At 49.2% G+C, this 60,948-nt stretch overlaps 3 protein-coding genes and 1 long non-coding RNA gene across 6 annotated transcripts; 2 read left to right on the forward strand and 2 right to left on the reverse strand.

The window, feature by feature from the left end:
* Positions 1-13,143: 13,143 nt before the first annotated feature.
* RBFA (ribosome binding factor A) lies at positions 13,144-27,537 on the reverse strand. The gene is given in 10 exon segments (XM_059040485.2): positions 13,144-13,797; positions 13,799-14,017; positions 15,051-15,121; positions 19,928-20,012; positions 22,679-22,791; positions 23,358-23,534; positions 24,554-24,596; positions 27,231-27,383; positions 27,385-27,510; positions 27,512-27,537. Coding segments are annotated over 10 exon segments (1,140 nt in total). The 3' UTR covers positions 13,144-13,670.
* A 4,828-nt stretch (positions 27,538-32,365) lies between these two features.
* Positions 32,366-47,224, reverse strand: LOC136792626 (putative 2-hydroxyacid dehydrogenase SAUSA300_2254). Its single transcript, XM_067014340.1, is given in 7 exon segments — positions 32,366-34,953; positions 36,431-36,511; positions 36,513-36,600; positions 38,096-38,140; positions 38,143-38,479; positions 45,859-46,000; positions 47,002-47,224. Coding segments are annotated over 6 exon segments (882 nt in total). The 5' UTR covers positions 45,871-46,000; positions 47,002-47,224; the 3' UTR covers positions 32,366-34,634.
* On the forward strand, positions 39,428-43,368 carry LOC136792627 (uncharacterized). The gene is made up of 2 exons (XR_010836687.1): positions 39,428-39,952; positions 41,400-43,368. It is a non-coding gene; the product is annotated as an uncharacterized lncRNA (long non-coding RNA).
* Positions 47,225-47,347: 123 nt separating the features above from the next.
* Positions 47,348-59,636, forward strand: TXNL4A (thioredoxin like 4A). Of its 3 annotated transcripts, none has more exons than XM_059040491.2 (4): positions 47,348-47,411; positions 47,678-47,846; positions 55,229-55,332; positions 59,226-59,636. In XM_059040491.2, the coding sequence occupies exons 2-4, from the start codon at positions 47,694-47,696 to the stop codon at positions 59,395-59,397; spliced, it is 429 nt and encodes a 142-aa protein (XP_058896474.1). In that variant the 5' UTR covers positions 47,348-47,411; positions 47,678-47,693; the 3' UTR covers positions 59,398-59,636. The 3 variants fall into 3 exon arrangements, with proteins under 3 accessions (XP_058896474.1, XP_058896475.1, XP_058896477.1); XM_059040492.2 differs by lacking the exon at positions 47,348-47,411 and adding an exon at positions 47,424-47,592; XM_059040494.2 differs by lacking the exons at positions 47,348-47,411; positions 47,678-47,846 and adding an exon at positions 49,937-50,007.
* Positions 59,637-60,948: the final 1,312 nt, after the last annotated feature.

Below are 60,948 nucleotides of genomic sequence, written 5' to 3' on the forward strand. Positions count from 1 at the left end.
GGGCGGGGCGGCGGGAGGGGGCCGGGGGTGAGGCCCAAAGATAAGACACCTGTGCGCGCTCAGGGGGCCGTCCTGGGCCGGGGCTGCGGTTCAGGGCGGCGGGGACGCGGCGCCAACCCCTACCCGCTATCTCTGCCGGGCGGGTATCGCTGGCCGGAGGCTGGGGGCCTTGTCCCCCCACCCAGACGAGAGACGGAGGTTCGCAAGGGGGAGAGGCTCGCCCAGGTCTCCAAGCCCTGAGCCTGGGTCCGGACGCAGGTGTGTCTCGGTCACTCCGCGGCGGCCCGCGCTGCCCGGGCGGCCCCGAGACGGCCGGTGTTGCCCATGAGAGCTCCGGGCCACGCGTGTAGCTGGTCTGCGCGCAGCCCCCGTGGTGCAGCGGGGAACGGCGAATGGTGCTGCCTCCTGGGAGACGTTCTCCTGGAAATGCCTCGGTGGTTTGCAGAGTGTACTTCCTGGGCCACCAGCGTGCGTATCTCCAGGGAACTCGACAGAAGTGCAGGTGCTCGGGCCTCAGGTCTGCGAATCCGGAGGGCTAGGGTTGGCCTGCGTCTGATCTTACCAGCGCCCCGGGCGTGTACACTGAAGCTTGAGAACCGCTGATCTATCTAACAAAGTAACAGGCGCTGATACAGGAGTTTCTTGGTCTGAAACGCGTAGACTCGTTTCGCGTTTCAGCAGCCATTTCGCAGCGAGAGGTGTTTGCAGAGAATGGGTTCACAGATGTGCTCACAAGGCCGGTTTGAGGACTTCACTAGATCAGCACTTCCCAGCCTCTCGTGCTTACTGTGGACTGAGGTATCCGGGGGGCTCGGGAAACCCCCAGGTGTGGACGGTCCCGCAGGACAGGGAGCGAGCTTCTGCATCTCTCACTGGGTTCACTCTGCGAACAGCAAGATCTAGGAGAGGATCTCGGAGACGTGCCCACTGCTGCCCTTTTGGAGACACTAAGCTCGCGCTGGTAGGAGCCCGGCTCTGACCCAGACACTGGTCAGCTCCAGTGCAGCACTTCACCTCTGCCTGGACCTGTTTCCCTGTTTGTAAGATGAGGACTGAGCTTTTGCAAGCCCGCGCCTTTCTGCCCCGCTCTCCACACCGACCCCCCTTCGCCTTTCCCCATCCCTGGATTTCTCCAGTGTGCCGGCCTCACTGCCCCGGGACACACCAGTCCTGTCACACGCTGGAAAGGACCCCAGAGACAAAACGAAGGCAACAATATCTTTGGTAGCAAGAAAATAGCCTGCCCATCTTACATGTGTCCAAGGATGCACGTTTCCCCTCCTCAAGGTGGCACCAGAGCGCCCTCTCCCCGCCCACAGATGACGGCGCGCAGCAGGGGTCAGGACGGCCGGCTGCCTCTGGCTCTGTGGCCCCGGGCTGGTTACACGGCCTCTGCCTCAGTGTCCTCATCTATAAAGTAAAGGCGACGATGGAGCCTGCCTCCGAGGGTGCCGAAAGCGCTCTCTTAGTACTCTCATTGACACCGTATGCTCCTGCTCTCAAACGTGATGGGTTTCGTCTGATAAACTCATTACCACTGAGGGGTTAACGGCCCGTAGTGAGTTAGCCCATCCCCCTCCGTGCAGCATCTGGATTTATCTGGGGAATTCTCGGGGATTACATCTGCCAGGGTACGTCTGGACGCAACTCACAGGACAAAGCGAATGTGCTTTAAAAGTACAGATACTCCTCATCTCACTAACAAGAGAAAAGGCCAGAGATGCCCAGGCCACGGTTCTCTGTGTTGCGTCACATCTGCCTGGCACAGCTCCGCCACGGCGTCCAGAGGCAGAAAGAGGGGCGGTCTCCTCTGGCCCCCACTTCTCATCGGCCGAGTGTCCATTTCTCAACCCAGTGCTGGCACAAAGAGCAGGGAACACACGCTGCCCCAGTGGGATTTGGGGTAGCAAGGAAGAGGGGGAGCCCCATTACCCCCACATGCTGTGACGCTTCGACCCCAAGAAGCCCACCAGGAGCAGTGGGACTTAAGTCACACTGGCGGACAGTCCAGACCTGCCAGTTACTAGCAGAGTTACTGAAGCACCCAGAGCTAAAGAGCTTCCTCTGCCACGTCGGGTTGCCAGCACCTGCATCCTCGGTTGCTGCTAAGGAACACCCGAGACTGTCCTCGGTCAGAGTGCGGTGAACGTCGGCTGCTGCGACTATCATTGCCCCCTTTCTCCCAAGGGCCTTCCTCTACTTAAACGACTTAGTGTGGATATTTAAATGCTTAACTGCACAAATATTAATGTGTTTGATAGTGTGCTGCCTCAAACCTGAAGGATTTCAGATAAGGGATCACAGGCCTATGGATATTTTTCAGAGGTGTTACTAGTATAAATAAGATAAAATTCTGTCTTTCTTGAATCTTTTTATGTCAGCTATTTGCACACCATTTTCCAAATTTTTATTGTGGTAAAATATACGAAACAAAATATACCATCCTAACTTTTTTTTTTTTTTGCGGTACACGGGCCTCTCACCGCTGTGGCCTCTCTCGTTGTGCGGAGCACAGGCTCCGGACGTGCAAGCTCAGCGGCCACGGCTCACGGGCCCAGCCGCTCCGCGGCACGTGGGATCTTCCCGGACCGGGGCACAAACCCGCATCCCCCACATCGGCGGGCGGACTCTCAACCGCTGCGCCACCAGGGAAGCGCATCCTAACTATTTTTAAGTGTACAGTTCAGTGGTATTAAATACATTCATATTGTTGTGCAACCAACACCGCCATCCATCTCCATAACTGTTTTCATCTTGTAAAACTGAAATTCTATAAGAATTAAAAACTAACTGCCTATCCCCTCCCCTCAGCTCCTGGCAACCACTACTCTATTGACTGTCTCTATGATTTTTGAGGACTCTAAGTACTACATATAAGTGGAATCATACAGTAATTTGTTTTTGTCACTGGCTTATTTCACTTAGCATAACGTCCTCAAGGTTCATCAATGTTGTAGCAGATTGCAAAGTTTCCTTCCTTTTTAAGGCTGAATGATATTCCATTGTATGGACATACCACATTTTGTTTATCCATTCATTCACTGATGGACACTTGGGTTGCTTCCATATTTTAGCTATTGTGAATAATGCTACTATGATTTTGAGACCTTACTCTCAGTTCTTTTGGGTGTACACCCAAGAGTGGAATTGCTGTATCATTTGGAAGTTCCATTTTTAATTTTTTGAGGAACTGCCATACTGTTTTCCACAGTGGCTATACCATTTTACATTCCCACCAACAGTGCACAAGGGTTCAAATTTCTCCACATTCTCAAGAACACTTGTAATTTTCTGTTATTTTTTAAAATAGTAGCCATCCTAATGGTTGTGAGTTGGTATCTTGTAGTTTTGATTTTCATTTCCCTAATGATTAGTGATATTGAGAATATTTTCATATGGTTTTTGGTCACTTGTACATCTTCTCTGGAGAGATTTCTGTTCAAGTCCTTTGTCTGTTTTTGAATTGTTTTGTTGTCCTTGTCATTGAGTTGTAGTCATTTTTAATATATTCTAGATACTAATTCCTTATCAGATATATGATTTGCAAATATTACCTCCCATTCTGTGGACTGCCTTTTTATTTTACTGATACTGGCTCTGCACAAACTTTTAAGATTTTCATGAAGTCCAATCTGTCTTTTTCTTTTTGGCCACACCATGCAGCATGCAGGATCCTAGTTTTCCGACCAGGGATTGAACCCACACCCCCTGCAATGGAAGCGTGGAGTCTTTTTTTTTAATCTATGAACCAATCAGGATTCATGAATTTCTTTTTATTATTATTATTTTTTGGCTGCGTTGGGTCTTCATTGCTATGCACGGGCTTTCTCTAGTTGTGGCAAGTGGTGGCTACTCTTCATTGTGGTGCACAGGCTTCTCATTGTGGTGGCTTCTCTTGTTGCAGAGCATGTGCTCTATGCATGTGAGCTCAGTAGTTGTGGTGCACGGGATCGGTTGCTCCACAGCATGTGGGATCTTCCCGGACCAGGGCTCGAACCCGTGTCGCCTGCATTGGCAGGCGGATTCTTAACCACTGCGCCACCAGGGAAGCCTGGAAGCACGGAGTCTTAACCCCTGCCACTGGGCCACCAGGGAAGTTCCGATTTTTTCTTTTGTTGCCTGTGCATTTTTTGACATGTCCAAGAAATCATTGCCAAATTCAATGTTCTGAAGCTTTAGTCCTATGTTTTCTTTTAAGAGTTTTATAGTGGGTTTTGTTTGTTTTGCTGCATTGAGCAGCTTCTGGGATCTTAGTTCCCCAACCAGGGGTCGAACCTATGCCCTCGGCAGTGAAAGCAAGGAGTCCTAACCACTGGACCACCAGGTTATTCCTTATACTGTTAAGTCTTACATTTAGGTCTTTGATACATTTTAAGTCAATTTTTGTATTTGGTGTTAGGTAAAGGCCCAACTTCATACTTTTGCATGTGGATATCTAGGTTTCCCAGCATCATTTACTGAAAAGACTCTCCTTTCCCCATTGAATGATCTTGGCACCTTTGTCAAAAATCATCTGGCCAGGGACTTCCCTGGTGGTCCAGTGGTTAAGAATCTGCCTTCCAATGCATGGGACATAGGTTCGATCCCTGGTCAGGGAATTAAGATCCCACATGTCACAGGGCAACTAATCCCATGCACCACTAGAGAGAAGCCCGTGTACCGCAATGAAGATCCTGTGTGCTGCAACTAAGACTCAACACAGCCATAAATAAATAAATAAATAAATACATAAAATATTAAAAAACAAAAACAAAAACCATCTGGCCATATACATGAGGGTTCACTTCTGGGCTCTCTATTCTATTCCATTGGTCTATATGTCTGTCTTTAAGCCAGTAGCACCCTGTTTTGACTAGTTTTTGCAGTAAGTTTTGAAACTGGGAACTGAAAGGCATCCAGTTTTGTTCTTTTTCAGGATTGTGTTGACTATTCAGGATCCCTTGAGATTCCTTATGAAATTTAGTATAAGTTTTACAATTTCTGAGAAAAAATTATCAGGGTTTTGATAGGGATTGCACTGAACCTGCAGAACACTTTTGAGTAATATTGGTGTTTTAATAGTAAGTCTTCCAATCAGTGAACACAGGGTGTTTCCACTTATTTGTCTTCTTTAATCTCTTTCAGAATGTCTTGTAGTTTTCATTGTACAAGTCTTTCTCCTTCTTGGTTATTTCCTAAGTATTTTATTCTTTTTGGTGCTATTGTAAATGTAATTATTATTGTAATATGGTGGGGGTTTTTTTTAGGGTTTTTTTGGCTGCCCCACACAGCTTGTGGGATCTTCATTCCCAAACCAGGGATTGAACCCAGGCCCTGACAGTGAAAGTGCTGAGTCCTAACCACTAGACTGCCAGGGAATTCTCTGTAATGTTTTCACATCATTCATTCCTCATATATAGAAATGCAACTGCTTTTTGTGTGTTGACTTCTAATCCTGCTACTTTGTAGAATTCATTTATTAGATCTAACAGCTTTCTGTGTGTATGTGGTATCTTTACGATATTCTACACATAAGACCATTCATCTGCAAACAGATCAGTTTACTTTTTCCTTTCTAATTTGAGGCCTTTTCTTTTTCTTACCTAATTGCTCTGGCTGGAACTTTCAGTACTATGTTGAATAGAAATGGTGAAAGCAGGCACGCATCTTTGTCTTGTTCCTGACCTTAGAGGAAAAGCTTTCAGTCTTTCACCATTATTATGTTTGCTGTGGGTTTCTCATATACAGATTTTATTATAAATATTAAGGTCTCCTCCAATCCTATTTTGTTGAGTTTTTTCATGAAAGGGTGTTGAATTTCATCGTTTTTTTCTGCATGATTTGACATGATCACGTGGTTTTTCCTATCATTTTGTTGATGTGGCATGTAACATTCACTTTCTTGTGTTGAACTTTGCATTCCAGGAATATACCCCACTTGGTCATGGTGTATAATCCTTTTTTTTAATGCTAGTTTTTAAAAAAATTTTTTAATTTATTTACTTTTGGCTGCGTTGGGTCTTCACTGCTGCATGTGGGCTTTCTCTAGTTGAGGCGAGTGGTGGCTACTCTTGGTTGCAGTGCACAGGCTTCTCATTGCAGTGTCTTCTCTTGTTGCGGATCATGGGCTCTAGGCACACAGGCTTCAACAGTTGTGGCACACGGGCTCAGTAGTTGTGGACAGTGGGCTCTAGAATGGAGGCTCAGTAGTTGTGGCACATGGGCTTAGTTGCTCCGTGGCATGTGGTATCTTCCAGGACCAGGGCTCGAACCTGTGTCCCCTGCATTGGCAGGTGGATTCTTAACCACTGCACCACCAAGGAAGCCCTAATCCTTTCAACATGCTGCTGAAACCTGTTTGCTAGTATTTTGTTGAGGATTTTTACATTAATGTTCATAAAGGATATTGGTCTTTACTTTTCTTACTTTGTAGTGTCTTTGTGTGGCTTTGGTATGGGGTTATACTGGCCGTCTAGAATAAGGTGGGAAGCGTTCCTGCCTCTTCATTTTGGGGGGTAAAGTTAGGGTACAGTGCTCTGTTACATGTAGCACACTGCCAGTCTCTAAGAGTTACACAGATAGAATTCAGGCAAGATTTTGCAATGACACTTTTGTCATTTCTCAATGGTTCTTTCTCCACTTTTCCTCTTCTGGTCACTAAAATACACTCACACACAATCATCCTTGGCTTTGTGACCAAGACTAATATGTCTCTGATGCAACCTGCTTTGAAGATCCAGTAGCTGAGCATGGGAGCCAGCTGGGCCTTCTTGATCCCAATACTGTGTGATGCAGCCATCCAGCCCGCGAGCCAAGTTGCAAGTCATGGGCCTGAGCAGGGACTGACATCAGGAATTCCACTTATCCAGATGGAAGGCCCAGCCTACGCAACACAGATGCCACCATCGTGCTGGTCACAGTATGAACACAGCTGGCTGCTCTTCTGACGCAGCTCAGCACCCACCCACCAGCTCCCACCCCACACCGAGTGCTTGCCAGCTGCAGGGGCAGCTCTCCCCATTGCATTTCACTAATTTTTGCAGAACCTGCGTCAAGCACTTCTCCACAGCCAGCGTGTGAGCCATCTTCATGCAGTGGAGGCACAGAGGGGAATTTTATGTTTGGGGCTGAGTGAAGAGGCTTTATTGGACATTTGAGAGTTCCTTCTATACACATTCTTCCCGGAACAGCTTACTTTAAAAAGCTGTACCTAGTAATGTCATGCTCCATGTTGAGAGGTGCTATGCATAAGTGAATTTGAAAATACGTACAGGGCTTCTCTGGTGGCGCAGTGGTTGAGAGTCCGCCTGCCGATGCAGGGGACAGGGGTTCGTGCCCCGGTCCGGGAGGATCCCACGTGCCACGGAGCGGCTGTGAGCCATGGCCGTTGAGCCTGCACGTCCGGAGCCTGTGCTCCACGATGGGAGAGGCCACAGCAGTGAGAGGCCCGCATACTGAAAATACGTACAGAAAACAGTGTTGCAGGCACCTGCATTCTATAAAACTGGGAACCATTATCCTGAGCTAAACGAAATATATTGTAGGCTACATTTTTTTCCTTGTTACTGAAAACCTATTTTTAAAAATTGACATACATTAGATCGCTTCCGCATTTACCAGGAACACGTGGATTCTGATCTCAGCAGTAGTTGTACAGTGACTGCATCGTGGCACAATGAGACGTCCCACATCCATCTTCCACCAAAGACTCCTCAGAGCTGTGAAGGGAAGGGAGTTCTCTTAACACTGGTCTGATTACCTGTGTGCACTTCACGGAGGGTAAAGGGAGACGGTGACAGGCTGAGTCAGAACTGCTTCCCACACAGCACGCCCACTGAGGTGCCTGGTTAGACAGAGCTTAAGCTTTCTCAGGGAAAGAGGCCGCTGCTTGGATGTTTCTAGCGGTGAGTCCTTGGGCACCCGGAGCACCCAGCCCCAGGGGAATGTGACTACCTCCCATCTGCCCTCTGCACCTGGGAGACAGAGAATCACTGCTGACACCTCGCATGGCCGAAATCTGGAAGATGGGCCAATCTGCATAGTTCCTGCTCTAGAAGGGAAAGCAGCATGATTCCCTCCACCCTGCCCCCAACCCTCACCGCACCGAGATTCAGAGGTTCAGAAACCAAGGCCCGGCGGCAGGGAAGGCTACCAAGACTCTTGCACTAAGACACTGCACTGAGAGTGTGTGTTTTGGGGGGGGGATTAAAAAGGGAAGGTGCCCCGAGATCTAGCAAAGCTGGAATTCTGCTGCCATCCTGCCAGACTTGGCCAGTTTGGTGCTGTTACCGCTGCAAAGCAGGGGTTCCTCCCAATGCAAGCAGTAGAAGACATGTGGTTTCTTCAACGTGAATGCTACTGCAGCGCCATGAATTTTCATGCAGAACTGAGACGACATCTCTTCAGCCTCTGAGGGCATGAGTGTGAGTTCTGGTCTCGGCCTGGCAAGACAGGAGCATCAGAAACGCCCAGGAGGCATCCAGAAAGACAAGGCAACGTTTCTGAGCACGTGGGGCTTGAGGCCTGCAAACGAGCCAAGCTGGGGAGGGAGGCTTGGAAAAGAAACAGAGAAGTCCTTAACGGGACCTGATGGGTCTTTGTTGACCACTGGCCTTGGACTGTGTGATGCTTTGTTGCATCTTTTCATCTCCTCCATACTGTCTATCCTGGATGTCTGGGTCCCATCTCCTCCGAAGAGGCTCCTGAGACCCCATGACCAGCTGAGGGTTTAACCGGGTGGACTTGTGGCCGCAGCTTGGGAATCTCAGCATAGGAGGTTATAAGGAGTCCACACCTAAGAATCACACTAAGCTTCACTTTCCAGAATGAAAACTTGTCAACATTCAGCTTCCTGTTCGGGTTTTATTCAAGTCTAGTGCTGGATGGTATTCACATTAATGCAGAAGAGCCACACGGGGTACTCCTGTTCCAAAGACAAACCCTGAGAGCAGGCTGTGTGTGCTCCTGCTCTCCCAACAGGATCGGGGTGCAGAGATGTTGCATAAATAAGGCTCTTCAGGTGCATCCTTGGTGCTCTGGGTTCCGATCCACAAATTCCACTTCTAACAGGCAGACTTTGACCTCCTCCTCTCATCTTCATGTCCCAAGGACTTGAAAACCTGGCCACGTATACAATTCAGTCATGTCTGTGGGCCCACCCTGCAGAGGCCCAGCCAGCTCCAGCCAGGGGCACCGACGGTCCTGCTCTGCACGTCCTCACGAGGTAGACTGTGTGCATCTCCACCACAGGACATGATGGAACCGACTGCCCCCCTCAGTCGCTGTGTCACTGAAACCAGAGCCCTAGGGAGGCGGCGTCGCGAACTGCGACTCGTGGAGCACGTCCCACGCGCCAGGCTCTGCTACGTGCTGCCACACGCGCCACCCAGGCCGTCCTCCCAGTGACCTCTGAGCTACATGCCACCAGGACCCCGACCATGGAGAAGACGGAGCAGAGGCCACTCAGCCACCAAGTGTCAGATGCGAGTACTGAACCCAGGGCGCCAGGTTTAAGAGCCAGTGGCTGCAAAGCCCTCCCCTGCAGCACGCTGCCGCCCCGGCCTCCGTCGGGCCTGGACGGTGCGGGGCCGCGTCCTCCTCGAGGGCAGGGAACCTGGACGGTGCGGGGCCGCGCCCTCCTCGTGGGCAGGGAACCTGGACGGTGCGGGGCCGCGCCCTCCTCGTGGGCAGGGAACCTGGGCCTTGTCTTCTCCCGCTCACCCTCAAACCCTGGTTTCTCCCAGGGATCCAAATGACCAATGCCTGCCTGAGTTTTTGGCTCCGCGTCTGTTTCTTCTCTGCTTTCCTCAGGCACGGGGTGACAGAGAGCCTCAAAGCCACTCCTGCGCTCGCTGTTCGTCTCCTCCTCCCTCCGAGCAGCGAGAACGTCTGCCCTCAACCTTGGGACAAGCCGGAACAGCAGTCCACTGCTGGCAGATGGACACGTGCTTCAGTCTTGCCTAGCAGGCCTCGAGGACCACGGCTCTCCCCGAGAGGCTGACGCTCACATTTCAAGGGCCTTGGGGACTGCGTTACGGGCATGTAACCCTGATGCAGCCGCAGGAGCAGGCGCAGTGCAGCACCGGGAGGGGAGGCTGTGTGCAACCGTGGACTCTGCCCACGGGGCTGTGGCTTGAGTGGCCTCTTGTGCTGAGGGGTCCTGGAGAGAAGCAAGCCTGCAGGCGGGTGACAAGTGGGGGGCTGGGGAAAAGAGGGGTGCAAGTGAGTCAAACACTTCGCAGGGAGCCTTTGCCTCTACCAGAGGTAACGTCTCAAGGTAAAAATGCAGATTCAAAGCTGACCTGCGGGTGCCCCGTCCTCGGCAAATCCTGCCGGTCTTGGCCTCGGCTCCCCTCTACCACGGGATGACCTTGCGGCTTCCCCTGCGTGTCTCACAACAGGCTTGGCCAATCCTTCCCCGGGCACCGTCCCTTACCATCGAAGTCCTGTTTAAACTCGGCTCCAGTGTCAGACGCCAGAGTGACGGCCACCCCCGGCCAAGCCGCAGCTTCCACCCACACCCTCAGCAGCGCACCCGCCTCAGCTCAGCCAGAACTCACACAGTGAGACCACTAGACCCTTTTCACCTAACCCACAATCCTGTAGTTTAATAATTAACCTTTTAAATCTCAAACACAGAGTTTATGTATATATTCCTGTCAAATTTCATCTGGTAGATTTTGGTTCTTCATCTACAACTGTTTTTAAAAGGCAAATTTGAGCTCTATTTTGTCACATGATGCATTATTCTTTCCAGTGTTCCATTTTACAAAGCTTTGATAACCTTCAATTAAGTGTTGAGCAAATTCTGAAATGCGACCTTCGGATGCGGGTGTCCTCACCTCTCAACAGGCTGGCGTTGAACCCCCAGGCGGGTAAACAATGAAGCAATTCACTTGCTAGGCTTTCCCCATCTTTTACTCTAGAGCTTATATACGTCACAGTTTTGATGGTGATGACTTGAATATGCTTTTTAAAACATATGATGAAAAGTACTTACTCTTTTTATTTAAAAAAAAAAAAAAAACAAAACTATACGTATCACAAACTCTTGAACAGAAGATGCCGTAAGAAAATTTTAGGTATTCTGAACTTTACTGATAGGACTTGGAAGGCCAAGGCATCAGAGGAAAACTCAAGGCAGAAAAACCCTTTTGAAGAACATGAAGTTTTTCAAGACTAAAAGTAACTGTCTTCCGTGGGCAGTGCTCCCCTGGAAGACTGACAGTTTTTCTTTCCTGTTGGGTGTGTTTACATGTTTAACATTCGGTCATTTTCAGCTTTGTTCTTCGGCTGCTCGGACGGCCCCTCCTAAGATATCCACAGTCAGTCCCTGTGCTGTGTCTTCAGTAGGTTTAAGTTGTAGGACGCCTGGTTGCTAATAAGGTCCACCTGCAGGCCACTGCTTTACCGTGAAAGGACGGCACCCAGGAGCAGCCAGATGGAAGAGGTGCCCAGGGCGAGGGGCCGGGACGGGCGCGGGGCTGCCCCCACCTCTGAGCGGCCACCCCCAGCTCCACGCGCCCAGCAGCCCGGGAGCTCCTTCCATGAGCTCAGAGGAAGCAAAGTTCTAGGCCCTTTGAATGAAACGAAAAGTGTGTGTGGGGGGGGTGTCCTGTATGGTCTCTTTTCACACCAAACGTGCAGCGCGCCTGCACTTGCGGTGAGGTGCCTGAGGCAGGTACAGAGCTGCCAGGGATCAGCCGTCCCACCATCGGCATCCCAGGGCCTGTGTGGAGGACATCCAGGGTCACGTTCCAGGCTCCTTCCTTTTACACCATCTGTCTGATTCCTGGCCCCTCTTGTGCCCTTACAAACCACTGTAACTCCTTCCTGTGAGAGTATGGAGCAAAACCAAAAAGTCCTGGTCTGAGCAAAGAACCCTTGTCCCTGCCATTCAGCTTCCTAGAGAACTTAGGCTGGGGCACAGGCGGGAAGAAGGGCACGCGGCATCGTGCACCAGCCTCTCCTGCAGTCCCGGCTTCTTGCACACACAGGGCCGGTGCACTCATCGCCTCCTGCTGACCGGCGCCTGCCAGCATGCTCGCCCCTCGCAATTTGGGATCTGGGCACTTTCTTCAGTGCAGACCCAGACGCAGTCAGCGGAGGAGACTGCTCAGTGCTGTCGGGTATTAACCACGGTGTTTGTTTTCTGGAACGTTCTGACACCCTGGGGTCCTGCGGGCTGGGGAGAGACCCCTCCGCACGCTGGCTAGCTCCCCGGGGTGGCAGAGGACCCCTGTGAGCGTGCCGCTCACACGCCAACCAGCCAAGCCAGAGCCCTCCCCAGCTCTGACCCTCCCAGGCCAGTGTCTCCTGGGCCCCAAGTCACCCCAGGGCCAGGGAGTGGACAACGGGAAGCCCCCCCCCGGAGCCCAGAGCCTGCCGAAATGACTCAAGCTGTCCAACCCCAGGCCTGCCCAGACTTGCTAACCCTACCTCGCCCACTCCTCCTCCCAGGAGCCACGCGACGGGCTCGGCCACGCTTCCTCCTCGCCCTCGGCCTGCTGACAGACGCTGGTGCTTCTCGTGGGCCCCGTGCAGCGTGGTGCAGCCCTCCTCTCGGGCGCTGCGGGTCAAGAACTCTTCTTCCAAGGCGGCAGTTTCCAAGTCTGTCATCTTATCACACCTGATCAGGACGCATCCCGTGTACATTTTAACACAGGTCAATCCTCCCTCTGGACATTTCTCCTCTGGTCGTAAGAGGCTGTGTAAGCAACCCACACCCTAATGGAAACAGCCCACCCACAGGCTATGTGCACCCTTCCAGGGCAGGATCACACAAGCACCACTCAAACAGCAACACGCCTGGAGCATCCACAGGGGCATCCCGTGATGCTGTCCCTTCAGCGTGGGCCACCGTCCCGGCAAAGATGGACCTTCTTGGTGCCATATCCCTGCTGGGCACCGCACCTGGTCCCAGATGCCGACAGGGAAAGTGGCATTTGGGGCTTGCCGCTGTTGCAGAGGCAAGGCAATGCTTTCCTTCCTGGAACAGTTTACAAGAAGGGGAATTACACTCCCTGAAAAGCCACGTTACAGGTTTCCTTGCTTTAGCTTAATAGCGTACCTTTCTCCAATCATCTGAGCTTGCGTTTTCAGTGTTTCAAGGTTGATGATAGTTGGGAAATGGAGATGCCCCAAGCCCAGAACGATGTTCCTGTGTCAGAATTAAATGATTTGTTTATTTCCTAACGAGGCTCCTCTAACACGTGCTTTCTCTAGGAGACACATCATGGCCTCCTGCACTTAGGCACCACGAGTGAAATCTGTCAGCACACACTAACATAGCGCTAACCCGATCGGACAGGGTGGCTGTTCACAGCCCGAGATGAACAAAGCGGACAGAGCAGTGCCTCGTGTGACCACAAGGCCAAGTGTGCGTCCCACTGGTCTGTGCGTGTCCGAGAACAACCATGAAAGTGCCACAAGTATGGATCTGGGGGCCGTGGAGAAACTCTAGTGAGCAAGCAAACATGCAAACCTGGAACCCCAAATATGGAGGGCAGACCACACACCATCGACCTAAGAGATTTCACACCCTCTCCACAGCCTCGCCCCATCTCTCACTGCAGCACAGCAATAGGTCTGAAGGGCTCAGACATGACACCCGCACAGCTCAGCCTGCGCCTGCACAAGGGCAGCCCAGGGGGCACCGGCAGCGTGGGTCTCCGCGTGCTCACGGGAGCGGGTCAGGGTCCGCGATCCTTCCTCTCTGCCCCTGGAGCCCCTATGCATAGCCCCGGGGTTTGCTCCTCAGGAAGGGCCCCGTCGCCCGGGGGCTCGTCACTCCCCGTCGCCCACAGGCAGTCCTGGGGAGAGGTCATCGTCCGATCGGGGCTTGGCCTTCCTCTTCCTCACCAGCTCGGCAGGGTGCAGCAGCCGCGCTGGGCCCACGCTCCCGTGCCCTTTCTCTCTCCTCCTCTTGTACTCCACGATCTGCTTGTGGAGAGCCTCGTGGTCGATCCCACACAGACTCGGAGGTGCAGCAGGGCCCAGGGTATCACATGGCAATGCAGTGTCCGGGGCCTCGGGGTCGCTGGAGAAGAAATTCACACCATGCACAGTACTGCCTACAGCCACGTGCTTATGCGCTGTCCTAACGCCTCTCTAAGGGAAACTGTGGAAACTGGATGGAAGTGGGGTTCGGTCTGGCATTCTCAGTCCAGAACCTCTCGGCCAGCACTCCTGGAGCCCGTGCGTGGCTCAGGCCAGCATACTGCTGGTACAGCCGTTGTGTACTGACATTAAGTGCGTTTTCATTTTTTCCCCACTTAAACATGGCTAGTACACTAGGCTAATTAAACAGAATTATTGGGGGGATGGGATGGGGGAGGGATCTTTAGATCTGTTGCTCAGGTTACCTGATGAACCAAAAGAGAAGAGTCTATTCTGAGAGCAAAACCAGAGCAATCCTGTCAAAACCCAAATCTGGCCACATCGTGCCTCTAACCCTAACTCTCTGGTCTGGAAGGGCTCCCCACCTGCCTCTCCCCACGTCCACTCACTGCTGATCCGGAACCCAGGGACTCACTGCCGCCTGCGGCCTCTGCTCTAGCTCAGGGGTCTGAGCGCTGCAGCCCATCCCCTGGCAGGCTGGCTGGGGGTCCCCCCACCCCGAGGCCCTGACGGTCCCCACAGGATGCCGACACAGCTGATCTACGGAACACAGGCCAGCCACGTGGCGCAGCTGCTCCCTCATGTGGAATGGGGCTCCCCCACCCCCGAATCCTCACGGCACCTTCTCAGAGGCCTATCCTGATGTTTACTGTTCACAGATGTTCCCTAAGTGCGAGAACAGGGCCTGCCAGGGAGTGGAGAGAGTGAATCGCTACTGCCAGCACTCAAGAGTCCAGGCCCCAGCACTTCTGTGTGGACCCCCAAGGCCCTCCTGACAGCCTCGCCCAGGTGCGGGGCTGGGCCCCAGGGCAAGAGCCAAGGGCACAGAGCCGGGCCTGCTGCCCCTCGACAGCTGGCTGGGGACAGGCAGGACTGTGCGGCTGCTGTGGAAACAATCAAAGTCCACACCTGGGTGTCTGCCCGCATCGAAAGCGTATGCCCACATGTATCACCTGAAATCATTTTGCACAACGTCTTTTTCATCCGGGGGTCCAAAATCAGCAATTGCCAGTAAGCGATCAACCTGAAAAGGAACAGACAGAGGGGTGATTCTCGAGCCACGCCGCTGCCTGCGTCGGAGCCGGGCGCCAGCCGAGTGCAAGCGTCCGCTGCCCGGTGCCGGCCCAGCCACAGGCCTCAAGCCCACCCGACATCCTTCTCTCCGGTGACGCTGCCCACGCCCGCTACCTTAATCACACTTTCTCTGATAATGGACTGAGGCTTTTTAAAAACTACACTTAAGGGGCTTCCCTGGTGGCGCAGTGGTTGAGAATCCGCCTGCTGATGCAGGGGACACGGGTTCGTGCCCCGGTCCGGGAGGATCCCACGTGCCGCGGAGCGGCTGGGCCCGTGAGCCATGGCCGCTGAGCCTGTGCGTCCGGAGCCTGTGCTCCGCAACGGGAGAGGCCACAACAGTGAGAGGCCCGCGTACCACAAAAAAAAAAAAAAAAAACAAACAAACAAACAAAAAAAAACTACACTTAAAACTTGTAAATGTTAGTCAAATTTACAAGGAAACCAGTTAAATATTAGTTGAATTACTAACGCTGACTGGTTTCTAACGAAGTTTCATAAAATGCTTCAACTTTGCCACAGAATTTGCCGGGAACCCCCCCAGGGTGGTAACGTGAGCGTCCAAAGTCTAGCGTGTGGCTCCGGTCCCGCGGGGGCTGAGGGGCCCACGCCGCGGACAGACCCTGCTCCTCAGCAGGGCCCGTCGGAGGCCTCTGCACCTTCACGCGTCTGTTCTGACTGCCGCCAGGTCGTCCTACTGGGGCCGTGCACTGAGACCCGACCTCCTGCTTCAGTGCGAGCCCGGGCGAGCCTGGTCCACAACCGGGCCCTGTCATACGCAGGAACTAAAGCATCACCACCAGCCGGTGACACACCAATCAAACCACAAAGGTGAAAAGAAGCAGAACTGGAGACAAATCAGTCCACAGAAAATACCTGGAACAGGACTGACGATGCTACACAACAAGGACAAACTGGCCTCCTCCAAAGTTAAAAGTGGGAGAGAATATTCACAATGAAGATTTCTGCCAACCGACCTGTACCAGATATACAATGAACCTACACACCTCAATAACAAGCAAACCGTATTAAAAATGGGCAAGAGACTTTAACTGATCCACAAAAGGAGGAATGACCAGTAGCCACATGAAAAGATGCTCAATATAATTAGTCATGAAGAAAACGTAAGTTTAGGGGGCTTCCCTGGTGGCACAGTGGTTAAGAATCTGCCTTCCAACGCAGGGGACGCGGGTTCCATCCCTGGTTGGGGAACTAAGATCCCACATGCCGTGGGGGCAACTAAACCCACACGCTGCAACTAGAGAGAAGCCCACAACGAAGAGCTGGCAAGCCCAGCGCAGCCAAAATTTAAAAAAAAAAAAAAAAAAAAGAAAAGAAAAGAAAATGCAAGTTTAAACCACCAGGATGGCAACAGCAGGGGCTGGCGAGGATGTGGAGGATCAGGAACCCTGACGCTGCGGTGGGAGGGCCGACAGCACGGCCGTGGTCAAAGCAGCCTGGCTGTTTTCTGAAAGTTAAACATACACTTGCTACTCCTAGGAAGTGACCTAAATGAAACAAAACATACATCCACAAAAATCTGTACACAAATGTTCACAGTGCTTCACTCTTTATACCCAAGGCCTGGGAACAAAGACAAATGTCTATCAAAAAGTGGATGAGTAAGTAAACTGCAGTACAGTTGTACGATGGATGCTGCTTACCAATAAAAAAGGAACTACTTACACATGAAACAACATGGGTGAATCTCAAAAACACTGTGCTGAGCAAAGCCAGATGCAAAAGACAACATCCCAGTTCTACTCACGTGAAATTACAGAAATCTCACCAGGCAAAACTAACCTACAGTGACTGAAATCAGACGGCTGGTAGGGGAGAGCTGACCAGGGTGAGCAGGGGTGGCGATGACACAGAGGTATGCGTTTGTCAAAGGAAGCACGTCTCAACATAAATTAAGCCTCGGTAAAGCTTATTTTATTAGCAAAGAACCAAATCCAAACACAACCTCAAATTCTAACATGTTAACACAGGCCACCAGGCTAAGTTCTCGTGTGGAAGGGGAGCTCTGAGCTCAGAGGGTGCGGGCCAGGCCACGTGCAGTGGGGCAGCGGGTGCCCCTGCGCGGTGGGCACCGGCTACCCGACACCTGCTCTCGGAAGCCTGACCGTCAGCGGGGAGACGAGTGCGCGTGTACCACAATACTGGCGTCAGAGTTTATGTATTTCCCTTAAAAATTCAGATAAAAAAAGTTTTTTTCCTGTATAGTTACAATAAAAATCAACATTTAAAAAAACTCTTGACTGGGGCTTCCCTAGTGGTGCAGTGGTTGAGAATCTGCCTGCCGATGCAGGGGACACAGGTTTGAGCCCTGGTCTGGGAGGATCCCACGTGCCGCGGAGCAACTGGGCCCGTGAGCCACAACTGCTGAGCCTGCGCGTCTGGTGCCTGTGCTCCGCAACAACAGAGGCCGCGACAGTGAGAGGCCCGCGCACCACGATGAAGAGTGGTCCCCGCTCGCCGCAACTAGAGAAAGCCCTCGCCCACAAACAAAGACCCAACACAGCCAAAAATTAATTAAAAAAAACAAAAAACTTGACTGAAGTACAACATCTACGGGAAAGGTACAGAAATCATTAAGTGTAGCTCAGTGACATTCCACAAACTGAACACACGTGTGGACGTCCCCGTGACACTTAGCAGATGAACCCCAGAAGCTTCCTTCAGGCCCCTCCTGCTCACTCCCCGCCCCATGACAGCCATTACTCTTACTTCCAACACCAAAGATGAGCCAGGCTTTTCCTGAGCGTTTTATGTACAGAAGCGCTCAGAGCGTGGCCTTTTCTTGGCTCCACATCTGGTGGGACGTGGGTCAGGTGACTGTTCCAGAGCACGTCCGTCCATTCTGGAACCGCACTCACGAGAGACGCTGGGCCAACATTCCCGGCCACGGCCGTGGGTACTGCGGGGGGGCCTGGAGGGTCACAGACTCAGCTTCCACGGGGACGGCCAGTCTCCAACGGGGTGCTGCGAGCTGCCCTCCCGCCAGGCCTCACCCCTCGGCGCTCGCGCCCTCACTCCTGTAGGGAAAGCCCTCACGGAGGGGTGTGCGCTGGAGTCTGGTTTTCATTCTTGCGCTCCTGATGAGCACCTCTGCGTGTGTTTACGGGCAGTACCATCAATACTGCCGGATTACTCAGGGTTCAGTTTGGACAGAGCTTATTGCTAGTCCTCTTTCACATGTCCAGACTGCTGACCTGAAGATTATCCTGAGGATGCAAAGGAAGCTGCTGAAACTGGTAACATGTTAGCAGTTGCAACTACCTATGATTTTTGGTGCAACCAATATAAGACAGAAATAAACTGACTGATAGAAGACTCAAAGTTTCATCCAGGATTCCCAATATCATATTTCTGTGTCTAGCCAAGTGCTTTACCAACGGCTGACTTTAAATCTATTAAAAGCATACAGTGTTTGAAAAGCACTGCCCTGACTTGACGCCAGGGGAAGCAGTGACTATGCCCTCAAATGATCACCCACCCAAAGCAGAAACCCCACTGGGTCCAGCCTTCACTTCTGACCACAGTGAGGCAGAAACTGCAGGACTCGGAGGCGCCAGCCCAGGTCTGACCATCCCCTGGCCCCCAGGTCAACAGCTGAGCTCTGGGCATGTGCAGGACCCACCATCACCGCGTGGCACGTGGCCGACCCTTGGCCACTTCCCCCGAGCACACGGGGCAGGACAGGCGTTAGAGGTCTCCAGTGCAAACACCCATCAGCACAGCCTCTGGAATAAGGCCCTCCCAGAAACGCTTAAGCGCGCATGCACCTCCCTCCCTCCAGTGACCTTTTCTGGAAAGGAACCCACACAGCCAGGTAGGACCTTGCAGCTCTGAATTCTTCCTCCACAGAGAGAGGGACGAGCCGGCAGAGGGCTCATCCTCTGCGACAGGTGGGTCCTCCCACCAGCCCCACCCGACGTGCCCGGGGGTTCCTGCTGAGTATCTGCACAGCACACCCGTGACCTAAACTCCACTTGAGCTGTAAGCGGCACTGCAACTTCCCTCCTGTTCCCCTTCCTAGCTAGGAAATCACACATCTATCAAAGTTACTATCCAAATAATGTTTTCAGTATCGCTTGTATCATGAATAACAAAAGACAACAAAGTACAATTAGATTTTTTTCCCCCCTCTGGGAATCTAAATACTACGTAGTCCTACAGTGAGTAACAGCCACCTAATCATAATCCCGTATATGCTACTGTTTTTCTCGGTAAACTTTTTAAAGGTATAACATACCTTAATAACCACAAAGTAACCACCACCCAGATCAAAACGTATGTATGTTTTAACAGGTTTTTAGCCTTTATAATTAACCTATACCTAAAACAAGGAAAATAATTATGAAACAATTACAGTTACAGGACAGAACATAAGTGTGTCAGCCCTAACAGTGTAAAGTAACCACAGACAGACTGAAATCTAGGGAAGTGAGAGAAGGAGGTAAGCACAGGAGGGCAGCTCTGACTGCTTCAAGTTTGTAAACTGAGAGAGAAAGGGATCTGCTTTACTAGTTAGGGCTATACTGATAAGCATTAAAACATCAAAGCCATACAAAGTGGTTACCTCTGGGGAACAGGGCTGAGAACAAGGGCACAGGTGCCTCACTTTTCATCTGTACCCTTCTACTACCTTAAAAAAACTATATGTTATCTTTTGAATGTTTAAAAATTAAATTTAAAATCTTACCCATATAAAAGTTTACATCATAAAAAGGTAATTATGTAAAAGCCTTACCTCCACTATAGCTGCATTTTTTTTGTCCTGAACAAACACTATTGGCGGCATGTTCCTCAGGGTCTGCTGGGACATCAAAAGGTGCCTGGAGAGAGAAAGCGATTTGTGCAGTCACAGGTGACACCTGGTGGAGGGGTGACAGTGCCAGAAGCAGAAAATGTCATCTCACAAAGAGGTGAGGCATGATTTTTTTAATTAACTAATTAATACATTTATTTTATTTATTTGGCTGCATTGGGTCTTCATTGCTGGGCGTGGGCTTTCTCTAGTAGCGGCGAGCGGGGGCTACTCTTTGTTGCGGTGTGCAGGCTTCTCACTGTGGTGGCTTCTCTTGTTGGCGGAGCACGGGCTCTAGGCACACGGGCTTCAGTAGTTGTGGCATGTGGACTCAACAGTTGTGGCTCGTGGGCTCTAGAGGGCAGGCTCAGTAGTTGTGGAGCATGGGCTTAATTGCTCCACAGCATGTGGGATCTTCCCGGACCAGGGCTCAAACCGGAGTCCCCTGAATTGGCAGGCGGATTCTCAACCACTGGGCCACCAGGGAAGCCCCGTGGCATGAGTTTTGCTTATCACATTCTTCAAAGATGAAAAGTCTTCCTTAGCCAACTGCCACGTTTCAACAGGGATACAAAATGCATGATCACGACTGTTTTTAATTCTCTAAACGCAACTTTTGAGATCCTTATAAATAGTCTGACGTGAACCTGGGACATTCCTGGGCATCACTGTGGCCGTGGGCTCTGTGGCTTGGGCACCAACAACCTGCCAGTGCTTCGTCCCTCCGTCCGACCGACACTCGTTGGCAACAGCGCCACAGAAGTGTGGCTGCCGGCCGTGCTTCCCGGACGTCAGACACATTAACGATCTTCATATTACCCAGTCATACAATACAGGCGGATCCAGGGGCAACAAGTATCCAGTGAACACAGTGCCGTGACACACAGCACACCTGCTCAGTGACGCAGTTATGGGAAAACCGTTACACTAAACCTTGGTGATCAAAAGAGTTGGGAAAAGGGACATTCTGTTCAACTGCATTTTCTGTTACCTAAAAACCAATCAGAAAACAGCAGGAACTCCAGTCCCGAGGGCTGCTCTGCCAGGTCTCTGCATCTTTAAGACTGAGGAGAAAACTGAGTAGCTTCTTTACTCTCACCCAGCTCAGCGGTTCTCAAAATCCTTGGTCTGAGGACCCCCTTTTTATTCTTAAAAATTATTGAGGACGCCAAAGACCTTTTGTTTATGTGGGTTACATCTACCAATATATACCAAACTAGAAATTAAAGTTGAAAAATGTAAAAACATGTATTTATTAATTCATTTAAAATAACTACTATATTTTAGGGCTTCCCTGGTGGCGCAGTGGTTGAGAGTCCGCCTGCCGATGCAGGGGACACGGGTTCGTGCCCCGGTCCGGGAAGATCCCACGTGCCGCGGAGCGGCTGGGCCCGTGAGCCGTGGCCGCTGAGCCTGCGCATCTGGAGCCTGTGCTCCGCAGCGGGAGAGGCCACAACAGTGAGAGGCCCGCGTATCACCAAAAAAAAAAAAAAAAACCCAAACAAACAAATAAAATTACTATATTTTAAAAGAAATTAATGAGAAGAGTGGCATTGCTTATGTAGTTGCAAATTCCTTTAATACCTAGCATAATGGAACAGCTGGATTCTCCTCTCTGTATCTGTATTCAATCTGTTGTTATTTTGTTTAAAATAGAAGAATATCTGGCCTCACAGAGATCTGTAACTGAAAAGGAAAGAGTATACGAACAGCCTTTCAGAAAAGTGTAGATCTTCTTAGATGCTATACAAAAACTCAATAAATAGTAGTTTATGTTAAAGATTGCAATGTGGAATCTGAAACCAGATCAATGAACAGCATTCTCTGTTCATTAAAATCCACTGGCCCCCTTGCCCTCTGAATTGATCTCTCCCTGTGTGTGACTTTGTAACCTCATGCCTTGGTCTTTTAGAAAATACTGGTTCACCAAGTCACACAGATTTTCAGAATGATGATGTATTTCACAACACGTCACCTCCAATCTCATCAAAAGGGTCTTACGTACCATGAAGCTGTCAAACTCAGAGTGGTAGATACAAGTTTTCTAAAATTCTGATTTTCACTGAAAGCTTAAATTTTACCACTGGCAACAAATATGGTCAGTTGTGCCCCTGAAGTGACAGGTTCACTTTGCTCACTTTGGAGAAAATGTCTGTCCTAAACCCCCATCTGAATAACCACAGTTGGTTCACTTGTTCTTTCAAGCGCAGTGTCTAGTTTGGGTCACAATCAGCAACTGCAGTGTCTTTCCGAGACAACCATCAGAGCTTCTTGCACACTTCCCACCACAGACAGTAAAAAGATGTGCCAAAGGGTCGAGATACGCCGTCACGGATATTCTTCAATAAAGCTGGCAATGCACTACCACGAGCATGTGCTGAAGCTACAATGACCACCAGGACATCTGGGCCAGCAGTTTTACCCCCATGGCTTCAGTACAAAACGTCAACACGGTGAGAACAGAAAGCCACACCTCATTGTGAAAAAGCTCTCACTTCATCGACCTCCCCCTACAAAGGAGCTCAGGGGTCCCTGGGGACCCGGGATCACACTTCAAGAACTGCTGACCTAGATTATGGCTTATATGAAGGCGTAAATTCTGCTCTGAATTCAAGAAAATGCTTCCCAAATGTTCCTTAAAAGCAAAAACAGTGAACAAAAGCGGCTGAAGGCGGGGTCGAGGAGAGGCCTCACCTCATGTGCGCAGCGCTCCTCTGCAGGACGGCCGCCACGTTCGCGTTCTGAGCCTCTGAGACAGTCGTCCTCCAGAACACGCGGCAGGTGGAGAAGTCTGAAGTCAGAGAGACCTGAGCCCAGCCCCAATTACTCTCCGCTCACCTGGGCTCTTGGAGACAGGGTGCGTCAGGGGAGAAGCACTAACGCACGGGCAGTCCCGGTTTCAGGCACCGGCTGCCAGGGCTAGTGCCCCAAGCACACGGCTGGAGAAGGTGGACGCGTCACCTCCCCTGAGCTGCCCCAGCCTCTGCCCCACTCGCAGAAACGCCTCGGCCGCTGCTACTGCCCCTCCTGCTTTCCCTTTGGCTGAACGCAATCCGCTCTGAGGGCACAGACGGCAGAAGCCACCTCCCGTGTCTTTACACCAAGATAAAGGCAGATCATCCACCACTCATCTGACCCCCAGACCTTCAGACGCCCCATTTCATCACTTACTGGGCTCTGAGCACCCTCGGTGCTGTCTGGGCAAACCCCTCCCCCGCCCTGTGCACAGCGAGCCACCTGCTTTTGCACCCCACAAGCACCTTCCTCTCCTAATACCCAGACGCCCACACCGAGCATCCCTTCCGCCTTTTCTAACTGCCAGGCGACGGCAGAGGCGCGAGGCCCGCAGTCCCTCGTTGGCCCCGAGGCCTACCTTGGAGAGCTCCACATTCAAGTCGCAGAGCTCCTGGCTCACTTCTGGGGTGCACAGCAACTCAGCCAGCGCTTTGCAGAGGAGGCCGTTCAGGGCCCTGAGGCGCACGTGGTCCTCCCTCCTGGCTCGCTTGGACGTGCTCTTCGTCAGGGATGCCAACTGAGACGGCCTGTGAGTCTCCGTTAAGAAGAAAGGCAGGCACACAGGCAACATTACAACTGTACATCAACTTGTACTAACTGACGATAAAGGTCATTCTTGGCCATCTGAGTTTTCCTGAAGATAGTTTATTTTACAGACCAGGACCCTTCTAGATTTTACCTACCATCCCTTAAAGATCAAGAGTACTGCCAAGCAGATATTTTTTTCCAAAAAAATTTTTATTGAAATATAATAGGATAAAATTCTCCTTCTTAAAAGGACAATTCGGAGGTTTCTAGTATATACAATGTATTTTTTTCTATCAAAAACCATTTATTACATAAACTCTCACAGTACAGGTATATTTCAGAGATATTGCAGGTCTGTTCCAGACCATCGCAATAAAGCAAATATCACAATAAAGTGAGTCACACGCATTTTTTGGTTTCTCAGTGCATACAAAAGTTATGTTTACACTATACTGTAGTCTATTAAGTGTGCAATAGCATTATGTCTAAAAACAATATACATACCTTCATTAAAAATATCGCTAAAAAATGCTAACATCACCTGCTAATGCAGGGTTGCCATAAACCTTCTATTTGTAAAATACACGGTATCTGGGAAATGCAATAAAACAAGGTATGCCTGTGTATCTACACATATCTGTGTTACACACACACACACACACACACACAAACTGAATGGACATTACCATATTAGAATTTGATAACAGATATTACATCCCGTAAATTTTGTTTTCTTTTTTCTCCGGCCGCACTGTGCGGCGTGTGGGATCTTAGTTCCCCAACCAGGGATCGAACCCATGCCCCCTGCAGCCGAAGTGCGGAGTCTTAACCACTGGACTGCCAGGAAGTTCCCTAGTGTAATTTTTTTAAAAGGTAAAAATTCCATGGTTCCAGTGAATCTAGTCCCACCTCTACAGACCCTGTCCCCTCCAATATTGAAACGGAAGGGCTGGAGAGCTGCCGACTTTTGGAGCCTCACACCCACCAAGATTCTCAAGTGGCTCATCACTACTACGCTGTACTTACCAAGTGAGAGCCCAAGGAAGGACCTTCATACCAAAACTTCTTCCTATGGGCAGAAAATAAGAACTATGCTGGATACTGACGGCAAATCAAATAAATAAGAAACAGTTACAAAAGCTAACGCCATTAACTGTTTCTAAGGGGCTAGCCCTGGACATAGAAATTAGGTTACTAGGGGCCTAAAAGATTTAGATACCCAATGGACAGCAGCACGGGTTGTGTGGGGGGAGACAGGCGACAGTTCCAGTTCAAGTCTACCTCTAGTCCCAAAGGTAGACAACGAGGACCTTAAAAATACACCTACCAAGCTGCACGTGCGCACTGTCCTCGACTGAGTAAAGCTGTTTCCCAGGGGAGGGTTAACGACTAACAGCGCCACACACCACCTGGTCCTGAACAGCTAAGTAACCGGAAGGCAGACGGGGGACCCAGGCCCCTCGCCGTCGCAGACAAGCAAGGGAAGGAAGTGAGAATGATTCGTGTGCTAGTGGATTAGGGCTGGAGATCAGTACGAACTCAAGTTTCACTTATTACAGCTACAGGTGGTGACATGCAGAAACATTTCTAGATAAGTACAGACACAGGGATTAACATAAACACTATTTTTTTTTGCTTTGCCAGCTGAAAGGGTCTAAAAGACAGACACCCCAGCAGCAATGAACATACTAAGCTCTCAGATCATGGTTTCTGACTCCTGTTTCCAATAAAGGAACCAGAGCTCCTTGGAGAAATGGCTGATTCTAGGGTCGAGGTATCCTGTGGTGCCAGAAAGTAAGGAAGTGCTAAAAAAAAAAAAAAAAAAAAAAAAAAGTTTTCTAATTTAAAAACTACTTCAAAACCCCATAATAACGGAGTGTGTCAAAAGGATATAGGAGCCACCTGAAAGAGCTCCCAATGGTCAAAGCTGGAACAACTTGAGCAAAATTAAGTAGTACTGGATTGTGAGTCCATCCTGATGAGTTAAATGGAGAAAAAGAGACACATCTCCCCTGCAAAATTTCGAATAATTCCCCACTCCTTAGGTGTGAGCTGCATACGGTGACTTCCCCCCAAAGAAGACAGTATGGAACTGGGGGGCCGGGCAGTAACTTTACAGTGGATAAACCTGACAGACACAAATGGCCTCAGTCAGTCATCAAGACCAACATCAACAGTGATACACCATGTTGAGAGCATGTATGTGTTCACAGGATGTGATGAAAATGGCACTTTACATCTGTGGTCTTCCTCCCCCAAACCAAACCCCAGGATAGTCAAGAGAAAAACATCACGCCAATCCCAACAAAAGGGCATCCTACAAAATATCTAACCAGTACTCTTCAAGCTGTTGAGGTCATCAAAACAGGGACAGTTTGAGAAACTGCCACACTCAAGAGGAGCCTAAAAAGATGACGACTAAATGTAATGCGGTCCCTGGATGGGACACTGGAACAGGAAAAAAGACGTTAGGGAAAAACTAAGGAAACGTGCATAAGCCACGGCCTTTAGTTAATAATAACGTATTAATGCTGTTCATCAATTGTAACATATGTGCTGCACTAATATAAGAGGTTAATAGAAAGGAAACTGAGTGTGTCTATATGGGAACTCTACTCATCTGCCAATTTTTCTGTAAACCATAAACTTTTTAAAGTGTATTAAAACAAAAACATACATATATACATATTTACAATTGAATTTAAATGATATGAAATCAACATATTTTATTATACTTACCTCTCGTCATAAAAAACCTATCCTGACGAGCTTTCTTCATTCCTCAAATTAACCCCACAGAGAAAGCACTAATATGGAAAGGAAATTCTTCCTTCTCTATGTGACGCAACTACCCTCCCGAAAAACGCTTCTAGCAACGAGAATCATCATCCTTCAATATCTGAGGAGAATCAGTTCGAAGATCCCAAAGATACCAAAATTGGAGTATGCTCAACGCGCTGTATTTGCATACAACCTCCGCACATCCTCCCGGATACACTAAATCATCTCTAGGTTATTTAGTGCTACGTAAATAGTTGCCAGCAAGGCAAGTTCAGGTTTTGTGTTTTAGAACTTTCTGGAGTTTTTTCGGAACATTTTCAATCCAAGGATTGGGAACCTCGGACCCAGGGTGGACTGTAAATGTATACATCACTTTGCTTCATAAATTCATGATGCACTCTTAGCTTTTAGGAGACTTAGAACTTTACCGTCACAGCTGTGTAAAATAACAGAAAAAAGGCTGGGTGGGAAAAACGTTAACTGTAAGAGGTGGGCTCCCTAGTGAGCTTTCAACAGCCATTAACCTAACAGGCAGAAGCTGCGCTTACTGACGCTGCTGGGAGCTCGGGCGCCAGGCCAACGCGCCGGCGGTGGACCACCCTACGGACCCCGGCCCCGCCGAGCCCCCGCCCCGCGGACCCCCCAGTCCCACGGAGCCCCCAGCCCCGCCGAGCCCCCGCCCGCGGAGCCTCCCACCCCACGGAGCCCCCCGCCCGCGGACGCCCCGCCCCGCGGGCCCCCCGCCCCATAGAGCCCCCCGCCCCGCCGAGCCTCCCGCCCGCGGAGCCCCCACCCCGCCGAGCCTCCCGCCCGCGGAGCCCCCCGCCTTGCCGAGCCTCCCGCCAGCCGAGCCTCCCGCCCGCGGAGCCCCCACCCCGGGCCACCGTCCCCGGCGCCCCCGCCCCCACGCGGGGAACAGTACTTGGTTTTCGAAGCAAATTTCTTGAGTAGGTTCTTGCCGCAGGAGACCGGCGAGCTGTGCAGGCCTCGAGCGCCGCCCAGAAGGAGCCCCACATGGAGACCCCCGACCCCGCCGAGAGCCGCCCACATATCCGCCGAGCGACGGGTGACCGGGGGCGGGGTAACGTTGGCGGTGAGACGTGGGGCGGGGAAACGCGAGGCGGGAAGACGTGCAAACGGAACGACGTGAGGTGGCTCCGGGCGACGTGGTGCGAGGCGACGAGCGAAGTCGCCGGGAGACTGGGCGGGACGAGAGGATGAGGCGGCATCTGGAGGACAGGGAGGCGGGACGTGAAGCGGCGGGGCGGAGCGATGTGCGGATAGGGCCGGGGACAGGCGTGACGACGCGTGAGGGAGGGGTGGCTAGACACGGCGTGGGTGGGGTAGTAGGCGGGGCCGGGTGACGTAAAGGACGGGGAAAGGCGGGACGCCTGTGGGCGGGGCCAGACAACACGTGGTGGGGAGCGGAGCCTGATGACGTAACTGAGGAGCGGGGACGGGACGTGATGACGTTTATGCGGAGGCACGGCCAGCTGGCGCGTGGGCGGGGCGACTGGGCCACGCCCCCGCCGTTCTCCCACGGCGAGCTGGGTTCAGCCAGAGGCCAGCGAGTGCGAGGGAGGGGGGACTCGGTGGTGGGGAAGCGCACAAACCACCCAGATGCGGAGTTTGCGGAGCGAGGAATACACTTTACGGAAACGTACGAAGCTAACAGAGAAGGGTGCATTTCAACTCCCTTGCCACAGAATATCAAATGAAGAGCAGGGTGGTAAGAGGTCTTAACTGGGTGGGCGTCCCGGAGCGGAGCCCCTTCTGCCTGCACCACTAGGAAGGACTCGAGTTTCTTCCTCTTTACGCTGCCAGTTCGTTTGCTCACTTCCTGTAATACCTCCTCACCAGTCTACGTGGAGAAAGACACAGATTCCAAACTACTCCAGAAAGGAGGCATAGTCACCTCAGCCCCCTCTTCATGGTCATCCCTGATAATTCCATACTGAGCACTCGTTCCCTCGTCTCCCCCGCGCTCCTCATTGGCTCCCAGCCCTACCGGCACTGCTTGGTCTTCTCCCCCACTAGTAAGTAAACCGCTGGACAGTGGGGACTTTTTTTCCTATAGCAGCCCCAGCACTTAGAACAGGACTTGGCACATAGAAGGTGCTCAGTAATCCTTTTTTTTTTTTTTTGAATGATTGAAACAAATGGATAGTGATTCGAGTATCAGAGGTACTATGTAATCCAATAAAGTATCAGAATTGATCAGGATCGAAAGCAACATAGCTCACTGGGAAATCCGTAGACCTAGTGCAGGCTTTTGGACTTTGGACAAGTAATTCTCTGTGCTCAGTCTCATTACGAATCATAACAACATAACTTCCCTCATACAGCTGCCTTGAGGATGAAGTGAGAGTGTAAGGAAAGCATTTAACAAACTCTTAACGGGTAACTATTATTACTATTCCTTAAGTTTTTCATCTAAGTAGTATTCATTCAATCTATATAATGGACTCAACATACAAAGTAAGTGTTTTTTGCCCATTTAATCTGCCATGTTTTCATCCCATTGAATTCTCAGCCCACATAAATCATTTAAATAGCACTTCATTAGGAACAGGAAGGCCACTGAGAGAAGCCAGGATGCTTTCAACCAAATTTTCCATTGTCTGTCGTCTTGCTTGATGAGTTGCACTTCCAATGTGAGGCGTCAGAGTGACGTTCTTCAACTCCAACAAAGGATGATCTTTGAAATACAGACTGAGGAAAACTTATTCAGAGTCGTTTCGTTTCTTTAATGTCATATTATGGTTTCCTATCCCCTGCCCTGAGATGGGGAAGGCTGTGGGAGCCTTATGGCGTACTCTTAATGACACCTAGGTATGACCACTGCTCACCTAACCCTGGTTTGGGTGACTCAACATTTCTGGGTATAAAATACGTATCCTAACTGCTCCCAGGCCATTAGTTCACAATTGCACAACATGCATGATGGACTAAATGACACTGACCCACAAGACAAGAAAGGGCCTTGGGGAATTAGGCATCATGGGACAAGCCGAATGTGCCTTTAATGGGAATAGCATTCAGAGGGGAAAGATTTATTAACTAGAATTAGCAGATTAGAGGGAGCTCTCTTCCGGGAAGAAGGCAAAGGATGGGAGTTAGCCTGGAAAGATAATGAGGTTTTAGTGAAGTGGGTCAGGCAGACTCAAGCCTGATGGATAATATTAGCACCCAGGATTGGGAAAGTGCTGTGACCTGGCCCAACGGGCATCCTGATTACTTTAATACAGAGGCCAAAGTAGACATGGGGCAGTGGTCCCCCATCATAGATGCTGAGGCTCAAGGGGCACACCCCTGAGAATCTTACCCCCAAACCTATGGAAACCCTGGTTCTCTGGGGGCACCTGTAATTTATATCAAGGCAGTTTGCCTGCCCTCACCTCCAGGAATGACTAAAGTAAGACATATCCTGTGGTACGGTTAGCAGTGGTAGAAACTATTCTGAAAAACACTCATCCTCCCCTTATGAAGGAGGTGGGCCCTACTATATAACAACACACTCTGGAAAACAGTACAAGGGTGCGAACTGAGACAGGGTGACTGGCTTTGTCCCAACTGACTTGGAACCCGGAAAGAACGGAATCACCACCAACTGTACCAACACCTGCCCATAATAATATCTGCTGTATAGGCAAGAGACAATTTTGTTGAGAAGGCATAGCAAATACCTCTGCAATTGTTATCGATTTGTTATGTAATGAAACTGCATTGTACCATGACAATATTGCAGTATGGTATAACACAGGCATTGTTGGTAAGATTTAAGTACCTCATGTAAATAAGTCAGATGATAATACTGACACTGACGATCAATGGGAAATGACTGGCCTGAGGAAATACTGGAATTAGGTAAATATCAGCTAGTTTATATACTAAATAGTGCTACACAAGTTCATCATAATGTACAAATAGTGGTAGATCAAGGCGGTTGGGGGGAACAAGTAATCAAATTAGTACAAAAATACAATGGGTTAGTTTCTTTAAATCTATCCCTGCCCCACATTGGCTCCTCCAAATGTAAGGCGAAGTCATACTGATATTATTACTGTATCTGTCATATAAATACTGTAATAAATGTAGATAATCCAATAAATATCATTTTGCTCTGAGACAGCTAAGGCCGAGGGCCAGTGGCTGGCCTGTGTGGTAAAGAATTAACTCAGCAGGCAGGCTTGGAGTTCTTGAACCCTGCACATTCCAAAGATAGGACTGGCCTTTTCCAAAGATAGGACTGGCCTTTTCCAAAGATAGGACTGGCCTTTGACTGGCCTCTGGAAGATAACCTGTGAGCCCTTGAGATATACTGCCTGGTAAGAGTGTCTTATACTTGGGGCCTTGAGCAAAGCCAGATAGTTTATGCTAGTGATTTAATTTGTGGTGAATGCCTGTTTTCGTTAGCCTAGGGCTCTAGGCCAATCTGTATCAGTTTGACCTCTGCAGGGTCTGGAGACTAAGAAGCCAGTGTCAGACACGTGGGCACTCCACACCTACACGACTGAGCCCCTGATACCAACGCTGGGATGAGCTTCCCTGGTTGGAAGCGCTCAGCGTGTGTTGTCACACACCATTATCGGAGGTGGCAAGCACCGTCCACACAGCTCCACCGGGAGCACAACTGGAAGTGCAAGCCTGGTTCTCCTCGACTCCCCTATAAGTTTTCTCCCTTTGCTGATTTTAAACTCTATCATTTCACTGTAATTAACTGTGAGTAGAAAAGCTTTTCTGAGTTCTGCGAGTCTTGCTAGCAAATCATTAAGGCTGAAGGTGATCTTGGGGACCCCTGGCGCTATTGGCAAATGAATTTTTTCTTTTTAAAATACACAGCAGGGCTTCCCTGGTGGCGCAGCGGTTGAGAGTCCGCCTGCCGATGCAGGGGACACGGGTTCGTGCCCCGGTCCAGGAAGATCCCACGTGCCGCGGAGCGGCTGGGCCCGTGAGCCATGGCCGCTGAGCCTGTGTGTCCGGAGCCCGTGCTCTGCAACGCGAGAGGCCACGACGGTGAGAGGCCCGCCTAGCACCAAAAATAAATAAATAAATAAAATAAAATAATACACAGTTAATCCTTTTGTAAAGCAAAGAATACTTAAGTAGTATGACTAAATAACCACAGGCTTCCTACTTTTTAAATTACTTTTTTCACAGTAAGTGGCATCAAAATGTCTCCCTGAAAAATGAGGATGAAAACTCAGACCCATCTGATAAATATACAGATTAGAAATTAACATGGGTATCTGAATACAAGTTATTCATAAAATAGTTGTTAAACCTCTTGGCCACAAAAATGATTTCACATGGGACACTGGGAGTGCATCACCTATCAGAATAAACTCAGCTTTGGGATATAAACCTGGTATTTGCCTTGTGACTTGTGAGTAAAAGTTCATTTTAGCAGGCAACAGGGGTGATAACATGACTTCTCCATTTTTGAGTAAGTTGACAACTGTCTAAAATGGTCATGCTTCCTTATTTATATTGAAATTGTTTTTTGTTCTAGATTAGTGGCTCTCTTATTTGGTCTTTACACTCTTAAAAGTTGAGAACCCCAAAGAACATGTGTTTATGAGGGTTATGCCTATCAACATTTATCGTATTCGAAATTAAAACTGAAAAGTATTTAATACAAGCATACAGAAGCACACATTTCATTAGCTGTCGGAGTGATGATGTCATCACATGTCCTTAAGCCTCTGGAAGACTCCACTGTACACTTGTGTGAAAACATGGGTGGAAATAAATAACATCTTACAGTCTCATGAAAACAGTTTTGACTTGGAAGCTCCTCTCTACTTGCTAGATAGGATGCTGCCTGATTCATGAATTATTAAATAAATCCAGTTAGACCTTTAAAAAGAAAAAAAACATTAGTTTGGACTTCACAGACCCCCTGAAAGGGTCTCCAGACCAAATTTTGAGAAACTCTGTTCTGACTAAATTATTGTTTTTCTCAGAAATGTTTGTAAGTTCTATGACCAATCTTGATAAACTTAGGGATTAAATTTGGTCCTAACGTCAAACATTCATCTGACAGTAATTTGCTCACTGGATAGAAATCAAAGCTGGAGGAATCAAAGTTAGGAATAGCTGGTTTAATGAATGACAGCATCAAGATTCAAAACAAATGACAGAGCCAAGACTCCAGACCCAACAGGCTGGATCACTGGGTCAAAACACACAAGCAAATGAAATTAAATACAAATAAATGTAAAATTCCACACATAAACTTTAAAAAACAATTGAGAGAATAACAATTTCAGTTTTAGCTGACTAAAAACTTAACGAGTTAAGGTGCAGTGAGGCTTCGAGGAAGGGTGCTGCCAACACAACCTTTGTGTAATTCCTCTACAGTGGTCAGGCCACAACACGAGTACTGTGTGCCATTCTCAGGAGCACGTTTTCAAAGGACTGTACAATCTAAAGCGCTGGAAGGCAAGGTGTCTGGAAATGACATCATTTAGGCTGCAACTGAAGGATACGAAGATACTTAGCCTCAAAAAAAAAAAAAAAAAAAAAGGCTAAGATGAAATGTAGTGGTTGTCTTAAAATACATGAAGGTTTGTAAAGAGGAGAATAATCAGAGTTCGCCTTTGATGCTCCAGAAGGCAAACCAGGGTCGGTGGGTAAAGGGAGGGCTCCTTGGCTTGATTTGAGAAAGACTGTTCCGTGCAGTCTCCACCTGAGGGCCCTGAGCACCCAGTCCGCGGAGGTGTTGAAGCAGAGGCCTGACCCACTGCAGAACTGGAGGGGTCACCAGGGGCCTGCTCAGGCCCCGCCAAGGCCGAGACCCTACACGATTACAACATGTGGCTCAACGCGGCCGCAAAAGCCAAAAGCAACAGTTGTCTGAGGACTGCCCCACCTGGATGGAGAAAACCGTAGGTCCTGTGTGGCTTCCTTACCTGGGCAGGGGTTCTGGGTACGTCACATCCGGCGCTGCTGCTTTAATGACCCCGGCCTGAAGGGCGTCCACCAGGGCGTCTTGATCAACTAACAGACCTGGCTGGACGAGACCCCTCCTCGGTAGGTCCCACAGTTAGACAGTGCACTCTGGTCACTTTCACTAGCGTTCAAACACGTCTTGATCTTGCCACAGGTTTGACAGAGAGCGTGTGAACTTCCTTCTGCCACTTCGTTCTCAGACACTGCGAGCCTGCTACATGCCAGGCAGAGCACTAAACCCTTCACAGATGCTGTCTCACCACCTCCTCCACTTACCCAGCAAAAGTCAATACTCTTTTTACAGGTGAGGCTTGTAGGTTACATGCTCAGCCAAAGTCACATGCTTCTAAAGCATCTACCCAGATCTGAGCCCAGGTCTGTCTGACCCTGAGCCTGGGCCCTGCCACTTCACCACATCGCCTCCCAAAGCCACCGCAGGGTTCCAGGAAACAGCCCCCAGATAGCAGTTTTAGGTACACATTAAAAAACCAAACAGCCACAAACATCACCCGTAACTGCATTTCAAATACAAGATAGCGGCAGCAGCTGAGAAGGAAACCCCTTCCTCCCAGCAGAGACCTGCAAGGAACCTCCTTCCCGCTAGCGGGCTGAGCCGCCCTACAGGTCAAGACCCAGCCTGCCTGTGCTGCTGGTGGAGAAACCTAGTCCCAAGCTCTTTCCTGGCGTGTTTGCTTTTCCAGAATCTTTACTTTGTCACCGACCTCTGACATTACCAAAAGCACATAATGCACTGGTCTTTCCTGCTCATCTACAGGGTCTGAATTTTCAGAAAACCTTCAAGCATACTAGCTTGGCCCTGTGGGGTTTCACGGCAAGCCCTGTTTTCCTTGTTTTACGGATGAGAGACACAAGTGGTTGCTGGTGACGCCAGCTCTCACATGTCTTCTGGCCCCCGATCCCAAAGGCAAGCCGCCTGCACGTTTGAGGCCAGCACCGATCCTCACGTGTGCTGGCACCCCCAGCGTCGAGAACTCCGAGGCTTTCTTCTTCACAAATGCCACACCAACCCACCAGAAGATCTGGTTATCGCGCGGGGCCTAAAGCCCCGTGTATGCAAACACACAAAGCTCTACGTAAATGTCAGAGAACCAACCAAACAAACTAACACAAAGTTATTTTTTTAAACTGAGGCTCAGAAAATTCATCCCCATAAATTTTGCTTGATTATACGTGGAAGGTCAAACTGTGATTCCGCTACCCAAGGAGACGCCCGTACTTGGATCTGAGAACCCCACAGGGTACCATTCTCATTCTTTTTGTTACTAATTTGAGGTTCAAAATGACGTGAAGACAAAAATCAGACGTATTTCTAAACATAAAGTAAAACCCCTTTAACTCACCACCCAGCTGTCTAGGTGGATTTTTCGGACCACTCAGGGCAAAGGCTGACTGGGAAGGCCGAGGATGGCCAGGGCTGGGGGCGGGGCCCTCCCAGGGCTGGGGGCGGGGCCCTCCCCGCACAGCCCCCAGCCTGCACAGCGGCGGGCACGCCCCTCGGCCCACGTTGAGAGAATGGCGGTGGGCTCCCTCCCACTCTACTCGCGCCTCCGGTCAGGCCCCGGGCCTGGGGCGTCAGGCTCACAGCCAACATCACAGAGTCCGATCGCTGAAGCGGGTCACCCAGCCTCTCACAGTAAGTGGCCCCAAAGGCTTCCTCCTCCTCCGATTTTCTATGAAGGGAACAAGGGAGAAAAACCACGTTCTCTAGTTAGAACTTCATCAGCTCCCGGAAGGAGTTTCTGAGAGGAGCCGTGGACTCAGTCTGTCCTCCCCTGGGCCAGACCCCCACCTGGGTCCGGAGGCGGCTGGACCCCGAGGCCAGGGCTCACCCATGGAAACGCCGTGGGCGTCTCTGCTCTGAGCCCCGAGACTGTGGCGTGTCACGCCAGGCTGCGAGCCCCTTGAGGTCAGGAGCCTCCTCTCACTCAACTTTGAGCCCCCAGAGTCTGGTACAAGCCCGATGGTGTCAGGCATGCTTTCAGTGACGTCCAGCATTGCTGCATATGGGCAAACACATCAGAATTTCCGGAGAAAAACAACAAAACGGGAGGGAGCCTGGGAGTGCCATCTGTTCAACAGAGAGCAAGGATCCAAGGGCCTGGTGCAGGCAGGACTGAGTGCTCTGTTTTGGGTCCAATCCTAACTCCTGCTCTGGGCACCCCAGACAGCTGATTATTCAACAGAAATTCCAAGCTCCAGGAGGTCACAGCATCCCTGGTAGCCGCTACTGCCCTACAAATATGGAATACAAAAATATATGAATTCTTTCTACACATCTTGGCCGGCGGGCCACCTGAAGGAAGAGGAACGGCCAGCACACTGCCACTGTGAAAGCCCTGCCCACCTCACACGCCTTGCCCTGGCCTCTGCGGCGGCCCTCACCGCACTGGGGAGCAGTGACAGCTACCGAAGCCTCGCCACGATCCACCGTGCAGACAGGGTGACTGAAAAGGGGGCAGTCCTGATGTGAAGTCTCCCAGCTCTGCCTCTGGGAGTGGGAATCTATTCCCCGGCAACGGAAGCCACCGAAAGGCTGTGAACAGCGCCATCATGTGGCCGGTCTGCAGACGGGGCTGAAGTTCGAGAGCAGAGAGCAGCCCCTTAGAGGGCAGGTACTGCAGGTGAGGAAGGCCGGGGCCCAGGCCGGTGGCAGGTGGCGGCGATGAAGTGAGAGTGAACAGGCGGGTCTGAGGGTTGTTTTGAGACAAAATGAACAGGACTGGGTGTTGGGCTGAATGTTGCTGGTGGAGTATCAGGAAGAGGCTTTCGGACTGAATACTGCAGGGTCGGGCGGGGGGGGGGGGGCGGAAGCATACACCTGTGTGTCATGTGTGTTCAAGTGTGGACAGCATCTCCCATGGTCACAAAGAATCACTGTACAAACTGAAACAGAGCACAGCTGTAGGTGAGCCAAAATCTCTTTTCTCTCTGGTGAAGTTTTTTCAATGAAGAGAAGATTATCTGCTGCATTTCTGGGGGATCATAAAAATAGCACAGTCCCTTCCTTGACCATCAGTCCTACTTTGTGGAGGAACAGAATAGGGGAATTGTATGAAAAGTGGAGGAATGATATATCTAAAGTATAGCGAAGGCAGTGACGGTGCAAGCTCTGCTCAGTTAATTTCAAGTCCATTTTCTGAATTTTACCTGCGTTCCCTATTGTGGTAGAGAATCTCCATTTCAAATGCTCTGGCCCTCTGAGCGATCTTACAGCCGATGCTCCCCAAGCAATAATTCCCAGCGTGGTCCCTCGCACTTCTTAACCATCTGGTTTGTAGAAGAGTTCTCCGTACGCGGCGAAGCAGCCAACTGATGACCTAAAATAAACACGACGCAGAGTGGGCAGTGTGGACAGCAACAAACACAAAATCCTCACAAACCCTCGCGGGGCCGCCTGGAGGGGAGGCGAGGTTACAGGAGGTCCGGGGCGGACCCTGGGGGCTCACGTAGTCCCATCCGACAGCAAAATGTTTCTGCAAGGGAAGAATGACAGGAACAGGCAGGATGCCTGGCAGAATGCTTTAAAAGAGCAACTTCTGGAACTTCCCTGGTGGCGCAGTGGCTAAGACTCCAGGCTCCCAATGCAGGGGGCCCGGGTTCGATCCCTTGTCAGGGAACTAGATCCCACATGCGTGCCGCAACTAAGAGTTCATACGCCACAACTAAGGAGCCCACGTGCTGCAACGAAGGAGCAGGCAAGCCGCAACTAAGCAGCAGGCAAGCTGCAACTAAGGAGCCTGCCTGCCGCAACTAAGACCCAGTGCAACCAGATAAATAAATAAATATTTTTTTAAAAAACCCAACAACTTCTTTCACAGTAAGGGAGGATTCCTGGTTAAAATTTGTTGGTTTTGGTGGTGCAAGTGTCTGTACATTTGTGACTATGTGTATGTGTGTGTGACTGTGCATATGTTTGTGTGTGCATGTGTGTGTGCGTGTGTCTATGAGTGTGCACATGTGAACCAGCAGTCAGAAAGAGAACTGGCTCGGACTCCCTGGTGGCGCAGTGGTTAAGAATCCGCCTGCCAATGCAGGGGACAGGGGTTCAAGCCGAGGTCCGGGAAGATCCCACATGCCGCAGAACAACTAAGCCCGTGCACCACAGCTACTGAGCCTGCGCTCTAGAGCCCGCGAGCCACAACTACTGAAGCCCACGCGCCTAGAGCCCGTGCTCCGCAACAAGAGAAGCCACTGCAGTGAGAAGCCCGCGCACCGCAGCAAAGAGTAGACTCTGCTTGCCGCAGCTAGAGAAAGCCCGTGGGCAGCAACAAAGACCCAACGCAGCCAAAAATTAAAAATTAAAATTAAAATATTGGAAAAAAAAAAAAAGAAACAGAACCTGCTTGGTTCTTGCCTCCTTTCCTCAAGCCCGTTCACCCCAGAGCTCCACCAGGACGACGGCCAAGTGCCGAAGTGCTGCACTGCTCCTCCTAGGGACGCACCCAGCAACGTCCAGTGTGTGGGGAGCTGGGGTTCTGCCCGCTCACTTGTGGGCCTTCACCCCAGGGTAGCATGCTGACCTGCCAGTGAACTACCCCAAGGGCATTTCCACAGTGGTGCTGAAAGGACTTCACACGTTGCGTAGCGAGCGGAATTTGGTGGAGGAGAAAACAGTGTATCAGACAGATCACACGGACTGCATGTGCCTGGGTGCCGAGCTTGGCCCTGACTAGGCTGAAACCACCAAAAGTGGCTTCAAGTCCAGGGCAACGAAGTCCTGGACGCAGTGTGAAGAGATCAGGGCTTTATCCGGTGTGATATTAAGTATCTGTCACCTGATCTCTGGAAAACAAGCATCTCCTGGCTGTTTACCTTCCACGACTCTCCAAGCTGCGGTCAGCAGCAAGGCCATCCCAGGTCTGCCGTGGGGTTGGAAACGGCACGTGGTGTGTTGGCCGCCTTCACACCAAAGCTGGCAACGAGTCTCGGGTCCAGGTGGTCCAGCCCCGCCCCTACGCTGGCAACGATCTTCAAGGAGGGCCGGCTGCGCAGCAGCTCCTGGCGAACAGCCGGCCTTCCGTCCCAGACGTACACGGCTTGGGTCTTTGGGCCCAGCTGTGTTTTGTCTTCCAAAAATTCTTGCATGGTAATGAGATTAAAGTGTTTCTGCAGGTCTCCAGCATGATCTTCACATATACCATATTGTCCTTCAAGTCCAGACACCAAAACTCCGGGTAGGTCCTGATCGCCCGCGGCCTACAGAAAGATAGATGCAATTTCTGCTGTCAGAGAGTCTTCAAGAGAACAACCCATATGCTCTTCTACTGCTCTTTAGATTTTCTAAATTACAACAGGACTGGAATTCATTTTATTTCCTGAATAAATTCCTGTAAAACCTGTAATGAAGCAGAGCTGGACTCGGAAGACACCAATGCCCCCTTCACTGCCACTTTCCGCCCCACCCGACAGGGCTCTTTATTTCTGCCCTCGGCCGTGGTGGCAGCCTCCGGGCCCCCTCCGGGCCTCTCCTGGTGGTCATGCCTTCGTGAGACCCCCAGCCTAGAGTGCACTCCTCGTGAAGAGAACACAGCAGAAGCGAAGGGGGCTCCTGCTCTCCCCCGCTCCCCCCTCTCCCGGGGGGCCAGGGCCATGCTGGGAGGCACGCCTGTGCCAAGGCCCAAGTGGGTGAGAGGCGAGACTCAAGAGGCTGGCCAATGGCCTTGGGGCCTGGGGATGACCGCAGCCCCGGCCAGCGCCTTGACTAGAGTTTCCCGAGGGAGCCTGAGCCAGAAGCACCCAGGTGAGCTGCTCGTGGACTCCAACCTGAAGACGTAGGGGGTAACAGGGCTTTGTGCTTCTCAGCCACTGAGATTTAGGGGAGTTTTATGCAACAATAACTAACGTATAAAACTGACCATCTTTTACTGTGAAAGTAAAAGATACTTTTTACTGTCTGTCAAACAAATTAAAGAATGTTTTATGTTCTTTGTTGCCAATTAAAAAGAAGATATTTTTAACATTTTATAGCTTTCTTCCAAAAAGAAAACCAGTTGCTTTCAAGAGTTGAGGCTAGTGAATGCATTTTATCTTTGGGTCACAAACTTAGCTAAAACTGTGTACAATGTGTTCAAAGCTCAGAGCATAATGGGCTAAAAAACTTGTGTTTACTTTTTGGATTTTCAGTAAAAGATTAAAAGAGTTTCATTCAAGATAAGATTTTAGTTATTTTTACAGAAAGGAGTCTCAATTCCTGACTGCTTTAACGTTGGTTATGGAGCAATGACACACGTCCATCACACCATTATTGTCAGTGGTCGTACGTGGAAAAGATCCAAGGTCCTCCAAGTGACTCGTGGCTGCTCCAATGTGCAGAGGGAGAGAGTCCCAGCTGGGACAGATAGACGCAGCAGGGATGGGAGCACCGGGCAGATTCAAGAGCTCGCTCCACCCCTGGGCTCTGCCTCTTACTCTGTAATTCCTTTCCCGAGCACCGGCCTCTGACCATCTCCACTCACGGCCGGGAGTCCAGCAAAGGAGCGCGAGACAGGAGGTGGGACCCGCCATCAACAACTTCCTGAGAAGGGAGCGCGGGCCCTGTCTGCTGCGGGTGCTGATGTCTGTGCCCGGAGGAGCGAAAGACGAGAACTTTGGCTCTGGCATAGCTCTGCGGCTCATCAAATGTCTCCCAGGCTTCCTGCGTTCTTGGTGAAACCGGAGTGCTATCAACAGGTAGTGTTTTATAGTTGCACCGTAAGATCACATTTCATTCTCCTCCCCTAATTTCTGCATAAAGAGAGCTAAGTGGACATGCCTCTGGCAGGTGTCCTTGGATGCACAAGTACTGACATGATGGTTAGGTTGGGAACATTCTGACAACAAAGGAACTCACCACAAAGTAGGTGTATTTTTACACAAGTGCATTTTGTCTAAGTCAAAAGATAAACCCATGTGTGAAATTTGGAAAAGTCAAAAATTTTACAGCTTTGTTTTTGGTTAACAGAGTGATAGTTCAGACATGAAAATGTAGTTAGACTACGTTTTCTAACTGCTTTGTGCATTCTCCTTACACTGTTTAATTTGAACTGCTAGCACAGACTAAAAATTAGTTTTCTCCTTGTGAAATGATTGCTTAATTAAAAAATAAAAGAATATGTATTAACTTTGTTGAAATTGCCTTCAAGACACCCAAGGCTCTAAATTCAGGCTTTTCTTCTTTTAAAGTCCCTGTAAAATTGAGACCCAGAAAGAAAAATAAAGTAGAATGAACTTCCAACCTCTTCTTTCAAAGGAAAGTAAGACCGACGTTTGTATAGCACTCATGCGAGGGAAGTATGGAGGGGGGCACGCAGATGTGTGACCAGTAACTGTGACTGCCCAACGGGACTCTGGGCCCAGAGGAGGACAGGGCAGGAGGAGCTCTGGGGTAACACGAGTATAGAGAGAACAAATTCAAGTCACAGAAGGGGCAAGGACGGGGGCAGGCAAGGGGCAGGGGAGTAGGGAAGGTCTTTTTAACTTCAAAAGCAAAATTGAAAATAAACACCAACTGCAACCAATAAAAATATGTTTTCGTTTTGGGGACAGGGAGAAAGAAGCAAAGGTGGGGTGAGGGCAGACAGAGGACAAGGCAGGACCCAGTGCAGAGGAGGGGCTGGGCGCTGGGCTCACGCTGCTCCGCGCGGCCGTGCTTCCCTCCGAGACTCGCCGTACTCCAGCGTAAAGTGAGGGCGACGGACGGCCTGTCATGGTGGCCCTGACGGTGAAAGAGAACATTCAGAGCCTGGAGAACCTACTGCAAGCCTTCAGTGAACGGGACTTACTAATACTTAAATCTGAACAACAATTTAGATATTTACCCAAACAAACTTACACCAAAGAGGGAGACTGAATTCATACAACACAATAACGTTTCTTAAAATCCTACTTCCTCATGAAGCTTCCTCTCTTAGTATTTGAGAGGTGAGTCCAATACGCCCCCCATCGTCCTCACATACCCAACGTGCCAAGACTTGCTTCAAACTGGCGCCAACTGACTTTTATCTTCTCTCCCTGCCACTCTGTCCTCTTATCCTCTCTCCAATCCCTTTCAAAGCCTATCCTCATCTCACCTACCAAGCAGTGCTCTGCCCTGTCTATGGGTATAAAATTAAAGTTGTTTGTTTTCTGTCCTCTACAGATCCCCAGCCCAGATTCTGCTCCAAGGAGGCTCAGAAAACAGCCTGGAAAAAAAAAAGAATTCTCCATAATGAGGGGCAGGTGATGCCATGGTTAGCCCCTCTGCTTTTATAATCATCCTTAGCTTGATATTCTGGATTTGCTGGAGAACAATCTGCTCACTCATGACTAGATAAAAGTACCTAAAAGTTTAAGATACACCAAAGGGCATATCCTTGAGGGTGTGTTTGCTAGTTCTAGCTTAATGAAAACTGCACTGTTTACACCCTTTATGGGAGGTTTCTCCGGTCACCAGGTATCAACAAATCCAATGTAATTTAAAACCAATACTGTCACAATGTGTCTCAGCAAAAACAGTTGCTTCCCTCCTAAGAAATGGTTTGTCAGGGCCTACTGAACATTAAGGAAAAGAAAGACAAGATAAAAAAAAAACCTAGGGACTTATTGGTGGCGCAGTGGTTAAGAATCCGCCTGCTAATGCAGGGGACACGGGTTCGAGCCGAGGTCCGGGAAGATCCCACGTGCCGCGGAGCAACTAAGCCCATGCACCAGAACTACTGAGCCTGCGCTCTAGAGCCCACGAGCCACAACCACTGAAGCCCGCGCGCCTGGAGCCTGTGCTCCGCCACAAGAGAAACCACCGCAGTGAGAAGCCCGCGCACCGCAGTGAAGAGTGGCCCCTGCTCGCCACAACTAGAGAAAGCCCACACAGCAATGAAGATCCAAAACAGCCAAAAATAAATATATTAAAACAAACAAACAAACCTGGATTCATGCAGGGGACTAAACTATAAAATCTGATGTGGATACCTGAATCTATTCATTTAAAGCTTAATCTGCCACTGCCTGGAGCTTAGAAAAAAGTAAGTAAGTACCTGTCCAAAATGACCTTTAGATTCTGGCAGTGTCTGAAGCCGCCTTAAGTCTTCTCTCGAACAAGGCAGGTATAAATAACAACAATGTATTTTCCTTATTAAATTCTTCAGGATCGTGTCCTGCGAGCCCAGAAGGGTCTTAGTATTCTAATGCTGCCCACCTGCCCCAGGCGAAGTTCGAGGTCAGTCACACCACGCGGCAGAGCTCAGTCCACTCTCCCGCCCACACCGCGACATCCGGGTCTTTTAAAAAGACCCCAGATTTAAGGGATGCTCCAGCAGGCCCAGTCTCGCGAAGGCGCGAGGTCAAAGAGCGTAGTGCCCCCGCCGCAGTCCCACGGCCAGCCACGCGGGAGCCAGGCCCCAAAGCCCGCCGACCACACCTCCCAGCCTCGCCCCCAAACCGCCAACCATTCCAGCCACGCCCTAAGCCCGCCCGCCGTGCCCAAGGCCACGCCCCAAGCCGCACAGCTTGGTCCTCCTCTGCTAGCCCCGCCCAATCAACTAGGCCGCGCCTACATCTCCGGCGTTCGGTTCGCGGCCAGGAACTCTGGGTGCCAGGAGTGCGCATGCGAGAAGCCACCTGAAGGACGGGTTGCCGAGGCCTCGCGCCTGGCGGGCGAGCTGGGGATGGAGCCTCCCTCAGGAGCGGAGTCAGGGTGGTCGAGTGTGGGGGCCTGTGTGGTGGGGAAGGTTGCTGGCCTGCTTCAGCGTGGGGAGTGTGAAAATTAATACACAGAAACCTCATTTAAGATGGAGCCGGGAGGCTCCATCTTAAGGGATAGCTCTGGGTACCACTCCCCCTCGATTGGAGACCAGCTGGAAAAAGGGCACAACCTCGCTACAGGCGGGGAAGGAGGACTTTCTCCGAGTCTGCAAACAGCCCAGCCAATGGGAAGCTACTATACTTCCAACTCGGGGTTCCCTCCAATGGGCTCTTTGTTTATAACAAGCAGCCACGCCCAACTCCCCCTTCTCTTCTATAAAAGAGTTTCCCCTGCTTTGTTCTCTGGACTTGCCTCTGGTTTGCCATAGGTTGCGCGTTTTAAATTGCAATATTTTGCTGTTCCTGAATAAACGCATTCTGCTGGTAAAGTAATCAGCTATTTTATTGTTTTAGGTGGTCTGGTGGGGGGACCTTGCGGGGGCGCACTGTTGGGCAGGGTCTGCAGGCTGGTGCCTGGCTGCCTTGTGTAAAAGAGCAAATTCACCCTGAGATCAGGACTGACTTCTTCCCTGGATAGTGGGCAGTGGATGACGCAGGCCCTCCCTGCAGCAGGAGGCCTCCTCCTTTTTGGCAGTGCCTAGGCCCTGCTCTAAGTCACCCGCGAGGGTTTACTCCTGTGTCTCCACGGTTCTGGGTCAGTGTGTCACAAATTCAGTCATTTTTCATAGTCACACACCACCTGTGTTGCTATTTACTCATTTTCTCCCCTAAGTAAATTAAAAATCAACTCAAGTGTTTACTTACCTAGTCAAAAATAATACTATCTGGGGATATCTCTGTTATTTTAAAAATTAGACTAGATGGTACTACTGAGACTAGGTAATGGAACACTTATTAGGAAACACTGATGAGTGTTTCATCCAGTGTCCTAGCTTCACTCGCTGCCTTCTACTCTGATGGCTCTCAAATTTTTATCTCCAGCCCAGAACTCCTCTCTGGCAGCTTTCATTACCCTGATGCTCGTCTCCCTACTTCCCTCTCTTCAAGTACTCCCTTTGCAATCCTTCCTCCTGTACATGGCAGCCTAGATGCCTGAAGGACATATAAATCTGACATGTTAATCCCCAGCTTAAAGCCCCTTGACAGCTCGCCTTGTTCATATGGTAAAGTACAAAATCCTAAGCACAGAGGTCCCATTATCTGGCCTGTCCACCCAGCAAACTACTTGTGTGCTCTGGTCATTTAAGCTGCACATTGCCCCCAACTGCCATGCTCCTGGCAGTGGACTTGTTCCCTGGCTGCCCAGACTGGACCCCAGCTCTTCCCCTAGTTCTCACTCATCTTGCAGGTCCCCATTTAAGCGTAATATCCTTAAGGAAGCCTTTCGTGAACTCCTTAAACTAAGTGTGTTCCTGCTAAATGTTCTCTTAATACCCTAAAGTCTTTACCTGTAGGACTTTGTTGTGAATCCAAATTCAGTGTACGATCTTCTGTGTAATGTCAGGCCTGCTGCTAGACTACACTCCATGAGGGCAGGGACTCAGTCTTGTTATTGTTCTATTTCTTGATAACAGCACCTGATATCCTGTCTGGCACATGTACATGCTCAATAAATATTTGTTGAAAAACTAAAGAATAAATAAAATACAAATAAGGGAGGAAAGCGTCTTAGAACTGTTTGGAAAGTCTAGACTGAATGAGGACATAGAGTTTTACTATTCTATCTCAAGATCATAAAAAAGCTCTTGAGAAAGCTTTGCCTTGCAAAAGTGAATACTACCTGTCAGAAAAGATTATTTGGAGTTTTATTACCAACCAGCTACCTAGCCAGAGGGCCTCTATTGAATTTGGTCCAGCAAGAAGAATTCACAAATTGCCAGAATCCCTTGCTGTGTTCAGTTGGAAGTAAATATAATGAAAAGATTAGAATTTGATAAAACTGCCCTTAGCTTTTAAATTAAATACACAATGTTATAAAATATGCATGTTATGAAAACAGCAATAAAATGAGCCCCTGGCTATATACCACCAAACTTAAGAAATATACCATTACCGCTACTTTTGAATTTCCCTGCTGCTCCAGATATAACTCCTATCTTGAATTTTATGATACAGATAGATAGATATTTGCCTAAATAATATAGTCTGGTTTGGCATATTTTTGCATTTTATATTAATGGAATTATACCTTATGTAGTCTTTTGTAACCTGCTTTTTTTCTAAGCTTGTCAGTATGTGAGATTCATCCCCGTTTACACATGGAGGTGTAGTCGTTCATCTTTACAGCTATATAATATCAATAAGTACACCGCGGGCTTCCCTGGTGGAGCAGTGGTTGAGAATCTGCCTGCCGATGCAGGGGACATGGGTTCGTGCCCCGGTCTGGGAAGATCCCACATGCCCTGGAGCAGCTGGGCCTGTGAACCATGGCCACTGAGCCTGTGAGTCCGGAGCCTGTGCTCCGCAACGGAAGAGGCCACAACAGTGAGAGGCCCGCGTAGCACAAAAAAAAAAAAAAAAAAAAAAAAACGTACACCGCAGTTTATCTATTTTTCTGCAGTCGGATATTTACATTGCTCTTTGGGTAAGTAAGGTTGAGCACTGGCCACTTTCAAAGAGAGCACACTGCATAAGTTTGAGGGTTTCTCCCAAGAGTTCAACTCTGGTCCCTTTAGCAGGCCTGGATGTAGAAATTTCTTCAGCTAAGCACACAGTGCTGGGTGACAGGGTCTTTTGCCTCCTGACCATTTCCCACCCACAGTGAGGGGTTCTTTTAGAACTCCTTTGCTTGGCTTGAGGCAGGATGGAAGCATCCCTCTCTTTCCCAAAGAGAAGAGAATGAGAATGGGAGTATACATCACTCCACGACTTCCTCCAAAGAAACGATGTCACAATTTTTCCCTAACACATTTTCTTACCTCCTCTTCCATATCCTCAAGAGTGATGGACAAAGAGTGTGTAAACTATTCTCTCCTCTGCAAAATCTGGAAAAAGCTGGTCTGCCTTCTTTATTTGGAATACGGCATTTTAAGTCATTTAATCTTCAACTTGGGAACTCCGCTGAAATTTGAGAGGAAAGTCTCACTGTAACATTGTCTTCCATATGACTTAAAACATTTCTTCTTTTAAAAATGCAAATCCCTCTAGAAACTAACTGGAAATGTAAAATGGTATAGCTGCTTTTAAATACAGTTTGGCAATTTCTCAACACAGTAAACATAATTATCACATGATTCAACCACGCCACCTGCATACCCAAGAGAAATGAAGACTTAAAATCCATACGAAAACTTGTACACAAATGTTCATAGCAGCATTTTTCGTAACAGCCAAAGAGTGGAAACACCCCTGATGTCAATTAACTGATGGAGAGATAAAATGCAATATATCCAAACAATAGATTAATCAGCAACAAAAAGGAACCAAGTACAGTTGACCCTTCAACCATGACCCTCTGGGAAGTCAGAAATCCACGCATAATTTTCCGGTTGGCCCTTCATATCCGCGGTTCCCCATCTGCAGATTTAACCAACTGCAGATCATGTAGTACACACAGTACATGTGTACGCTCAAACCCCTGTTGCTCAAGCGTCAAGTGTGCTGATGCCTGCTACAGTGTGGGTGCACCTTGAGAGGATTAGGCCAAGTGAACGAAGTCAGTCACGAAAGACTACATACTTACGCTTCCATTTACGTGAAATGTCTAGGATAGATTAGTAGTTGACAAAAGCCAAAGGGATGGGAGGAGTATGGTACTGACTGCTAATGAGTACAGGATTTGGGGTGATGAAAGTTTTCCATAATTAGACTGTAGTGTTCCACAACTCTGGGAAAAACCATCTTATTTGAAATGGGGGCATCACTTTATGGTCTGTGAATAATACCTCAACAAAGCTTTTTAACAAAAGAAGTATTTGAAGTGGTGATGGCTGCACAGGATGTCAACGATGCCACTGAACTATATGGCTAAAATGGTAAATTTTATATTATATATATTTTATCACAAAAAATGTTTAGAAATACTAATTTAAATAAATTATTTGGGCCCATGTGAGTCTTACCAGGACTCTTCTGTTAATTTCTTGCTTTTTGACAAGTAAAGCAACTGTGTTTACGTCTGGAAAGCGTGACCGCCCCAAAATGATTAATTTGGGGGACTTCGTCTGGGGGTAAACGGGGACGAGCCCTTCCTCAGCGATGCCATCCTCTCCGTCCAGCCCGGGCCCCGGTGGCACCGTAAGAGCTCCGATTCCGATGGACTGACCGGAGAGGCACCAGGTCCGGAGCAGCCCTACCCAGCCGAACCCCACCCCGAGCCGCTCACCATAAGGCCCTCCCAGCCACTCCCGACACTGCGCCGCCCTGTCGGCCCCCAGGCCCCGGCTCGGGGCGCGCGCACGCACTCGCGGGCGCGCACGCACTGCGGGCGCGCGTCCACGCCCGGAAGGAACGCTGAGCCGCAGGGCCCAGTGTGCGTGCCGGGCCGGGGGCCGGAGCGGGTGGCGAGGGAGGCGTGGGTGTACGATCCCAAGGGTCCCTTCGCCCTGGGTTCTGGGCCGCGGGGCGGAGGCGATCCGTTGGTGGGGTCGGGGTCTGGGGACGAGGCGGACGCGGGCCTGGCCTTCCCGGCAGCGCACCGACTGCCCCGCGGTGTGAGTCCCCGTGAGGTGGGGTGGGGGCCCCGTGAGTGCGCCGCGCTGGAGCTGGGAGGAGCTGGCCGGTGGTTCCCTCCCGCAGACCCGTCGGCCCCAAGATGTCGTACATGCTCCCGCACCTGCACAATGGCTGGCAAGTGGATCAGGCCATCCTCTCGGAAGAAGACCGCGTGGTCGTCATTCGGTTTGGACACGACTGGGACCCTACTTGTATGAAGATGGACGAGGTTCTGTACAGCATAGCTGAAAAGGTAACGCAGCCCCGCCTCACAGCGCGTCCCGCCTTCCGTTTGGTCATTTCATCGTGTTGGATTGCTTTGGCGGTAAGATTTAAAAGTGCGGTACGTTCACCGGTGAGAGAGAAGTAGTAGAGGATTCACAAACGGACTGTCGTCCCTTGGGATGTGAGGATGGGCTCCTGAAATCGGTCAGAATACCTTAATGTTCTTTTCTGGGAGAATTTTCCATGGATTTTCAAATTTTTAAGAAGTTCATGATCTCTCCCCTCTAAAGAAGTTCATAATTGCTATTAACTTACAGGGGTTTTAACTGAGAGGGTGTTTTCAAAAATTTACATCTGTGGTGCCCAGAGCAAAACACATTTGCAGACTTTGGAGGGAGCATAGGAGCTTACTTTGAATAGCTTAGTTTAAAAGGATTGTCTTTTTTTTGGTACCATGTTTATTTGTTGCGTTTATAAAGCAGAACATTTATGTTGATAGCATAGTAAATCCCGTTCTTTTTCTTTGGGTCGGTTCTTTACCCCACCGGTGCTCTTTTAAGTGACTCGATGTATAGCTTAGAGCGACTTAAATGCGGGAAACATTGGGAGAAAGTAGAACTATACTTGTTAGAGCTAATTTTCCTAATTCTTAAATTTAGTACACTGGATTGTCTGTGGCCTTTGTTTGCTGACAATAAAGTGCAATTGTAGGGCACTGTTGCATAACCAGGGCTTAATTCTTTCTCTATAATTGTCTCATAGGGATTCTAAGATAACTTTGATTTAGATTTTTGCAGATGTAGCAATAGGGCAAAAGGATGTTAATACAATATTTAACTTATTAATATTCCGTAATAATTTGAGAGGTTATTCATTTTAATGAAGAGTAAAAGTAAGAAACATTGAAGCCATCTTTTCTTTCACAGGAGTAGGATATGCTAATATGGGCTGGGTTAAAATAACGCCTTTGAGTAAAGAGTAACAGTTGTAAGGATATATTTTGTATTTAGGAAAGGAAAAATTATCTGACCTACCATCGGTAATTTTCACTATCTCCTATTTGGTGGGACCCGCAGAGTTGGGGGAGGTGACCTTGTGAACATTACGGACCGTCCTTCTGTGTCTGTCGGCGAGTAAGTATCGCTCGGAATACTTAACCAAAGTGCATCTCAGAGATCCTGATTCTACAGGTCTGGGGCGAGGTCCAGAAACGGCTTTTTAAGGAAGTTCCCCAGGGAATTCTGACATGACTTTCAGAATCCCCTCAACGAGGTCAGGGTCAGAGTAGGAGTGCTGTGATTATAGCCATTCCCCTCTTCTTCCTCTTGGGTGCCAAGACATTGAGCGAGCTTCAGGAGGTGCCTGGGGGACTCAGGAGAGCAGGATTCTCCCCCAGGGGTCCTCCCAGGCCCGTCAGAGGTCAAGAGTGAGGTGGTGTCAGGGAGTCATGTCTGCACGGCTTAAGCTACAGTAGTCAAGGGCAGAGACTGCAGACTTCAGTGAAGATGGACACAGACACTGTTCAGTAAGCGAATCACTGCGGTGTTGACTCTGAAATAACGTAGGTGTGTGGGGTCTGGATTCTGCACCAGGGGGCGTCCAGACCTGGTTGCCCCCCGCACGAGGCTAGGAGGGCAGAGGGGTGAGGGTTGTTTGCTCTTCGTATCTGAGCAAAACTCAGCAAGATACTCTTAGCTAGGAGGCAGATTTTGTGTCAGTTTACGTTTTTAGGGACTTTTACCAGACCCGTTCTTTTCTAATCCCTATACATCAGTCAGAGACCAAATCGCTGTAGTACTAGCAAACGTGCTCTTTTGGTACAGTTTAACTGGGCTCACTTCGAGTGCTTTTCTTTGGTCTTTTAAGCTCTTCCATGTCTTTTGTCCAAAACTTGGATTTCTATTTTAATAAACTTTCAATACTATATTATAGTATAGTTATTCAGAATGCAAGCTTGAAATGCATTACAAGACTACTAATGTTTTATTTTCTACTTAGTATAAGGGCAGAATATGAGTTTAAAATTCTGGAAGCCCTTCTTGGGGAAGCACAACAGGAATTTTTGAAATTTAAGGTTTTAGTATAAAGAACAATTTAACTGTCTATCTCCCTCTGCAGAAACAGCAGATAATGAGGGCATCTTCCTCGTCTTGTTGCGAGCCCTGTTTGGATAACCCAGCTGTGTTAAAGTGAGTACGAGTCCCAGCGCTGAGGCTGGACTTGACCGCACTGTCCCTCCTGGAACGGGGCTCACCGACTCGCTGCTTGGTAGCTCCAGCCCCGTCGCATGCTGCGCTCGTTTTGAGCCGTACGGAAAACATAGAGAGATGTTTAAAGATTTGACAGATGCCTGGAGTTTGGTAGAGTGATAACCAAAATGAAGGTTCCTGTGTCGTGGGTGATTTTACGTACAGCTTCGAAGTGAGACTATCTGGTGTACTTCTGAGCTGTCTTGCCGTTTTGTAGGAACGTACTTGGCCACAGCTCACTGTTTCTAAATCCCATCATATGTAAGAATAAGTGGGATGTTTAATTTTGGTCTGTTTACAAAGCTCATACAGATAGCGTTTAAAATATGCAAAACCTCAGTGATACTATCTCATAGCCATATGTGCTAATTAGATTGTACGTAAGGTAAATGTATTCATGGAACTACTTAGGAATGACTTCAAGGGGTCATTCGTAAGCATGAGGTAAAGTAGGTTGAATCAGCAGAAATTTATGCTCAAATGAGGAAAATCTCATAGGAACCAGCAGCCAGTCAGGGCAAACAGTAATTTGAGAAAATGAAGTTATCATGCAGGTTTCTGATGGCTTTGAAGTGAACTACCTAAAAATGTAAAAATTGACACTTCAGAAATACATAGTGCAGGGCTTCCCTGGTGGCGCAGTGGTTGAGAGTCCGCCTGCCGATGCAGGGGACGCGGGTTCGTGCCCCGGTCCGGGAGGATCCCACGTGCCGCGGAGCGGCTGGGCCCGTGAGCCGTGGCCGCTGCGCCTGCGCGTCCGGAGCCTGTGCTCCGCAACGGGAGAGGCCACAGCAGTGAGAGGCCCGCGTACCGCAAAAAACAAACAAACAGACAAAAAATACATAGTGCCAATTGACAGTCAGGAACATTTTTTCTAGAATTTTAGGTGGGTTCTTAGCTAGTGGAGGAGCTCTGTACAGAAGGGTGGCTGGCAGCGCCGAGGGCCTTCAGCCTTGGTGATTTGCACGAGTTACATTAACCTGGAGGCACCCGGCAGCGGGCAGGACCACTGAACTGCGTAATCACTGACTTGCTGAAGAAGCAGGCTGCCTGTAAAATGTGTGGCAGCAGGGTTGGGAAGGACAGTTACTATTTTAGACAATCAAAAGAACATGTACTAGAAAACAACTTGATAATGGAAGGGAAATTTGTACATCTGGTTCTTGATTTAAAAAAAAAAATACTATTCAACAGCTGGTTAACATTACTGCAAATATAGTGGGCAAAATATTACTGTAGATACTGTAGTCTCCTGCAGGTCAATTTAAAGCACCATTTAAAAAGGTAAGACCCCTGTGGATAAATGGGCACAGAACTGGAAAAAAAGAGGAAATGCCAACGGTTAAATACACTTCAAAGAAGCACACGTTAAAATAGTGTACTGTCATTTCTCAGGTGTATCAGAGGTCTAACTCTTAGGGCATATGTTGAAAGCCGATCTAACACTCAGGCAGAAGTGAAGCCGGTACCGCCCCTGGGAAGCAGCTCGGCATTGGGTGAAGAGCCCTGAGGACAGCCATGCCTTAGGCTCCCTGAGACTGTTGCTGTGACTGATAGCAAAACTGGAAAGAACCGTGATACCCAGTGAAGGGGGAGCACGCTCGTGACCGGGCTCTCCAGCGTGTGGCGCGTAGGCCAGTCACGGGGATGGGTGGTCCTCACGGCGGCTCCTCGAGGCAGGTGCCGCGGAGTAGTTTGTCCAGGCTCAGAAATGGGGCCATTAGGACTGAAAGTGGAGCATCTTCTCCCCTGGATGGGATACTATTTGACCATTAAAAATGATTTCCTAAGAGCTTTATTTAATACCGTGGGGAAACATTGGTTAATGACATTAGCTGGAGAAAAGCACAGTGTATGCAGTTTGCTCACAAGAGAACATGTGGATCTGGGGAAAGGGAAACACTTACTTTTCATTTTAAAGCACTTATATACTATTGATTTTATTTGACTGTCATATACTTTTTTTTTTTTTTCTTTTGGCTGGGCTGCGTGGCTGTGTGATGTTAGTTCCCCAACCAGGGATTGAACTCGGGCCCTGGCAGTGAAAGCGCCAAGTCCTAACCACTGGACCGCCAGGGAATTTCCTGATTGTCACGTACTTTCAAATTATAGAACTTGTTTTTAAAATACTGGGCTGGAAACAAAGCAGTGATGTTTCCGTTCCATTTCTATGTTTTCAAAATGGACATTTTTTAAATGGAGGAAAGATCATAGACACCTAGCTTATTTCAGTTTTATATAAAAAATGAACAAGGGTTCTAGTTAATTGCAGATTCATTAATTGATGTGAAACATTCAGGAGAAGTAGTTCAGCCCATGTCGGAGGCATCATGATAGAATCCATGCAACCCCCTCTAGGAGAAGCTCTTCCAGAGGAGAGAAGCTGAGAGGGTCACAGAACTAGAGAAAGGCCAGCTGGTGCTGTGGGCCTTCTCCTCCCAGGGCTGCAGGGGCTGGAGGACCCGTCAGGGCACCTCCTCTAAGGAGGAAGTGGGACCAGACCATCTCTTAATGCAGGTCTCTTTGAACTCAGGATTAGGTAATTAAGTCCATAGTGACAATAATATATTTCCTGAATTTTGAAATAGAAGTTTATTTCTAAAGTTCACTCTTTCAATAAATATCGCAGGTGTGGATTCCGACCTGGTGAGGCTTCACATTTACCATGATGTGATTTATGTGGAGGGGAAGAGAAAATGAAATCCCGTAGTGTCAGTTGTTTTCTGCTTCTGAATGAGCTACAGTTTTCTTACTCATCACTGAAGGCAAAAGAAAATAAGGCCTTTTTAGAAAGTCTCACATAAAAACCAGCGTTTACAGTGTGAAAATTATATGACATTGAGTTGGGATAGTTGAACGTCCTCATACATGAACTAGTTGAGATATATTCTAGTAACTTTTAAGAGAATGTGGTTTCTCCAGTCGATTTCTGCTTTAACTTGGAGATTTGGACGTTCTAGGAACCAGAACCAATTGGCTTTCATTGGATTGAAAGGTGTCTGGGACTCTTGTTGGATTGTCACTTTACGCTTTAGGAGGCAGATGTGTGTGTGTGTGTGTTTGTGTTTGTGTTTGGTTATACTGTGATGTTAGTATCTATCTTTTTCATTATAATATCTGTTTTATTATGTGGGAAGGAATAAAATATGTCTGCTTAGCGAAATTGGATGCGGGCAGAACGTTAAAAACCAGCGGGGTAACTTTTGCCGGGAAGCAGCTCCGCCAGCGCGTGGCTGTGCTTGCCCGGTCCTCCCCCTCCGTGTCCACTGCGGCCACGTGAACACGTGGTGCTCAGCTCACCCTCTCCGCCCTCCACAGGTGTGTTCTCTCCTTTCCCCAGGAAAGGGGCGTGTGGGGTGGCCGGGAGAGACACCCGTTCTTCCCCTACCTCAGCACCGAGGTCTGTCCACGAAAGGAGCGCCCACTAAATGTAAACTTCCTTCCCTCCTTTTTCTGGGTGATGGTGGTTTAAATTTCCGTATTAAATACTTCTTCGTATTCCCAAGTAAAGGGGAGAGAACCGTGAACTCCTCTGTACCTACCGCAATCAGCAATAGTTTGTCAGTCTTGTACCGTTTAACCCCTCAAACACTTCTCGTGCTGCAGTATTGAAAGCAAATCCCAAATACCATATTATTTCACCTGTAAATTACAGTTAGGTTTTTAGAGTTCGTTTTATATGAAGAAACGTTGTGCATTTTCTATGAATTTCCGGGGGCTGCTGTAACAAAGCACCACAAACCGGGCTATTAAAACGACAGAAATGTAGTATCTCACAGCCTGGAGGTCAGAAGTCCGAAATCAAGGTGTCGGCAGGGCCGTGCTCCCTCTGAAACCCTCAAGGGAGAATCCCCTCTTGGTTCTTTCAGCTCCTGGCGTCTTGCGCCATTGGTGGCGCCCCTTGGCAGTCCTCCGTGATCATGCGGCTTCTCCCTTGGTGTGTTTTCACATGGCCCTTCTCCTATAGGAACACCAGTCAGATTGGATTAGGGGTCACACTCCAGTATGACCTCGTTTGACCTTCACTGATGAGCTCTGCAGGTACCCTTTTTCCAGATCAGGTCACATTCTGAGTACTGGGGGTCAGGACTTCAGTATATCTTCTCGTGGGGTGAAAGGACATAATTCAACCCCCGATATAAATTGGTATAAGCTTTCTAAAAGGCATTGAGACAGTATTTACAGGGAGCCTTTAAAATGTCATGTCTTTTGTTCTAAAGATTCTATTTTAGGTGTTTATCCTTAGGAAATAATGAAGTATGTATACGAATTTAAGGGTAATAATGTTCACATGTGAATAATTGATATCAATGAAAATCTGAATTATTTATATTCATGACAAGTCAAAGAAAATAACAGAAGAATGGTGAAAATAATGGCATAGCCACTTGGTAAACTGTTATGTAGCCATAAAATTTTGTTTTTGTTTTTCTCTTATGTAAAGTATACGATTCATATAAGAGGATACTCATAATTAAAGCAGGATGCAAAATCCTGTAGTGTGATCACTCTATGATCACATTTTGTTAAAAGAGTATAAACATATATACCAGAAAAAATGGGAAAGAATATAGTAAAAGTATGTTCTCAGCAGTCAGCTCTGGGTGTTGGGGTTGAAGGTTGTTTTATTTATGGTTTTCTGGGTTTTCCAGATGTTCTCTGATGAGCTTGCAGCTACGGAAGAAATTAAAGAACCTTAGATAACTGCAGTGTGATTTGGGGTGTTAGGCCGTTAGCATGTGCAAGTGTCCAGACCTCAGTAAGAGGGGAGTGTGTGGCTGAATTCCAAAGGCATGTTTTAAAGCAGTTGTTTAATGCGTGTAATTCAGTATTTGTGAAAGTACAAATTGGAAAAGTTCATATAGCTTATTACTAGATCAGCGTGAATAATCTATCTGTGGACGTTTTCTGCAGGATTCTCATAATTTGCTGTTCTGAAAAACATTAAATGAGATGTTAATGGACAGTCGCTCAGGACCCGGATCCTCTTGAAGTAATTTCCTACATGGCAGCTCTACTGGGAAAAAATGTTGCCGAGTCAGTCTGAAAATTGTCCTGTTATACACAGATTCTTCTGTTTTTGTTTTTGAATGTGCTTTTACAGAATAAAAAGTTGATTTGTTATTTTAGTTTTTTTTCCCCCAATCTCCTTTACTTTTAGGTTAAAAATTTCGCAGTTATTTATCTTGTGGATATTACAGAAGTACCTGACTTCAACAAAATGTATGAGTTATACGATCCGTGCACGGTCATGTTTTTCTTCAGGTATGTTCTCTTGTCTTAAAGTTGTTGTTTAAATTGAGTAGACGGTCTGGAAGTTTAATGCGATCAAGATTCTTTCGATTCTTTTAGTTAGCAGGAAGTCAGTTATGCCGTCATAGCACAATATAGTTCGTATCACCAGGCAATCAATCTTTTAAATAATTTTCAAAGTAGCAATTCCAGTTTTAGCATTTACTCAGTAACAAATTACCCTTTTGAAATAACTGCCCAGGAACCTAGGGGAAGTGTCATTAAATGGGAGACATTCTGACTGAAATTTAAGATACCTTTAAATTTAATGTGTTGATGAAAAATGTCTTTAAAATAACTCACTTTTTAAAGGTATCAATGACTCTATTTAGCATCCTTTTGTGATATCCAAGAGGAAAACCTGTACTTAATTACTTGGCTTGTAAATACAAAATCTTGTAAAAAAATCTTTTATCAGCTGAAAAATTCTGTTGTGAAACCCTAGTCAGTCAGTCATTGGCGCAAGGAATAGACTTTCCCTAATCGCCTTAAATTAATTTGTACCCATGATTGACAGGCTCTGCATGAAAGGAAAACGCGGAGTGACTACTGGTTAGGTACACAAGAGTCTGATGCAGACGCATATACCTTTGTTGATATAATAAAGTTAAGTAACATCATGAGTGGAAAAAAAATGCTGTTGTGGAGGTTTAATTTGGAAAGCAATCACCATTAGATACTGTTTTTACTTGTCAAAATTTCGTCCTGTTTATTGTTACTACAAAAGTTGGTAAGTAGCAACATAAACGTCGGGCCATACGGCAGAAGCAGAGCTCCCTGATGGTCCAGGAAGGTCTGGGTGGAGTGTGCAGGGTGTGTATTTGGTTTCTATTTTCTGTAACAAACTTGGTGGCTGGAAACAACACCATTTACGAGCCCAAGGTCTGTAGGACAGAGTCCAGGTAGGCTCAGTGGGTCGTGCATTGGGGTCTCACGAGGCCGGAGTCACGGGCTGGGCTGTCACGTAGGCAGTTGGTCAGGGAAGAGTCCACTTGGCTCTCGGGGGCTGTGGGCTGGATCCATCTCCCGGTGATTGGGGGTCTGAGGTCTGTCTCCGCCGGGGCCCCTCCCTGCTGCTAGAGGCCCCCCTGTCTTCGAAGCCCTGAGCAGGGAGTTGAGTCCTTTTCGTACAGCTGCCCCAACTTCGCGTTCAGCTTTCCGAGGGCACTTGTGATTGGGTTGGACTCACCCAAGAATCCGGGAGAGTCTCTATCGTAAAATCAACTGATGCGTAACCTTAGGGACATCTGCAGAATCCCCTTTGCAGTGCAGTGTAACTACAGACCAGAGGCCTGGTGTCTCATCGTAGCACAGTCCCAGGGATTAGGGCAGGAAACAGCAGGGCTTATTTTAGCATTTTGCCTGCTGCGGCCTGCCCTCCGGCTCCCAAAGATTCATATCCCTCCCATGCGCAAAACTGGGTGTGGATGAGGCCTTCTCAGGTGACCCATTAAGCACAGCTCATGGACACAGCTCTTATCTGTGGCCCCCTCTCCAGGACGCAGTGTGGGACAGGCATAGGAAGCAGTTTGGGTTCACCGGGGGGCGTCAGGGATTGGAAGGGGGCTCTGATGCTCCTGGCCCAGTGCCTGCCCCTGGGAGGGTTCTACCCAGTTTTCTCTGCCTTTTTTATGAGAGGCATTTGCAGCTGGTTCATTTTCCAACCTGCTTCCTGCCAGCAGCATTTTGGGGTTGCATCGGCTCCTCTCCGTGTGTGCTCTGTCCCTCTCAGCCTGGGCAAGTCAGGTTTCTGTCCTGGGCACCGGGGCTGCCCTCTGCCCGACGGCTGCTTCCTGGGGGAAGGTCTTGTCCTGTGACCAAACATTCTGGCTTTTAGGTCTTTTCTAGGCTTCAGCAGAAGGTGGTGTGGCCTCTGTGTCGACGGTTCAGCAGCCGTTTCTGTATTTCAGCATCTTTTGCTATCTGGAGAGGCTGAGAAATCTTTTGGGTTGACGGGTCTTACTCCGCTTTGTCTCCCTCATTTTACTACAAGCAGTGCGGAACCAGGCGGCACCTTCAAGACTTTGCTTATGTGTCCCGGGCTGGTGTCCCCGCTCAGCACTTGGGCGCGTCCCAGACATTCTGCCGTGCAGCCATCTCGGCCTTTTCTGCCGTGCTCCTCACGTTTTCCCAGAGCCCTCCAGGTGGGCCACGGGCAGCGCACTGCGTAGGGCCCACCTGGGCGGGGCCGCCCTGACGGGGAAGGAGGTTGCAGAAAGGAGTCGAGTGGCGCCGCGGCCGCCGTGTGCTTTGATAGCTCAGGACTGATGCTGCACTTGGGAAAGGGGACAAAACCTTCTACTGTTTCTGCAACGCAGGATTCCAGGATTCTAAGACACGCAGTAACAGTATTTTAATTAATTTATGCACCAAGTAGATATATGTACAGAGTCTTGCTGGCTTTTACGTCTAGTGCTGGGACATTAAGTCAGATGAGACAGGGTTCCTCCCATCACAGACCGTCATCTGACGGTGACAGCTGAGAAAATTAGCACAAGGAGCCAGGGAGATGCAAGGGGACCCGTGATAAAGGGGTTCCCGGGCCCAGTTGCAACGTGTGTGCGTGTGCGCGTGTGTGCAGGCTTCGCTGCGCCAACGGGCTATTCTTGGACACCCTGCTGGTGGGGTGTAGAGGTCACCGTCATTTACAGACTCACTGTCACAGAAAGGGTGCTTATGCGCCCGTTTCACCTTTATGGCCCTGAAGTGTCTTCAGGAACGGAGGACCAGAGTCCGAATACACCCCATCACTCTTCCTGCAGGAGGTTCCGAAGGTTTTGGCAGCTCTGAGCCAGGATCTGTGGGTGAAGACCTAATACCTAGGATAAATATATTCTTCTGAGTGACCAAGTATATATTTTTCCTACAGATCACAGTATTGCAGCAGGCATTTACGGAGGCACAAACACTGAGTGCAGCGGGTGATGGGGAGTGCTCAGAGGCTGCTGGGTAACGGTGGCACGGGCAGGCGGGGGCGCAGGGCAGCGCAGGCTGCACATTTGGGGACCTGCAGTGATGAGGGAGGACGGACAGGTGAGGGCCGGGCAGTGGCGGGTGCTGAGCAGAGAGCGTGGCGGGGCCCAGACGCCCGGTTTCCTGGGTCCGTGCGTTGGACTTGGAAGGTTCCTGGAAGTGAGTGTCTGCAGCAGGAGAGAAGCATAAGGTCTGACTTTTGGAAGCTCACCCTGGCTGAAAGGAGGCCCCGCTGTGACCTCGGGATGGACGGGGCACGCACCATGGAACAGCAACGGGGGCCAGACGCACAACCTTGCAGAAACAGGAAGCTAAATGGATGAAAGTCAGTGCAGCTGGTACAGCAAGCGCTGATGTCTTTATTTTATACAGTGCGCGTATAAATTCATTTCAGAAAGAAGCGTCTTGAAAGGTCAGTCTGTGAAGAATTACAGAAATGCAAAATATATTTATTTTACAATTAGTATGGCTTTCAGTAAAATTTACACCACGTGCCCACAAGAACACCATGACAAACGCATACGTTGCCTTTTTCAGGTATATTACATATATATACATATATATACATATATATATAATATATTTCAGGTATATATTTCAGGTGTAGTAGTGCAGCCTCTGGAGAACCGTTTGTCTTTGCAGGTGACCGAGGCTGTGTCCTCTGGCCTTGACTGGCCCGTGGGTTATTTGTCCTAAGGGGGCGCAGGGCGCGCGGAAGGAGCCGTGCGTTTCCTTAAGCAGCACGTAGGTGGTTTCCAGCCTGCTCGACAGTGGTGGACCCTCTTGACTGTGTGTGTCCTTGTTCACAGTGGGAGACACAGGCATGTTTCTCACGAGATTCTGTTCCAGAAGGATTTTTATGAGCGTTGACCCCCCCTTTCCCCAACCTACAGGAACAAGCACATCATGATCGACCTGGGTACCGGCAACAACAACAAAATCAACTGGGCCATGGAAGACAAGCAGGAGATGATCGATATCATCGAGACTGTGTACCGGGGGGCCCGGAAGGGTCGCGGCCTGGTCGTGTCTCCGAAGGACTACTCCACCAAGTACAGATACTGAGCCCTTGTCCGGTCCTGGTGCACACGGTGCCGCGGAGTCATTCTCCCGTGGAAATATCGTCAACTGTTTAAAGCCTCTGAGAAGGCGTTTGGGAAAGTACACGAAGCTCAAGGAGCTGGAGGGTCTTGCAGTGAGCGTGGCATTGCCTCAACTTTCAGTCCGCCTGGTCCTTGTATTTTTGTATCAGCAAATATCTGTAAATATCTAGCTGAAATAAATAAAATACATGGTGATGGGAACAGTCAGAATCATTTATTTCTTATGAAAATCAGTGTATTGATTGGCGATTTTGGCAGTCAAGAATGAACTCTTCACTGTTGAGTGAGGTTCAGGTGTGGGTCCCATGGGGCTGCTGTGGTTTGCACACTTGTTCAGTGAGAGTCTGTCCGAGCTTCCTGGGTCTCCTGTAATTAGGGACCTCAGACTGGCGACTTGACACAGTTCTGGAGGCTGGGGTCAGAGCCACGTGTCGGCAGGGCTGGTCCTCTGGGGCCTGACGGGGAGTCTGTTCCTACCCCCCTGCCGGCCCTGGTGGTCTCTGGCATCTCTGGCGTCCCTTGGCCGGTGACGCTTCACCCCAGTCCCAGGCTTCATATTCACGCGGTGTTCTCCCCGTGTGCAAGTGTCCCCACTGGGTGGGGGCCACCCTGCTCCGCATGACCTGTTCCCCACTAGTTACAGCTGCAACAGCCCCGTCTCTAGAAAGGGGCACATTCTGAGGTCCTGGGGTGACGATTCCCAACATGCGAACCGCCAGGGGCCACAGTTCGACCCACAGCAGAACCAAAGGCTTGAGTTCAGGAAAAGGGAAAAATCATCTTTTATTCTTCTGGTTTTAAAACCAGTGCAATAATGATTTTTGGATTCCCTTTAAATATAAAAAGTAAGAGATGTTTCACATTCCTCCTAAGACTGTATCTAACGCACTCAAATGCATCGTATTTTCCACAGCAACCATGACCCTTCAGTCCGTGTACCTAGTTAGTTTCCTTATCACAATCTCCAGTTTCTCTCCTGAGTCTCTTATCCCAGCAGCGTGTTGGCTGGGATCTTCACGGGCACATCTCAGGGCGCACAGCCTCCGAGGTGAAAGTGGGGGCACACGGCGTGGAGGCAGCCCGGGGCCTGTGGGGGGCACACCCTGGAGCCCCTACCTGGTTTCACAGCCGGGATCTCGTTACCGAGGACCTTGGGCGAGTGGCCCCCAGAGCTCCGTTTCCTCCCGTGTGAAGCGGATGGTGGTGTCTGCTGTCCGACGTGTGCTACACGCAGGTCAATTAGGACAGTGCCTGGTGGGCTCTCCGTGGTGTGAAAACACCCACTGCCTCGTCAGATTGACTCATTGTTGGAACACGAGTACATGCCAAAGAATGAAATCAACAAATACAAAAAAAAAAAAAAAAAGCTACACACTCACACGAAGGGGTGTACTTTTAAATGGATACAGAATTCAAATGTAAATCTGCAGTTTCATATCTCCAGCTTTAATTTTCCCATTTACAAAATAGTATAATACCATATCAAATGAGGTGCTAATGAAAAAAGTCAACG

This window comes from Kogia breviceps, chromosome 15, assembly GCF_026419965.1.
Source record: "Kogia breviceps isolate mKogBre1 chromosome 15, mKogBre1 haplotype 1, whole genome shotgun sequence".
Classification (NCBI taxonomy): domain Eukaryota; kingdom Metazoa; phylum Chordata; class Mammalia; order Artiodactyla; family Physeteridae; genus Kogia; species Kogia breviceps.

Excerpts from the sequence above, each read along its gene's own strand:
- TXNL4A (XM_059040491.2), top strand. The coding sequence starts at position 47,694 with ATGTCGTACATGCTCCCGCACCTGCACAATGGCTGGCAAGTGGATCAG. Across the intron at positions 47,847-55,228 it reads TGTACAGCATAGCTGAAAAG|GTTAAAAATTTCGCAGTTAT; the intron begins GTAACGCAGCCC and ends CTTTACTTTTAG. Across the intron at positions 55,333-59,225 it reads ACGGTCATGTTTTTCTTCAG|GAACAAGCACATCATGATCG; the intron begins GTATGTTCTCTT and ends CCCAACCTACAG.